The sequence below is a fragment of the Leptonychotes weddellii genome, chromosome 16, assembly GCF_054177405.1.
Source record: "Leptonychotes weddellii isolate Sample4059 chromosome 16, ASM5417740v2, whole genome shotgun sequence".
Taxonomy (NCBI): domain Eukaryota; kingdom Metazoa; phylum Chordata; class Mammalia; order Carnivora; family Phocidae; genus Leptonychotes; species Leptonychotes weddellii.
In genome coordinates, this window is record NC_138384.1 from 29,470,868 (window position 1) to 29,535,454 (window position 64,587).

General features: G+C 49.5%; 1 protein-coding gene across 1 annotated transcript; it reads left to right on the plus strand.

Annotated features, from left to right (window-relative positions):
• The first annotated feature begins 29,734 nt into the window (after positions 1-29,734).
• SALL1 (spalt like transcription factor 1) lies at positions 29,735-44,494 on the plus strand. Its single transcript, XM_006746329.3, has 3 exons — positions 29,735-29,914; positions 39,036-42,463; positions 43,665-44,494. The coding sequence occupies exons 1-3, from the start codon at positions 29,839-29,841 to the stop codon at positions 44,103-44,105; spliced, it is 3,945 nt and encodes a 1,314-aa protein (XP_006746392.1). The 5' UTR covers positions 29,735-29,838; the 3' UTR covers positions 44,106-44,494.
• The last annotated feature ends 20,093 nt before the right edge of the window (positions 44,495-64,587 follow it).

Sequence of the window (64,587 nt, forward strand, 5' to 3'; positions counted from 1 at the left end):
CCAGGAATAAGCTGAGCCCTGCAGACAAGCAGCTGAAGAAGAGACAAGTTGGATATAAATACCTTGGCCTCATCAGGGAGCAGCTTCTTTGGGGTCCAAGCCAATCTCCAGTTGCTGGGAAGACTTGCTCCGTGCTAGCCCCTTGTCCCTTTGGCTGAGTGACAACCTGCCACATTCTGCTTCACCCCACATGTTCACAGTGCCAACCAAGCTTCCAGATATGCATCATATGGAACAATTAGTGTTTCCTTGAGGAGTATTTACATGTGAGGATGACAGCCTCCTACAAAAATTTGATTGACTTTGACAAAACACGTTCTGTGCGATTGAATGCTTGCAAACGTATGTTACTCTCTACGCCCAGGAGCACCTCCAACCCCAGTCATCCTGCTGCATGAGACCTCTCCTCTCGAGGCACTGGACATCTGCCTGCAATCCTTCATGCCAAGTGCTACCGCCTCCTTGAAGCCTTCTCAGACTGCCGCATGTCACAGCCCCGTCACTGAGCACATACTCGCTCCCAGCCTGAATCTCCAGTTGCTTTTGTTTGTTTGTTTCTTAATGAGAGGTTGGATGTTGTAGGATCTCAAACTGGTGAACCAAATCAAGCTTCCTGACGTCTTGACCTCACAGGGGTCAAAAGAAAGAAAAAGAAAGAAAGAAAATTACTTCAATGAGTTTCTTATCTATAATATTCAGGATTTCGCATTGAAACTCTGGATTTATGGCCTCTCTTTCAAAAAATCAGAAGATCTGGCAACAATAGACCCACATTCCTCTTTTATAGCCATCAGCTGGAGCTGAGTAGCAGCCTCCAGAAGGGACAAGTATCTTTAGTTAAGAAAGCCCCCGCCCTTCCCTGATAACACTGGGAAACTAGGACACTTTATCCCAGGTCTACCACTAACTAGCTGTGTGACCTTGAGCAAGTTACTAGACCTCTCTGTGCCTCGATTTGTCATCTGGAAAATGGGAACAATGATAATGCCCTACCTGTATCAGTTAGGTTCTGCTAGGTTTACTGTGGCCAAAAAAAAAAAAAACCAAAAACAGCAACAACAAAAAGCCAAAAAACTAATCTCCAAAATCTTGGTCAATTTATATAACAAAAGCTCATTTCTCACTCAACCCTCTGCTTCTACTGCGGGTTGACACAGGGCAGGGTGAGAGGAGGAGATGCTCTAATCATTTTAATGACTCTGAGTCCTCGGGCAGAGGATGTTCCATCTTAGCACATGCTTCCACCATCAGTGCAGAGACGGTGAATGCGAGGATGGGGGAGAAAAGTGGGGAATCGTACACTGAGTCTTGAAACTTCCTCTTGGAAGTGACGCACATGAAGTTTACTCACATTCCATTGCCCAGTGTAAGTCTTGCTAACTTCACGGGGGGGAGGGGTGGCGGGGGGGGGGCAGGCAGGAACAGTCGATGCTCACTCATGCCAAGGAGAAAGAGGGAAACCGAGGCAGATTTACTGTAATGCTTCAGAGCTCCTCTCTTCCTTGGGCTCCTTTTGCAAGACCCTGTACCTAATTTTATATTTGTCACTTTTTTTTTCCTTCCAAAGTACCTGCAAAATTGTATCAGCTTCAGGCCCTGCAAAACCTTGACCTGCCTCTGGGCAGAAACATTTGTTAAGAACCGGGATGGCTTCCCCAGGATCTCATGGGCTTGCTCTTAGAAGTGAGTTAACCCGCAGACTCTCAAGACAGTGTCCAGCGCTGGGTCTGTACTCCATCAGTGTTAGACTTTATTATTATTAGGACAATAGTAAACACAGAGTTCTGACTCATGCTGAACACAACACACACACACACACACACACAGACCTAGACACACTAAATTTGCTGGGTAAGGAGCTCTGGTTCATCAGGAAGTGATGAGTAACCAACATGAAGAAATGCCATGATACTATATAGCTAAGTATGGTGTGTGTGTGTGTGTGCGTGCATGTGTGTGTGTGTGTGTGTGTGTGTTGGGGAATCCTGGAATGGAAAGTCAGGGCACCTGGGACCTTGTAAAAGTCTCATCCCGTTTCTGGACCTCCGTGTTCACTTGTGCCCACAGGGGCTGGTCCCGGATGACTTGTCTGCTCCATGATGCTAAGTGAGGGACCCCTTTAAGGGGCGTGGCTGCCCAGGTGGGAAGGCTAGCTGTGGCCAAGAAAGCAGATTAATTATGGGGCCAGTCCCACTTCTGCAAACCACCCATCTGGGAGGTCAGCCTGCAGACACTGTTCCTCTTGATATTATAGGCCTGGGTGTCTTTGCCCTTAGTCACCCAGAGAAAGCTTCCCAGCAGTCCGCTTCCGGCGGCCTCCCCACCCTGCCCCCACACATTGTCCCTGGCTCACAGCTGTGAGGCCTTTCTCTACCAAGCTTTTCTGGTCAGACCCAGAGATGAAAGAGAGGGCCTCTCTAACGAAGGAGTGCAATCCTTTGCTTGATGTGTCCTTCTCTGAATTGTCTTCACGCTCCTTTCCGAGCTCCTTGCAGCATCTCTTGCAATGCGATGCTCACGTTTTTCCTACTCGAAAGCAAAGAGAGAGTAAAGGAAACTTCCTCACCCTAAATCACAGGAAAAGCCCCATCCAAGCTGCCTTGTCTCCATGCACCGGCTGAATGTCTTGGGCAAACAAAGCCCTCCGTGTTCCTCGCCTGTAAACACAGAGACACCTTTCCTGCCCAGCCCTGATTACAGGGAAGTGCTTGGCTATGTGTAGAATACCTTACAAACATCATGGGGTAAGGACGCGTGCCCTGCGATTATTTCTGCTCTGATTTGTCTGAATCAACAGTTAGTGGTTTTTATCGCTGTATAATGAAGTAACCGAAATCTAGTAGCTTTCCCAGCAGCCATCGCTTACGTCACAGTGCTGTGGGTCAGAAATCGGGCGGGCTCGCCTGGCTTCCCAACGCAGGATCTCACGAGGCCAGAATCAAGGTGTCAGGCCAGCTAGACTCTTCTCTGGGGTCCCACCTCTCTGCAGGCTGGCAACGGGCCTTGCTCTCTGCTTCCCCCACTGTCCACACTCCTTCTCACGTGGCCCCTTCGCCTTCAAAGCCAGCAAGGAGACTTCCACAAACCCTTCTCATGATTTCAATCAAGGGTTCAACTGACTGGGTGTGGCCCACCCAGATAGTCTCCGTATCATAAGGTCAGTGTACTCGGGACTTTAATTCCACCTGCAGCGTCTCTTCCCAGCAGTCCTTGCATTCGGGTTTGATCGGATAATCTGAAGAGGAGAATCTTGGAAAGGCGCAGGGGGCGTTTGAGCTCTGCCTACCACAAGGTGATTCTCAAACTGCGTTTTGCAAAGGCAAAATGATGGCAATAACATTCTGTGAAGAAAGGAATTCATAGTCCAATCATGGTGGGAAACAGTTAAGCAGAATGAAATCACTTTTGTTCATGGGCTTTTCACTTGGGGACACATCAGAGCCCTGATATGCCTCGCGACCCCTCAACATATACTTTGCCCAAATATATTGAGCTATGGTACCCTTTTCTGCCAAACACCTGTTATTCCTCATAACCCAGGTTGGGATCCAACTATCAAAATTTTAAAAGGAATTTTAGCTATTTGTATAGCCAAGGACTTAGATTGATCAATAGGGAACTCCCTATACCTTTATACATCCAGGGTTTTTTTAAATTTAATTTTTATTTTTTTTAAGAATTTATTTATTTATTTGGCAGAGAGAGACACAGCGAGAGAGGGAACACAAGCAGAGGAAGTGGAAGAGGGAGAAGCAGGCTTCCCGCTGAGCAGGGAGCCCGATGCGGGGCTCGATCCCAGGACCCTGGGATCATGACCTGAGCTGAAGGCAGACGCTTAAAGACTGAGCCACCCAGGCGCCCCTACATCCAGGGATTTTTTAAAAAGATTTTATTTATTTATTCATGACAGACAGAGAGAGAGAGGGAGGGAGGCAGAGAGGAGAGGAGTTGCTGGCTCCCCACTGAGCAAGGAGCCCGAAGCAGGGCTCGATCCCAGGACCCTGGGATCATGACCTGAGCTGAAGGCAGACGCTTAACCGACTGAGCCAGCCAGGCGCCCCTACACATCTGTTTTTAGGGACTGATGATCTGAGAATTCCCAGTTGTCTCATTATCTTTAGGTGCCCTCCCAGGCACTGTCCTGGGTGACCGGTTACCAGAAGGAGTTAACTATTTGTGGGCATCCTGGGGGGCCTCCACACCCCTTCCTCTAAGAGTGAGGTCCACAGTATTGGGCCCCTCAGTCACCTTCCCCGCCTCAGAGGCACTGCCCCAGAGCTCATTTTGCCCTAGGTTAAATCTGGAAGGTGGGAGTGAGCTCCACCCCTCCAAAGAACGGAGGGAAGGGACGTGGAGGGTAACAATCCGCTGAAACCGGGCATCTCTCTGTCTGTTGCTCTTCCCAGCTGGGCTTCTCTGACCACAGCCTGAGGCAGAGAGGAATGCCCCATCTTAGAAGGTATATGTCCCTAGCAAGCAGCCCCGTCCCCTGCTGCCCCTTCTCTGCTCCCTGGCACCCCTTCCAGCAGCTGTCCCAGGGCCATTAGACTGGGGACAGTTTAGGACAGACCTATGGCCACGCTCTCACTTAACCCTGTGCATCTGGGAGAGGAAATTGGTGCCAATTTTATATTGTGTCCCCTGACATCAACTCCAAAATAGTTCTTGTTTTCAACCCATTCATCTGTGACTATATGCCTGATTTCAAATTGTGGTTTATTGTCCCTCTAAGGATCCCCTGGCCATCTTTCGGGTGTACAGCAAGTTATGTTCTGGGCAATTGCAACTTCAGATGGAAGGTTGCTCTTGCCGGAGGCAAGTGATTAAACATTTTAATAGTGCAGCAAACTTATCAACAGACTTACAAAAGAAAAAAAAAAGGAAGCGATTTTATTCTCCCAGCTTGTGTTTCAGGGTATTTTACTACTGGGGTCAAATGTCTGTCAAAGATTTTTGAAGCCCAAATTTGACTTTGAACAAGCTCATACGGTTTCTGGAATGCACACTGCATCGCGCCCTATAAACAGCCAAGGATTTTGCCTGCAAATGCCTACCCAACCAGTTCAATATCACCATGGCGCCTAAAAGGTTTTTAATATAGATATTAAATATATCCATATCATCGCTTCAGCAAGAGCTGGAGCTGTGCTTTTTCCTCTGGGGTCTTCCAGGCTATTTGCTGCTGACATACACTATTAAAAATAAACCTACCCTGAGGAACTAGTCATTTTACACAGTATTAGGACTAATGTTATCATTTAAGTAGCTGTGGAGATTTGCCAACTACAGAGGCCCCAGATAACGATGGAAACATGATCATGTGAGATAATCTTCTGTGCGGAAATGACTTTCATCATCTGTAATATGTCGTTTAGACGCTTATTTAAGACTTACACTATTGAACAAATATTGATGCCTTCAAAGGAATAAGAAACATCAATGCCATGGTGAGAGCACCGGATTCACTTCTGGGGCTTGGGACTGGACTGGGTGTGAGATCTCCTGGGATCTGTGTGGTGAGAGGGGGAAGGAGGGTAAAGGGGAGGGAGGAAAGGGATTGACTTCAGTCCCGATACCCTTCCTTTTAGGCACATGCCAGGCGCCGACATGTACAAGGTGAAGGAATCTGTTTATCCCCATTTTACAGATGAGGCAAAGTGAAGTTCAACGTTTTCCTAAACTCAAGTTCAAACAAAGTCACTGCCGGCATGCGGCAGAACCGAGCTCTGAGTGTGGTTCTGACCCCAGAGTCCGCGTGCACCCTGCAAGTGTTGTCCTTGCCTTTGGTAGAAGGGCCAAGACTCTGGCCGCTTTCTCGCTCCGTCCGTGGGGCAGTGAATTAAGTGTATGATGTAAAATTCAGCAAGGAATAAATATTTCTTGAGCATCAACGATGAATCGGGCACTGTGTTAGGCACAGAGCATACAGAAGTGACAGAGGTCCACAGGCAGACCCTCACGGTTTGTGAGAAGTTGGACCTGCCCTCACTGAGTGCCTGCACCACTCTGTAGCGCTTTGGGCAGGCTGGATGGACCTCTTCAACCCCTCTCAGACCCAGAGCTTCACCAGTGAGACTCGCCCCATCACAACAGGCTCGGGGCTCTCAGCAAACATTCTTACTCCACATACATAGCTAGCTTTCTGCTGTTTTCTGTTCTACTACACCGTGTCATCCATCCACTGTCTCTGGGACCCTCCCTGCTGCCCAGGGAAGTCAGCAATTAGCCCATTTTACAGATGAAGGAACTGAGGCAGAGAGAGGTGAAGTGATCTACTCAAGAGCACGCAGATGGAATGATACAGTGGAGAGAGGACACTGCCTTCATCCTCCCGCGAGCCCGCCATCGAGGAGAACATTATCCATCCCTTATGGCTTGCTGGGCCCTTTGAGGTGGGTGCTGTTATTTTGTCCTTTTTCGGGAGATGAGCCCAGAGGTCAGTCACAGGACTTCCAGGCCCTTCTAACGAAGTGGGCCTTTTTGAAAAAGGCAACTTGGTTTTAGTCATGATGTGCTTCTTTGGCCAATATATTATGCTACCACTCTGGGGACGGATGTCTTATTAAAGGCCAAACACAGGAGAGACTCTCTCTTCTTGTCCCTCTTTTTCTCACTTTCTCTCGGATGCTGCGATCCCTGCGGCCTCAAAAGATCGGGGACTACTCAAAGAGCCTTTTAAGGGGCACCTGGGTGGCTCAGTCAGTTACGCAGCCACTCTGGATTCCATTCGGCTCAGGGTATGATCTGCAAGTCGTGAGGTCGAGCCCCGCCTGGAGCCCCGAGACACGGGGCAGGGGGGGCTTGGGCTCAGTAGGGAGTCTGCTCAGGATTCTCTCTCTCCCACTTCCTCTGCCCCTCCCCTCCACGCTCTCTCTCTCAAATAAATAAATAAGTAAATCTTTTTTTAAAAAGAGCCTTTTAAGAAAACTATGGGGATCTCTTTTTCTATTAAAAAGACACATAAGTTGCAGGAGGGCTGCAGTGTAGGGGAGAATGGGGGGATTCAGAGAGGCACCAGCGCTGGTTCTGGCGAGGGCGTGGTTCTGCAGGCGCCGCTCTGGTTAAGTGGCGCAGCTGGTCTGATAGGATTTGGCAAACTCAAGCCCTGTCTCACTGCTAGTCATTTCTACCTGCTGCATTTGCATATACATATGATATCCGTTATCCTAATTATATCTATTTTCCCAGGTACGGATAGACATACCCCAGAGTTGGGGTGCCCATTAGCAGATCACACGGGCCTCTGCAGCTGTGTTTTGATTAGCAGAAAAGGTTCCCTGGCATCGGAGAACCGAAATCACCTTTTAGAGTATGACAAGCGCAGTCAAGCGTCTCACAAGTGAAAATCAGAGGTTTCTCTAAGGAAGGAGTGAGAACAACCACAAAGAATTAAAAGGAGAATAACCCTAATGGTTTCGACTGTGAAAGCTCAGTCACGCTTAAGGGCTGCCATCCATCAGGCGGCATGGCATGGGAGTGCTCCTGAAGCCTGGAGTCGCCCCCATACAGGTTTCTGGAAGGAGGGGATGGCGGTCGGAGCCCCCAGGGGAAGCCCCACCCACCATTTTTCCAGGCTGGGCTCCAGCAGGGAGGACACGGGCAGGTGGAGAGGCCGGGGATGGCGGCAGGAGGGAGTGCAAGGGTATTCCGGGTCCTGATGCATTCCCATCTGCCTGGAATGACTTGCAAAGGATATGCCAATCCTTATGCAAATCCACAAAGCCTTCTTTTAGACCCCGAGGCTCAGGGACTCCTTTCTGAGGACACGTAGTGTTTTCATGTTTGTATGCTCCCAGGTGTGCATGCCCAGGCTCTGGAGACTTCCTTGCGGGGCTTGTGTCTCTATGGGTCAACAGCTTAGGTGTTAAGCTTGCGAGTCCTTCCTAATATGTGGTCTGTTCATAAGATCTATCCTATTTCGCTCTTGGCAACTCTGTAAGCAGGTTTTATGACCCCAATCGCACTGAGCCTAATGGTACTCGGCGCCTTGCCCAAGGTCAAATGGCCAGGCCAGGCCGCCTTAAACTCTGTCTTTAACCCTTGTGCCCTAACTTCACGTCTGGTGTTACTCCCTCTACATTTCCCTGATTAAAATATTGCACCTGCAGAGTGGTGGTGGGCTGGAGAGGCCAGGAATCAGGAGAAGGGTTTCTCAATATCATCCCCAAAAGGGCCACACTGGAGAGGGAAGCAGAGTTTTGTGGATTGAAGATGCTCCCCAGGTGATGATGTGTTCCCAGGTACGTCTGGTTGAAAGGTATTCCATTAATTCATTCTGTCCTCCAACAAATATTTACGGAAGACTTGCTACATGCCTGGCACGGTTCTACATGACTTAGATTCAACCGGGGGCAGACAAGTGTCCATTGTGCTAAGGGCTCTGACAAAAAGGAAACAGACCCCCTGAGACCAATTTAGAGAGGGCAGTCTCTTTGAGGAAGAGCATCTGAAGCCCAGGCTCCTTATGGAGCCCGAGCCAGCCCTGCAAGAATTGAGGGGAGAGGCTTCTGGCAAGGGTGCAACATGGTGGAGGTTCAGGAGCTTCCAGAAAGGGCTGTTTGAGAACCAAAAAGGAGGTGGGCTGGTTGGAGCTGGCTAGAGCAAGGTGGTCAAGGGCAGATGGTATGAGATGAGTTTGGAAACGGAAGCAGATGGGAGCCCATGCAGAGCCCCAGAGATTTTTGGGGGGTTTTTTTTGTTTGTTTTGTTTTGCTTTTTTTAGGTAGCCTTTAAGCTACTGCCAAACTTGTGGCTTAAAAATAAGGGTTTTTTTAATTAATAGATTAGAATAGCATAGTATAAAGCATGCAATGGTTCTCAAACTTTAGAAAGTATCAGAATTACTTGGAAGTCTTGGTAAAACTCCAAGGACTTTTTTTTTTTTAAGAGAGAGAGAGAGGAGATGGAGATGGAGAGACAGAGGGAGAGAGAGAATCTTAAGCAGGCTCCATGCCCAGTGAGGAGCTCGACATGGGGCTCGATCCCACAACCCTGAGATCATGACCTGAGCCAAAATCAAGAATCAGATACTTAACCCACTGAGCGACCCAGTTGCCCCCAAGAACTTCTGATAGAGCATATCTGGGGTGGGGCCTGAGAGTCTGCATCTCCAACTAGTTCCCAAGTGAGGCTGATGTTGCTGGTTCAGGACCACGCTCAGAGAAACACTGTGTTAAGAATGTACCATCTATATTATGGGAAAGTTTTGTTTTTTGAAACTTGTTTCAGGGATACGTATGCTCATGGGTACTAGATCCTGATATTTAAAAAAAAAAAAAAAGAGTGGGTCATATTTTAAGAAGTTGGAAAACCCTTAACTTAGAAATTTAGGACCTTTCTTTAGAAGAGAAGTCATCATCCTTCAAGGTTCAAATCAACTCTGCTGGAAATCTTGTGACATCCCCCAAAAAGAAATAAACCAGCCAATACCTGAATGAAAAACAAAATAAATGAAGGAAAATCTATCTGGAATCAAGAATAGGGTTTATTCGTAGCCTCACCTTGGCCTTGATTCATCCGACCAAACCTTCGAAAATACTGTGTCGCGCTTGGGCACAGAGCCTGGGATCATGCTGCCCCTTGTCTCCCTGGCTTCCGTGCCCAGGAGCACTCTGGGTGTGGAGACCCCGTTTTCCTGTGCTGGGACCATCTCCGCAGTGCTGCTATCCTGCACAGGGTCAACCAGCATTCGGTCCGTAAGACGTAAACACACTCGCCTGGCCTGTTGAGTGGTTCCTCTGTCATTTGTCCCTTCTCCTATTAGCTGCACTTGTTCCAGATCTCCATGGGAAATCAGGGTAAGTCTCTACTTCTCGCTCCTGGCCAGTTCCGACGTCAGTTACAAAAGCGTGTCTAATCCCCACTCAGGGACGGACCAGCCTGGTGGGGAACGTGAGGGCTTCTCTGTGGAAGCTCAACAGAAAGGCTGCAGCCTCTGGAAACTGCACGGTCTTGGTCGGTTCAGCCTACTTTGACCAAGTACGGTAGACCGGTAGTCACCGCGAAGATGAGGAAGACTGTCTAGTTGGAAATCCACAGAGCGCCTGGAAGGACAGCAGGCAGTGCTGAATTTTAGGGACAAGTCAGGTTCAATCGCTGTGACTTAGATGGTGTTCCAGGGAGTACGCTGGGCTGTCAGAGCCCAGGCCAGGGACAGAAGGCCCGAGAAGCCTGCAAAGCCATTCAGAGGGAGCTGACCTCGCACTCTTCCTCCTCTCATCTAACTTTCTTCCCATCTCCTGGCCCCTTGAGGCACAGCTCGGTGGCGCAGGCCACATGGGCGGTGCCTTCCCCAGCCTGCTGGCTCCGCTCTCTTTGGCACTTCTCCGATTCTGCCTGGAATGGAGGAGGGGTTCTTTCCCTCACTCACCTGCCACCACCATGCAGTGCCAGGTCCGGAGCACGGCAGAGATTCTGCAGACGCCCACGTGTAGGAAACTGCCATGATGTATGGTGAACGTGCCAGGTTTAGTCCTCAGGAGTCCCCGGGAAGGCTTCGAGGCTGTGTGTGCACCTGTCTCCCCGGCCAGTCTGTAGTCCTCTTGAGGGCAGGGACTCTGCTGTATCCATGTGTCCAGCTCTGTTTAACCACCATTTCCTGAAAGATCCAGCAGCTTCCAGAGAGTCCTCAAGAGGAAGAGATGAAATCACAGAGACTTTGAGTCTCCTTGGAAAACTCCCGGCACAGCCAAGTCCCCAGACTCACAAGGGAAATTCTCTTCCCTCTCTCCTGCCACCCTCCCCTCAACAGCACTAGATGCTTATGATGGAATCCATGGGACCATCCTCCCAGGACTTCCCTTCTGCGAACTGACCCCCTCCCCATAGGGAGTCACTCTGTAAGTACAACGTGACTCCTGACCCCGGGTGACTGGCTGGGGCTTGGCACCTGAGCCACACCGAACCAATGAGAGGCCTTTCGGGGTTCCTTGAAATGAAAACTGAAAAAGCGCATCCGTTATCTTGGAGCGAGGCATGCACTGTTCTAGGGAGCCCCATTTCTCTCCAGAAGTGTCTCAGAAGTGGAAGAAGCCAGTCAGCAAGTAGATATGATGGAGCACATACTCTGAGAAGCAGAACTGAGAAATGGAATGTTCTGAGGTCATGTGAGCCCCTCATTTCATTGGTTCCCGAAGTCCTGTTGCATCTTTTCTGAAATACTCCAGGATCTAGTTGGTACCCCTTCTTCCTTTATACAGGGGCAGCTTGAGTTTCTGTTGCTCACAACCCATAGCATCCTGGCTAATGGTACAAGGCTGCTCTGAGAAGTCTCTCCCCTTGGGAAATGTCATGCTTTTGGTGAATTCTCTTCTCTGCCCTCCCCTCACCCTTACCCCAAACCAAGAGTCACCCATGGATGGTACCAGTAACTCTATTAGGGAGCAAGCTATGTTTTTAAAACAACCTTGAAAGATGAAATGAACCTGTAAAGGTAATGGGAGGTGGGTTAGCAAAGCTCCAGGGCAGAATGTCTGTAAGAGATGTGTTTCTGCCATAGATTGGTCAGATTCTAAAGTCCAGTTTGGTAAGACCAACAAACAAATAATGTATCTTCATTCTTTTTATACAGTTGCTATGTAGTAAAAGCACTAATTAACTGGATAAAGAGATAAACTGGATCATAGGTTATCAGTATGGGAAACATATTCACTAGCCTGGGTCCTTGTTATACATAAAAGGTCAGTTAAACGTATACATATTTCTGGATATTTAAGTGCATTATAATTCCCTTTAGTGGACCATGGTCAACTCCCTAATATCTGTATCCCCCCTCTGTCATCTTGGAAAGGCCATCATGGAGTTTGGGGTTTGACTCTCCCTCTAGGGACAGCTCTGAGGTTAATCACACCAAAGCATGTGGTTTAATAATGATCACGTGACCCATTTCTGGTCAATTAGATTCCAGGAGAGGTTGGCCAGAAGCTTCTAGAGAGTTTTTTTATGTCCTCCAGAGAGTATGCTCACTTTCCCCAATGGGGACCTAACAAATTTCCTTACCATTAGATCAGTCTGAGTAGAGTATCGTGCTAACAGTCAGCACTGAGCTCATCCCAACCGATGAAAGGAAGTCCCTCAGGAAGGGCAGAGCCACGGGGTGGTTAGAAGCTTAGCGTCTGGAGTATGAGAATTCTGAGTGCAAATCCCAGCTCTGCCAACTGATGTCTGTATAAACTGGGCAATTGGCCCACCCCTTGGAGCCTCAGTCTATACATCTGTACCATGGGACCATTAAGGTTTCTGTGGTGGCTCCTTGCCACCTTGGGCTATGCACAATCCAGCCCCCACCCAACATCCAAAACTCCTTCTGGGGATCCCCCAGTGGTGTGTCATATTGGTGGAAGATGGAGCTTACCTGGCCTTACTCTTGCTTAAAAGATAAGATCTTTTGTTCCTGCACTGACCCAGCCAAATGGAAGGTTTGGGGCTTTTTTTAAGTAAACTCTGTGCCCAGTGTGGGGCCAGAACTCATGACCCCAAGATCGAGAGTCGCATACTCTCCTGACTGAGCCAGCTGGGCAGCTCACATGGCAGGTGTAAGCAGGTCAGATTCAGTGACTCTGGGGCACGGAGGGGGCTGGAAGTTATGTTGATTGGTCAGCAGAGTTGGCACATGGAATAGCCCTCCCCTGCTGCCTGACCCTCTGGGGCTCCCTGGGTCCCGGCCCCTTTCCACAACCCTGCGTTCCAGCCTCCCAACCACTCTAGAAGCCCCAGTCCCCTTCCCATAAACTCCGTCCTTCTGGAATAGCAAGTTGGCCTTGGTTGCTTGCAGCCAAGAGCACGGCCATATAAAAGGGCCTTCTTTGTAAGTCCGCTGTGAAGCCTATAACTGAGATTTGCACTTGTAAAGCATTTCAGTGAATGCCTGGCTCAGCGCATGTAGCTATTGAGATTATTACGAACTCAGATGGCCCCAGGAAGGGATGATCTGAGTTAAACACAAGGTTTTAATTGACCAAAAAGGGTACACAGAGTCCTAGTTGCCGAATTGGCACCTTTCCCTCCACACGGAGTCTCTGGCTGCTTGGGGTCTCCCGCTTGCCATATTCACCATGAATTGGCAACGCTCGATGAACACAACGGAACGAAGGCCCAGACCCTCCAAAGGCCAACACCAAGCAAACAAGAGTGTTGAGTAACGATTTTGGCATCACATTCTCCTTCACCAGGGTTTGCTGGCCGTCATGTGGAAGCCAACAAACAGCGTGAGGAAGTCAGGGCAGTGAAGGGACGGGGCTCGAGGGCAGAGGTCCAGACCGGATCTGGAGTTCAAACAGTCATCCCACGGCCACGTTCCGTGGTTGCCCTGCCTGGCTCTTCACCAGCAAGCACGCTTTGAAGTGGTTGAACCGGCTTCTTACCTGGCGGGGGTTTGAGTCAGATGCAGGCATATGACTTCCTTTGTAATTTGGTACATTCCAGACACCCAGTGAATATGGCCATCAATCTCACCACCACCGAGGGCATCTTCTTCCTCCTGCCAACACTTACGGTGCCATCAGGAGACCCCGGGGACTGGCTATACATTTTACAGGCATTAGTCCATTGGCTCCTTCCAACAGCCTATGAGGCTAGGTGCTATCACTGTGGTTAACAGACTGAGGCTTATAGAGATGGAGTGACTTGGCCTAGCCCTTCACCACTCAGCTGTGCCTCAGCCAGCTCGCCAGGAAAGCCCCTCTCCCCCCACCAACACGCACACTCACAAGTTCTGACTCATTTCAGCCGGCCTTATTCTCAACAGACCTTTCTCTGCAGGCTGAACAGCCACAGATTGAACTTTTGCTAAAGCGCCTTCGTGTTCTTACTCCGAAGATGGCTTTTATGCCCTGGTCGGTGGCATAGTCTGTCTCTTCCACATTATAAACTCTTATGTACATGCCATAAAAATGCCCCCTCCATGCTTATGGCAACATATTGATCACAGCTGTTCAGTCCCACATGCGACGTCAGAAGCTTGGGCCCACACTCCTCTCTGTGAGTTTGGCCTGCAGGATTCAGGCGTGCAAATGTCCCCTCACACCCCAGCGCTGGGGGGGCCCCGAAAAAGGATGATTTATGAATGGGATTCTCAGGTGCTCTGCCCCAGATTAAGTGCTTTCAGGCCCTATGTGTCAATGGTAGAAAAATGAATCACAGCCACACCACTTTGCTGAAGAAAACGAATCCGAAGGGGCGGGCGTCCTTCTGAAAGGTCGCTGTGCACGCGGATCCGGCTGGTCTCTGCGGGGGCGCGGAATGGCGATGGGAGGGGACCACCACGGGGGCAACTGCAGCCCCCAGTACCACAGCCCCCCCCCCACTTTCTCACTTCTCTTCCCTCGCTCCAGGGAGGTGGGACCCAGCCGATCGATACCCTGCATGGCCGGAGGTGCCTGCCACGTGGTCATTTCTCAAGCGAGGCCCTGATGGCACCTACCACTAGCAGTCAAAGGCGGCCAGAGACAGAATCAAGGCCTGTCCCATTGTGGGACCTGTCTCCGCCTCTTTGATAAACATCCCCTGCACAGGCTTGCAGCAAAGAAACCATTTCCAGAATGCAACATGCCGCGCGCCTAGCACCTGCCCTCCCACTTCCCAACCGACATTTCCTTGTGCTCCACAGCAGCTTTTCCTGGGTTCCCTGGCAAGTTGGCCCGGCCAGCCCCAAGCATCCCCACCCCCATTTTCTTCCTGCGTGTTGTGTCAGGAGAGCGGAGCCTCCCAGGGACGGCTCCTGGAAGGTGGGGGGCAGCTCCTGGCTGGAGGGAGGGTGTTGTGGAGACCCACGCGTGCTGACGAGAAGCATTCCAAATTCAATTACTCCAGGGAAGCCACACCTCATTAGGCGTTCCTGATTTTTCTGGAGAGGAAAAGGCATTATTCCGCCAAACGAGTTGTCTAGCATGCTTTTTTTCATCCTCTTCTTCTTCTGTCTTTGGGGAGGTGGGGGGAAGCCAAGTCTGGATGTTGCAGCCAAGGTGGCTCGAAGCATTCTGCTTCCTCCCCCGACCAGGCTTCTCTTGCTGATCTCGGCCAGAGAGAGGCGGGCAGTGGCCAAAGAGCTCGAGGGTCTAGTTCCGAAGTGGATGGCACCGGGGCCCTTTGCTCTCTTCCTCGCTCCACGTGAATGGGAAAACCACATCACCTGACCCACAACACCCTTCCTGGACAAGGCAGGGGGGCGGGGTGTGGGTTGGCAGGGAAGCTGACTCTGGTAGGCACAGCACTAAGAGGCTATCGGCCTTGAAAGTTTGGGAAAAAACACGAGATTTTTTTTCCACTCCACGATCAGCTTAGAAACCTACAGAATAGTCACAGGTGGAGGAGGAACCTTTTGAACTGGGGTTTGCTCAACCTCAGCACTATGACAGCTCGGCCCCTGTAACTGTTTATCCCGGGGACTGTCCTGTGCATCCGTCTAGCAGCATCTGTGTCTCTGCCCCCTAGGTGCCAGGAACATGCATCATGACAACCAAAAATGTCTCCAGCCATTGCCAAATGTCCCTGAGGGTGAAAACTGCCCCCAGAAGGAGACGCTGCTTCTAGCAAAGATGTAGAGGCAGCAATAAGCCCGGACGCCGGATGTCTCCAGGATCTGGAGGTGAACATTCCAGAACCCACACAACCAATACCCATGTCATCGAGCTGCAAGAGAACTTGCAGGGGATGCGAAAGGATTTCATAAAACCATCATCATCATCATCATCATCATCATCATCACCAGCTACCTTTTCTGGAGCGCCTGTGATGGGCCAGGCATGTACCAGCTGCTCAGCCCACACCATGTCTAACAAGAATTAGTGGTTATTAATGCTAGTGCCACGCGCTGGTGACTCAGAGCCACATTTTCCCCAAATACGGCAAGCATGAGATACCATGGCCAGGCCACATCCATCGCTTGCAGGAGCAGAATGGCATGAGCTTCTAGTTCCTTCACAGGCACGGTGCCTGACCGGGGACATTTCGGGACACAGGAGGAGTTGGGGAACTGAGCCATGCTCCTATCGGAAGATGACTGGCCCCCACCTTGCAGGACTTTCATATTTGCTGAGCCCTCCTTGACACCCTCACTACACAGAGCGGTCCATGCCCGCAGCATCTGCATCGCCTGGGAGTTTGGGAGAAATCTGGACTCTCGGGCCCCACCCCTGACCTTCCAATTCAGACTCCGCATGCTCACGAGATCCCCGAGTTATTTCTCAGGGCACTAAAGTTTGAGACCCTACTCTGGCACACCAGCACCAGCCTGCTGGCATCTGTCAGCATTTTATTTTTTTTGAGATTTCATTTATTTATTTGAGAGTGAGAGAGAGAGCACACAAGCAAGGGGGAGGAGCAGAGGGCTGAGCCGGGAGAAGCAGGCTCCCCGCTGAGCAGGGAGCCCGATGCGGGGCTCGATCCCAGGACCCTGAGATCATGACCTGAGCCGAAGGCAGACACTTAACCATCTGAGCCACCCAGGCGCCCCAGATTTTATTTTTTTATTTGAGAGAGAGAGAGAGAAGGGGAAAGAGAGCAGGAGCAGGGGAGAGGGGCAAGGAGAGGGAGAAGCAGACTCCGCATTGAGCAGGGAGCCTGATGCGGGGCTGGTTTCCCAGGACCCTGAGATCATGACCTGAGCCGAAGGCAGACGCTTAACCGACTGAGCCTCCCAGGCACCCTGCATCCGTCTGCATTTTAGAGGGTGCACAGATGCATGGCAACAGCCTGGCTCTCCCTAGATCCATTCGTTCAACAAATATTTACTGAACACCTACCGTGTGTCCTGCCCTTATGGAGCCAACAGTCAGGGCCTCTCACCAAACCCCCTCCTCACCAGACAGGTGACTATACAGAGGAAGTCACTTGATTTACATAGAAAGATCATGAAGCCCCACCAGCTTAAGAACCTGGGGGAAAATCCTGCTGCTAATAACCAAGGCAAGGGTTTTAATTCCAACATCCTTTTCCTCAATCCTGGCTCTTTCTTCTACACCCGTACTTCTTTTCAACTACAGTCATCAGGGCAAAAAGAAGAAATAGAAGTTTCTGCCTGTCTTAACTACTGAATCATACTAAAGGCAGGATTGGGGGCTGGGGGCGGTGGTCACTATGCCCGACTGCCGGCTTCCGTCATGAACTCATCTAGAATCAGAGACAGTTTCGTTCACGGGGGTGAATTTTTTGCTCAAAGCTCTCCATCAGCAACATCAGTTCTAAATCAAAGGCCTTTAAAGACCATCCATAAAAAAATACAAAGCAACCACAGCTCTGGAGGTTTTAACGAATCTGCACCCTCAAACTGTCTCTTCCTGTCATCTGAAATCGAAACAGAAGTCCAGATTGCTTCCATGCAGCGGACTCCAAACTCCTGCCCCAAGTACCCTCCTCACCTGGCCTTCCTAAAACTAAAAAACTTGTTTTTGTTATCACTTACTTCCATTTGGTTTAATTTTGTCTTCTCATAAAGCTATCACGAGACCTGGTTATAGGCCCCCAGCAGCCCCAAACCTCCGTGATTCCAGGGAAATTACTCCAGAGTCTCAATTTTCTCGTCTGTAAAATGGGAAACGTAGACACTGTTTTACAGAGTTCTTGGGGGACTTCGTGAAGCTAATGAATGTAGATCCTGTGCTCAGCCCCAAGCCTGAGTCCCGGCAAGTATGCAACACATGGCAGCCCTCTTCTCCCTCCCTTTGCTCTGAGAACATTCCAGGGGGGTGGCTGAGGGCTGATGGTGACTGATGATGAGTCTTCTTAGGGATTCTCCAACACATTGGGTTGAGTTGCTAGGCGAATGAAGGAGGCAGAGCCCCATTCAAATGCAGAGGATGGAGCTCAGCAGAAGGGCAGTTACCGCCCCAGATGCTTGAAGTAAGCTTTCTGCTATCCTTGGCATGTATTCTGTGGGTCTTCTGTGATGCTCAAAGAAATCAAAAGATCGCCATGAACGTCTCAGATCGGCGGGGTGGGGGGGGGGGGGCTGTACAGGTCACAGAGACACCTGACATCCTTCTGGTTCTCCCAGCTCAAGGAACTCCCCACCACATGAGCCTTAGACTTCTCTGAGACAGAAGCTAAAAATGCCAGACATCTATGTGCCCAGCCTCACTTGCCACTAGGAAGCAGCCACCAAATGTCCCACTGAAGACGTTGACTCAGGAGCCAGGGCCTGTGAAGAATCCAGGCTGCTGAAGATGTCACAGGAGTGAGATGGTGCCCAGCATCCGCGGGGTCCGCAGTGGGACGGCTTCCAGTGGCGATAGTCATGTCTCCTCAGGAGCTACCCTGGAGACCAAACCTAGACAGGCTGAGTCTGATTTGCCTGCCCTCCTAAGGAATCTATGAGCACCCCAAGTCCTTTAAAAGGCTATTTCTTTGTCGAAATTAAAGTGTCTCTTGCTGACGCTAAGAACCCTGATGGAAGCATCTCTCAGCTTAATTTCTGGTCCTCGATTTAGCTCGTAGAGAGACGTGAGTATGTGCTGAGAGAGAAATCCCCACCACTGACCCACCTCCACTGTGTCTGCAAGAGCACTTCTCAAAATGAGATCTCTGGAACACACCTATCAAAGTCGACTACGGTGTAACTAGGGTATTGATAAAAACGCAGATTCCCAGCCCTCACTGTGCAGATACTGAATCGGAATCTTTGGAGCTGCAGTTCATGAGTGTGGATTTTTTTCACAGACCCTTGCCCCCCGAATTGTTTTGCTCCCTGAAGTGTGAGAACTGCTGGTCTACGGTACTTCCTAGCTTTTTCCACATAGACAACTGTGACATCTGTGTGTCCCCATGTGATAAAATGAAGAAGCTCCGTGTGACCAGAAGCAACTGGCCCTGGGGGGGTTCTGGCAGCCCTGGGTCCCATCTAGCTTCACTCAGCACTGAGAGAAACAAGTATGTCATATGCCATTATCTGTCTTGAGGCTGCGAGATTCTGAGGTACCCCAAACCTACTCAAACTGTGGTCCGCGGGCCAGGGCTTGGTCTGGTTTGCTGGCAGTCTGCAACACCATAACTAGAGAAATGGAGAGCAAGCACTTAGAAGCTACTTTGATGGGGCGCCTGGGTAGCTCAATCAGTTGAGCATCCGACTCTTGATTTCTGCTCAGGTCATGATCTCAGGGTGCTGGGATCAAGCCCCGAGTTAGGCTCCACGCTCAGCAGGGAGTGTGCTTCTCCCTCTCTCTTTGCCCCTCACCCTGCTTGTGCTCTCTCTCTCTCTCTCAAATCTTTAAAAAAAAAAACCAAAAACAAAAAACAAAAAAAGAAACTACTTTGACAGTTTGCCAGAATAATTTATGTTTGCTGAATCTGCAATACAATTTTGGAGCTTATATTTTGTGCAATTCTGTTTTCTATTCCATTTTTTTCTCAGAATTTTTTCTAGTAATATATTTTCATATTTTCCAGTACTATATTTTCAAAAGCATTGGTCCATGGCAGATTGGGAAAAAAACCTTGTTCTTCCCTAGATGGTCCTTCAGATGACAACTGGTCGATGGCATTTCAAGCTAATCCTCCAGTCGGTAAACTGTAAGTCAATGTGAACAGTGTTGGTCCAGCTTCAGACCCTGAACTCCATCTGGATGCACTGGCTGCTGGGGGCGAACCTTCTCTCTCAACACCCGTAGGGCCTCTAATTCTTTTTTTTTTTTTTTAAGATTTTTTATTTATTTATTTGAGAGAGAGAATGAGATAGAGAGAGCATGAGAGGGGGGAGGGTCAGAGGGAGAAGCAGACTCCCCGCTGAGCAGGGAGCCCGACGCGGGACTCGATCCCGGGACTCCAGGACCATGACCTGAGCCGAAGGCAGTTGCTTAACCAACTGAGCCACCCAGGTGCCCTCGTAGGGCCTCTAATTCTAAGACTAGATTAGCACCTGGCATTCAGAGGACTTTTTGCTTCAGGGTAGAATAATAGAAAAAGTCATTAGTACTCAAAAACACAGGGAAAACGTGATGCTTCTTCCAGGGTCAAGGTAGATGGCTCAGTGCCAACCCTAGTCCCATACCCACCCAAGCCAATATTTATTCCCAGATCAAATGCGACCAAGTCCCAAAGAACTTTTAGGGTTCAAGTGTTTAAACAGGACAGTGGCAACTTCCATTTTCTCTTTAAATTCCTTATCTCTAACATCCATTTCCAATGTTTTCCAAAGTGAGGTACCCAATTTTTCAACGTTGTGGAGCAATGATTGAAGTGTATTGAACCACGCACATGTGAGGTGTACAACTGGATCCGTGAAACCATCACTACAATCAAGATAACAAACATATCTATTGCCCCCACGAATTTCTCTGGACCCCTCAACAGCCTCTCCTTCCCTCCCCTTCTGTCCCCAGGCAACCATTAAACCACGAATTTGTCACCATAGATTGGTTTGCGTTTTCTAGAATGCGATATAAATGGAATGATGTCGTCTGTGTGCTTTTGTTTCTGCTTTCTTTCACTTAGCATAATACTTTTGAAATTCATCCATATTACCGCAAGTATCAGCATTTAATTCCTTTTCATGGCTGAGTAGTATTCCACTGTATGGACATCCCACAATTTGTTTTATCCATTCAACTAAAAAACCAATTTAAAAAAAAAAAAAAGGATATTTAATTTCTCAACTCCTCCTGAAAGTAGAATAACAAGGAGGAGAGGAAAAAGAAGAAAAAGGAGCACATTTTTCTGAGTCCACTCCCTTCACAGGATCTTTGCAATTGCTCTTTCCTTGGCCCAGAATGCTTGTGTCCCCAAATTATGGCATGGCTGACATCCCCCCTCATTCTCATCTCAGTGCAAAGGTCACTTCCCTGGGGGCCTTCCTGATCCCCCTCCACTCCCTCCCCGTGCCTCCACCCAGTCATTCTCCATCACATCACGCAGTATTATATTCTCTAAAGGAAGTACCATTCTCTGCATTTATTGAGTCTTTTCTTTTTTAATGCCTATCCCCTTCATTAGAATGTAGACTCCAGAAAACCAAAGAGACCCTCTCCATCTTTTCACAATTACGTCATTCGTGCCTAAAACACCTACTTGCATATGGTAGGTGATCAATAAATGTTGGTTAACTGAATGAATGAATGAATGAATGAATGAATGAGCAGGCAAAGGGTCATACTACAGACTGAGTTGTATTTTTTAAAGTTTTAAGACCTTTCGTTCTGAAAAGTCTCAGATCTCCTTGATATAGTAATGACATTCGGGAGGCCACCCACCAACACGTCGAAGAGAATGGAAGGAGCAGCTGAGACTTGGAAACGTATTTAATGGACTGGTGAGAAAACCAGCCCGGGATATCCCCACTGCTGACTGGCTCCAACTCTCCTACAAATCATCTGAAATGCTAAATCATGTTTAAATCCCTGATTGTGACCACCGGGAACTATGAAGGACACTCACGCATAATTTACATACTGCCAAGCTCCTGAGAGCCTCTAAATAAAGCCCCTGAGGGCCCCCAGGCACTATTTTTGAGGAGAAGGACATCAAGTGACAGATTAAATCGAGTCTGTTCCCTCCACGCCAGAGAAAAAAGAAACCTCGCCCTCCGCTCTCTGACATCTGTGACTATCCTCAGCTCCATTTGCCGTCAGACGCTTGCTTCCCAAAGCCACGGTTAGGATCCTGAAAAGCTATATACGCGTGACTGTCTCCCATTTTGCAGAACGCCGCCGCCGCTCAGGGGAATTTTTTTGCTCAGACTTTCGTTCTTTCTTTAGATCTTAACCATGCAAAGTGTTTTCAGCTCAAAGCAGAGGGGAGGGGTGTTCACAGGAGTACTCCGCATTCTGACGGTAAATGCGACATTACCTTTGATCACAACATGGTCATAATACCAATCACGAGGTGGGCATAGCATCTTCTAGAGGGTTTGCATCCCGACCCCAACAGACACGCACCTGAGAGGGCAGGACAGGCTGATAGCATTTCCCACCCCAACCATTAGATTTTGGCTACAGAGGGCTCTGTTATTACGACCGCGCTCAATTTTTATAATCTGACAAAAATGGAAAGCAAAAAAGCCAGCAACAGGAGGCCTAAGTAAACACGGCGAGAAAACCAGCCCAGGCTATCCCGGAGGGTAGAATAATAGAAAAAGTGGTTTATACCTTTCAAGGGGCCCAAAGAAAAACAGCACCTGTTTTATTGTTGTGTTTTGTTTTCTGCTCAATTCAGAGGAGTCCGTACAAGCAAAACACACATACATGAGCCAAATAAAACAACGAAGTGAATACAGTCTGGCACCTAAGCAACAGGCTACTTGCACGTCACCAGTGCTCAGGAGCTTTCTAGAAGCAGGCCGATGATCTGTCCCTGGCCCACATGCACAATTAGGCTTGGGCTCAGGCATAACCTGCTCTAGTTTCAATTTTCTGTTGGAGTCGGAAAAAATGTTAGGGAAAAAAATAAAAACTAAAAAAAATGTTAGAAATGCCCTGAAATCAAGCTCTGTTTGTACCCTTGCTCCTATGCTGTTCCACTCACCCCCAACACTGAGCCAGGCAATAACACATGCCCAGGAAATAAACTCTTTGATCAACTGCCCGTCAGCAAGGAAAGGAATCACAGTGTTTCTGTGGTCTTCCCCACGCCTAGCATGTTACTCTGCAGGGTGAATGAGTAAATGAATAAGGGATGGATGAGTGAATGGGGAACGATATTTCAACCATCCTGCAGCATTTGATCCTAACAACTTGTGGGGTGGTAACAATAATAGTTAGCACTTATATTACGCTAATTATATGCCAGTCACTATTCTAAACTCCTCATACATATTAACTCTTTTAACCCTCAAGAGCTCTATGAAATAAGGACTATTATTATCTCCCTGGAACAGACGAAGGAGCTGCTGGAGGTATATGGAGGTCAGGCTGCTCGGAGGAGCCAGAACTGACTCCTTGCTGGATGCTCTGCAGCACTGAGCTTCCTCTCCATGAGCTACCTTTCATGCAGCAGGAAACGGGAGTGTAGTGATATTAATTTGACCAAGGTTACTACCCACTCCATGGGTGTACACCTGGGACCATGTTCCCAGGACGCGCGCGGTTCAGTGACAACGAGAATGTAAATTCCCGTAGCCTGACTCCAGTGCCCAGGTAGGGCACGTGAATAAAGCTAGCCAGGGACAGTCATTTGAGATCAGCAGAAGAGAGGGTTTGCATCCTCTCAAGGAGGCTGGGATAAAAGGCCAGCTTTCTCAGCACTATTCTCCCAAACAGGAGGTTCTGCAGGTCCAGGAAAGAAAGAGAAAATAAAAACAAACCTGGAAAATGAGGGCTTCACCCCATCTCTCCCAGAAGGAGACAGATTCGCTACCATCTTCCTATCTTCGGTCCCTGGGCGAAGACCGCAGCAAGTCCGGGGCCAAATTCTAAGCAAAAGTTGCATCTGTAAGGGCCTGAGCAAAGGTTCTGAGCAAGGCTTCTCAGGCACTGGGGTTTACTACAAAATAGGTCAGAGAGTCTGGGGTGGGGAGGGAACTCGGGATGAGACAGCGGAGGCCAGGACAGAATGAGAATTATAAATGGGAAGGGGGAGAAAGAGTTGGAGCTAGTTCCTGATCCTAGTGTGCTTTCCAGCATGATGGTTTCGGGGATTATGATTTGAGAGTTAATTGCTCCTGTTTGGGGAAGGCACAAGAAAGCAGGGAGACAGGGCGTTTGGAATTGGGAAACGGGAGTCTCTTAAATTTAAAACCCCACCTTACACCAGGGATTAATTCGTCGGAGAGAACCACGTTGTTGCTGTGGCCAGAGAGAGGAGGATGAAAACCCAGAGAAAGAAATTATAGTACAGTAATTCAGAAACTTCATCGAGCTGTAAAAGGAGAAAGAAGAAGAGCTGGCTGGGCTCTCCACTTGCCTCCTCCGCCCCACCCCTTTTTACTCATCACACAGAGGGCGCCAAAAACAGGGCCCTAGATTGAGGATTTGAAGTTGGTTGTGGGGACGAGGTAAAGCTACCACTCTGACTCAAACTGCAAACTCGGAGAAGAAACACCTCTCTCCCTCACAGCGAAACCCAGAGAAATATACCCTGCGCGAGTCAGAGCTCAGCTGACATTTGTGGGGTTTGTAAATTCCCAGTAATTCCTTGCTCACAAGGCCGCTAGGCAGACAAGAGCAGAGTTGGCTATGGATGTCTATGGAACAGAAACCAAAAGGTGCTTTCCTCCATGAACTCGAGCCATCCCCAGGCCAGGTCTCCAGGCACATAAGCTTTTCATAAAACCAAGATGCACATCTCTTCGGAAACTGTTGCTCTGTTCTTTGAGGAGAGACATTGTGCTACAGAATGTGGCAGAGTATATAAACTGTTTTAAGTTGGTTATAAGAGATTGATCTAGGAGTTTCCACTGGGAGGTCATTTGAGAGGATCTCCTATATGAATGAAAATGAGTTTCCTGGCTGACCCTCCCCAGGCACACCCCCAAATGCACACACAGCCCAGGGCTCCACCAGATTCTCACACCCATTCCCAGCAGACGACCTAAGAACTCATCATTTTTGCACTGGATCCAAAGGTCCTACTCTTGAGCTCAAAGATGAGAATCTGTGAGCCCTGCTGGGCTTTCTGAACATCCTGCTACTAGGTTCCAGGAATTAGCTACACTCTATTGCATGATGATAATTTTTTTTCTCACGCTGAGAAAACCGCAGTGGGATTTTAACCAAAAGGAAGCAAAGGTTTTCTTTTTATAAATTCGATTAGTCTTTTCCACTTTCTGTACCTCGAGACATTTCCTTTGGGAGGAATTTTATACCCAGAGACCCCTTAGCGAGGCACTGTTGCATGCGGGGCGCAGTGAATTTAAGTGCAAGACGCTTCATGTGGACGGAAAGCAAAAATCGCAGGCACTTGCAGTCGCCAGCGAAGTCAGTTTCTAAATGCTGCCCTGGGGATGGCCCTGCAGGAGAAGGAAGATGAAGTTGGCCGCGGGCAAGCCGCACGGGACCTCTAGCTGGGAGGTGTGCGGGTGGTTACCAAGCCCGCCCTTCGCTCGCCACGGCCGACTTTCCCGCCGGAGCCGGCGCCGGGGCTCCTGGTCCCCGCGCGGCACCCGGCGCCGGTCTGGAGATAGCCCTTGGCTGTGGGCGGCGGGAGTCCCCCTGAAAGTGCGCCTTTTCGCCGCCGGCACTCAGCTGCTGGGGGAGCGAGCGCGCCGAGTGCGCACCGCTTCGACTCCTCCGCCGGGACCCCGGGGTACCCATCCGAGCCAGCTCCCCGAGGCCTCAGGTTCGAAGCCTCTCCCGCGGCCGAGGAGAGGTGAGGATTTGAGCGCCAGCAGTTCGGTTAAGGAAGGAGTTTCTGAAACTCCCGGGGAAGCGAAGTCCCGCGGGGCGTGGAAAATAACCAAGCCTACGGTGGGCTTTCCAAACTTGGTCTTTGCTTTGGGTCAGTGTTTCTGCGCCCTCCTCCCACCGCTCTAGCCCCAACGCTAGCAAAGAGTTCTTAGGGCTAGGGTAACTCGCCACGTCAGTCCTTTCTCTGTCTGCTCCCCCCCCACCCCAAACTTTCAGACCAGAAAAATAGAAGTAACCCCCGGGTGCGTCCAGGCGTCCCCATCCCAACACACACACCACCATCAGCATCATCATCACCATCACGACCACCACCATCACCACCACGGCCGCCGCCCCCACTCCGTCCCTCCCACCTCCGGGTAGAGGAGGGACTGGGAACCTGATCTCCGGGCTCCTGCCCTAAACGTTTCCCCATCAATAATGTTGATACCATCGAGGTGCCTCCACCCCCGCCCCCGGGGCACCGCTGCCGCCTTTTCGCCGTTTTTTGCTTGACCCAAGAAAACGAAACCTCTTCCACTTCCCTCCTAGCCTTGGCCGGGGGCCCCGCGGGGCCTGGGGCCTGGGGCTGAGGAAGCAGGGGCTTGGCCAGAGCGCGTGGGGGCGTCCTGCAGTTCCGGGGTGCCCAGCAAGCGCGGGCGGAAAGAGAAGGAGGGTCCCGGGCCCAGGCCAGGCCTCATTCCAGGCTCCATCCCAAATCTGGGGTCAGACTGGGCCAGCATGAGATATTTTTGCAGGTGGGAGAGCCAGGCCTCGGAAAGGGGAGGCCCAACGCCCTCTCCCCTTCCCAGGATCTGGGATGAAGCGGAGAGCTCGGAAACCGGTTCGGAAACCAGTTGTGGCCCGCTGCCTTGGGGCCCAGCCCTTCGGTCCGCCAACCCAACAAGGCGCTCTAGGTCTTGGGAAAACCGAGGAGCCGCATTAGGAGAAACAGCCATCAAGCCCCCAAAATGTGAGTTTGCACAACTCGCCAAGCGCCTCCCCCGGGTGCGGTTCTTGTTGGCCCACGAGGTCACGACCCTGGTGCAGCAGGCAGCCTCGCTTCGGGCCACCCCCATTCCCTCGCCTAGATCCGTCCCTAGGTGCCAGGCCCTCTGGTGGAAACGGCAAGTCGGAGGCGCGTCCGCCCGGCTCCCCCAGCAGCTGCCCCACCCTAGGCCCGGACTGCGCGACCCCCTATAGAGCGCGCAGGTCACTGGGGTGAGCAAGGCGTGGGGACGGGCTTCAGCTGTGGCACCTCGCTCGCACTCGCTGCCTCCTTTCGACCCGCTCAAAAGTAAAAATCACCCCCCCCACTCTGCCTCTGTTTTATTAATTTAATTATTTCTTTGCCTCGCGGCACGCGAAGCCTCACCCGCGCCCTGACATCGCAGCGCCCGCGTCAGCGAACCACGGAACTTGGGCCCCAGACAATGGCCCGTAATTGATGTATTGCCATCAACAATAAAGACCAATTCTCCTCTCCCCGCCATTCCGACCATCCCCCTCCTCCCATCCCCCTCCCCCACCTCCCCTCTCCTCTCTCCCGGCCACAGAGGGAAAGAAAACAAACAAGAAATTAGCGGGGGACGCCGCGCACGGAGCGAGACGCCCGCCTCTACGCCGTCGAGGACGCAAAAGAACGAAAAAAGTTATTAAAGTTTGGATCCCCCCAATTAATTCGTCTCTGTTCGCCCATTTTTAATTAAACATCGCGAAGCTGCTTTTGCGTCTGCATTTCGTTTGGTTGTTTGTTTTGGTGTTTTGGGGAGAGGGAAGGCTTCCCCCCCCCAATCTTAATAACACATAGAGCAAGGAACGAACACGTGTGAAGCTATTCCGGGAGCTTCCCGCGGCACACGGAGCGCGCACCGGGAAGCAGGGTTTGCGGGATCGCCATCTCGGCTCGGTTCCTGGCAGCACGCGGTGACCCGGAGGCCCGGACTTTGAAGAAGCCAAGAGTGTTAGAGACGGATGCGGGCGGCTCCAAATGCAGGCACATTCAGAGAAAGGAGTGTGCGAGTGCATATGCACGGGCACGTTAGTGTACCTGGGATAGTGCGGGCTGGTGTGTGCGAGGACCACAGTTTGCAACGGTGGGGGGGGGGGTGCGGGATTGGCACGTGCTACTGTACACTTTCCCGGGGGTCTGGGGGAAGCGAGCGGCTCGCACCCCAGGAGCACGCAGATCCATCTTTGCCGAGGGATCTCTTTAAATATTCAGTGAGAAATAATGGCATTTGAAGCACCACCTATGGAAACATTATTATCTTCATTCTTCAACATCAGCCCCACTGATAGCTTCGTTTGTCTTTTTATCAAAATCTACTGTAACCAACAGGACCTGGGGAGAAAGGGAGAGCGAGGTGGAGAGGGAGTGTGTGTGTGCGTGTGCATGTCAGGGACCGAGCGAGGGCAGAAGAGAAGAAAAATAAGAGGAAGAAGAGAAAAGGTGAATGAAGAAAGGGCGGACGAGAATAAAGAAAGGAGAAGTTAGACCAAGAAAAAAAAAGTCGCCAAGAGGAAAACAGAAACATTCACCCGCACCCGCACACAAAAGATTTAGAATTTAAAAAAAAGACCAAAGACCAACGAAGCTAAAAAAGAAGAGTCCTTTGGGGGAGAGCGGTAAGGGTCCGGTGCACCCGAAAAGCGACTCGAAATATTGGTGCCCACTTCGCGCGAACCGACGGTGGTGCTCTCCAGCCTCCAGGGCGCTCCCGAATTGGGGCGTCCTTATGAGCCCTCTCCTCTCCCGATAGCGAGATAGGGCAGGGATTGTGTATCTGCACCCCCCCCCCCTCCTCCCCCATTACTCAAGCGAAGTTTAGTTTGTCCATCGGGCGCAGGACTTCGGGAACCTTGGAGCGCGGAGACCCCGAGGCGCGAGGGGAAAGAGCTAGGCTGAGCCGAGGACTGAGCGTCAGGTTCGCGGGCGCCGGAGCCCAGCGGAGGGAGTGCGGGGCCCACACTCCCGATTCCCGACCCCGGGGCGCGGGTAGGGCGGCTGCATCCCGGCCTGGGGAGATGGAGCTAGTGCGGAAAGTTTGGGTGCTGCGCTCGGCAAGTGCCGGAGAGATGGAGGCGAGCTTCTGTCGGGCCAGACAGCTGCGGACAGGGAGGCCCCCCCACCCCCCACCCCCACTGCTCCCGGCTCAGCACAGCCACCTGGTTGCCAGGAGCCTGGGGCGCGGTCCCCTCCCCCCAGGGCGGGGAGCCCAGGGGTCCTGAGGACTGGCTTTGCCCACGGCCCGGACGCCTGGGCCGCGCCTCCCGAGGCCAGGGGCGGGTTGCAGCGTTCGGGGTAAGCGGCGGTCCCTCCCCTCCCCCCGGCTGGAGCTGAACTCGGATCCCAGGCCGGTCCCTGCTCTCCGCCCGCCCCGGGCTCGGCGGCGCCACCGCCGCCGCCGCCTCCCCGCGGAGTGACGCGCCCTGCAGCCAACCGGGGCAGCCGGGGGGGAGGTCCGGGAGGGGTCCTGGGCGGAGCCGGGCCGCCCCTTATCCCACGGGCTCGGGGCTGCTTCTCCCGAAAACTTCAGCCCTAATTGTCCTGGGAATGTCCGAGGTAGAGAAAGGGAGCGAGGGAGCAACGAGAGGCTGGAGGATCGGGGCCCTCTGAGAAGGATCCGGGTGGCGGGAGAGTTGCCCCTCCCCCCTCCAAAAGCCCCAAACCCATCACGTTCCCAAACCTTTCCTCGGTCCTCTTCTCCGCGCCCCCGCGAGCCCGCGATCCAGGGGATGGAGAACTCGGGGCGAAGGAGCGCCGAGCCAGGCGGCGAGCGGGAGGGAGGCCGGGCCGCGGGCAGTAGGCGGACCGGCGTGGGGCTGGCTCTTCCCCACTCGCTTATTTTTTTTTTTTTTTATGGGGTGGGGGTGGGCTGCTTTCTGGTAGCTCTTAAAGAAACGAAGAAACACTCACGAAACGGGACTTCCTCCCCCCAAATCCCGCCACGGGACTCCCTCCCCCCGCGGGCCGGCGCGCCTAGCGCCGGAGTTGGGAAGTTCGCCGCGCGCCCGCAGCCTGGGTCTCCAGCCCCCGCCGCCCGGCCCCACCCCCCACCCGGGAGGCTTAATTCCGGGGAGGGCATGCTAATTCGGGTCGGCCCAGCCCGGGATCGGGGGGGGGGACCGGGGGGGGCAGGCCAGGGCGCCGGGCGCGCAGAGGCGTAGAGGAAGGCCCGCGGCGGCCGGGCCGCGGAGTCCCGGGCGGTCGCGAAGAGGGTTAACCCAGTGTCGGGCGGCGCGGCGCGCAGAGCCAGCCCCGCGGCCGGCTTATTGGGCCAGCGCGCGGAGAGACAGGGGTCTGCAGCAAATCACGAACTAATTGATTAAGGCGAGCGGGTTTGAATAGCGCTGGCCCGGTGCCAATCGCCTTTCAAAGAGCCCCTCTATGATTAATCGCAATGCATTATTGATAATCATAATTATAGCAGGACACATGCGCGCTGCGCCCGGGGCCGGGGAGCCGGGGAGGGGGCGGGCGGGCCGGCGGGCGGGGGGAGCCGCCGCCGCCGCCGCCGCTCGATTTCCGTAATTTTGAGAAGATTTTTTTTTAGTAATTTTTTATTCTGCCCCAGCTGATGTTTGAGCCAGCATGTCGCGGAGGAAGCAAGCGAAGCCTCAACATTTCCAATCCGACCCCGAAGTGGCCTCGCTCCCCCGGCGAGATGGTGAGTGCTCCGGCCCGCGCCGCGGACACACACACGCACACACACGCACTCACACTCACGCACACCCGGACCCACGCACACGCGGCTGGCCCCCGCGCCCACCGCCCCGGCCGCCGCCACTGCCGGGTCCCCACTCGCCTTTCCCACTCGGCGTATTTCTTCCTTCCTTTCTTTCTTTCTTTTTCTTTCTTTCTTTCTTTTCTTTCTTTTTTTGTTTTTTCCTTTTTAATTTTCAATTTGCCTGCGCTGGGCTTTCCCCCCTGGCCTGGGGAGAGCAAACACTTCTCCCGGCAGAATCTTTCCGGAGTTGTTGGGTCCTCCCGGGCGTGGGGGGAGGAGGAGAGCGGGCACGCGGGCCCGGCTCCTCCGGCCCGGCTTTTCCGGGGAGCGGCGGCCGGGGCCCGGGTGGCCGGTGGGACGCGGGCCGGGCGGAGGTCGGCCGCCCGGGGCCTCTCGCGCTTCCCGCGCCGTGCCGGGGGCCCCCGGGCCGGCCTCCGCCGCGCCGGCCCTGCTGCCTGCGGGAAGGAAGTTTACTTGGTGCTCCGGGCTGAACTCCCAGCGCGGGGGAGCCCCCTGTGCCGCGCCCCCCCCCAAGCGCTCACACTCCACCTGGGCCCGCGCGGGGGAATGGGGTGCCTTTAGGGGTTCAGAGCTGCCAGAAGACGGGGACCTGTGTCGCGGCGCCGGTGCCCGACACGCCGGGGTCGCAGCAGGGGCGGAGAGTGCTCTTTGCTGCTGGTTGCTTCCGAGACACATTGCAGGCGGACCGGGAACAGCGTTGGGGTCCGGCTACCCAAGTTTATCCCCGCATCTTTTCTCCAAATACATGCACCCCACCCCTCGCCCCCGAGAAATCTTTAGATTGGGTGTGCGTCCGCTGAGGATCGTGGTATGCCGTGCTTCCAGGAATCGTGAGGGTCTTTTTCCAGGGCTGGGGGGGGAGGGCTCTCTAGCCAGAGGAGAACCTCCCCCCCGAAACAGAGACACTCGCTTTCTCGGATGGAGGCGACAACTGCGGGGTCCCGATGGGAATGAACAAGTCTAGAACAAAGTTTGTGTGAGGGCGCCGAGGCCGAGAGTAGGAGAGGTCCCGGCAGGGGATTTGGGGTACGCAGGGAGGACACCTCGAATCCCTCCTCGTCCCTGAAGGTGGTTCACTTTAGGGGCCTCCGAGCTGCCAGGCCCAGCGCCCGAGGCGAAGGAGCGGCGCCCGGGTCGGTCCCCGGCACGATGCTTGCCTCTCGGCTGCGGGAAGGACGAGGGCAACCCTGGCGGGGTCTCCGCGGCTCCGGATGCCCTTCGGAATGCTCAAGCCCTGGGCAGCATTTGGGGGTATGGAGGAGGGAACTGGACCCCGACAGGGCTCAGAAGCGTGCCCTTAGATCGGCACCTCTGTCCACTAAACTGCGACCATCCGGGCCCCACGGTCCCCGGGCTCCTTCCCTAGAGGCCTGCTTCTCTGTAGAGCTGGGGCGCGGGGAGCCGCGCAGAGCCCAGGCAGAGAAGCCAAGGGACTCCCACTCCCGGCTGTCGGGAAACGGGACTCCTGGCGTGGGGGGTCCCTGTAAGAAATTGGGGAGAACTGAGACCGATTAAGAAAATAGTTTACAATATTTGCCCCCCCACCCCAGTACTTTTTCGAGCTTCCAGCCTTACCCAGAGTCTCTGCGATTTCTCAGTCTGCTGAGAAGAGCCCCCGAACCCCGCTTTCCACCCCAGGCCAAACCGGGCACGCGAGATAAATCGGGGTGAAATTACCCCAGGCCGCAGGAACAGCTCCGAATATTTTTCTGGATTTTCTCAGCTGGTTTCTTCTGCTTCTCGCCCCTACAACCATCTTCCCTAAAGTTTCTGGTGAGACCTTCCACCCCGAACACTGTTAAAGTTCCCAATTTGTGTAGGAAAAACCAAACAGGAGGAGAAGAAAAGAGTTTTTCGGGGTTTGTTTTGCCTTTTGTTTTGTTTTGTTTTGTTGGGGTTTTTTAAATTTTTTTGTCAATTTGTACTGATTTCATACATTTTCAAAAAGGAGAAAAAAGACGCTGGCTTCGCGGAGAAATGATGCCTGCTAGATCTTTGCCTTTCTCCTGTCGCCTTCTGAATCCGGAATTTTTAATAGTTAAGGCTTCTCATAAAGCGATAGCATAAAAGGAGTTCACTACCTCTTACCATTATTATTTATTAGGACTTTTTTTTTTTTTTTAGTTTATTTGAGCTTTGAGGTAAGTTAATTAAGTCACTGAATCAAGTTTCCTTTCTTTCTTTCTTCCTCCCTCTCTTTCTTTTTTCTTCCCTTTTTTTTTTTTTCTCCCCTAAAGCTGGTTCATTGTCCTAAGAAGCAGTAAAGTGTTAGGGGCACCATGGCCAGCACTTTTCCTCCCAGTTCTTTCTCACCTCTCCCCACCCCCTCTTTTTCTTCCGTGGTAATGGTTTTAGGTTATGACTGTTTTTACATGGTTGAACAATAAGTTTGGGGGAAGCTGCCTAGAGGGTAGATTTTGTAATAGGGTTACAGGATTTAGTATGTTGTAATAATATTAGTACACAACTAATCCTCCTCAGCGTTTGCCTTACAGGAGGGCCTTCCACACGCCCCATCTTTTTATTTGAGAGTAGTGGGGAGATGGGCTGGAGAATACGTGACCTATCTCAAAGTAACCTTTAAAAAATCGCCACCCTTTCTGCAAGGAATTCAGCAATCTCCATGCATCCCCCGACACAGAACACACACACTTCACCGAGTTGTTGGGGTTTGGGGCTTTTTTTCTTTTGTGGGTTTTGTTTTGGGTTTTTTCCCCCCACATATATAAAGGTTATTACATTTTTAGAAGACAGTGCCTCACTCAAACAATGTGTTACTTTTTCTTATGTCTCAAAATGGTCGGAAAATATGGTCCATGAAACCTCGAACAAACCGAATTAAATCTAGTTGGTGCCTTTGACATAGGCTTGCACCTACACGTGCTGATTTCTACCTAGAGCCGGACCTAGAAAAGTTTGTGGGCCCCCAGTCACAGGAGCCCAGAAGCAGAGACTCAGGCTGAGAGCAGCCAGGGCTGTTGTGCTGTGTGTCCTGCATGTGTGTTTGTATGTGTGTGTGTGTGTGTGTGCACGTGCATACAAAGAAAACCAGAGCCATGCTAAACAGCCACATGGATAACTCCCTCAGAACAAGTTCAAGAAAACAAGATTATTTGGTCAGTCTTCCAATGTTCATATTTTAATTCAGCTGTAATACCAGGAACCCCCTACATTAAACTGGGAAATTTTTCTATTTCTTATGAAACCAAGATTATGGCACATATTACTTGTCTCTTAAATGGTATTCAACAAGTCTCAGATTATTTGTAGAAAGATGACTGCCATTGGAAAAATTATTTACCGGGATGAATAATTCTGAGGAAGGGGAATATTAGAATCTGATGATTTTCTGTGTGGGTTCTTTACTAAGCTCTGGGTTTCAGAGTTGTGTGTGTGTGTGTGTGTGTGAAGATTGAGGGATGGACCATTCAGACTCCATTCATTTATTAAAGTATTTTGGTGCTCAGCTTTTTCAAGGAAAAGATAATATTGGAAGAGCGATAAAAACATCACGAACTCGAGATAAAACATTGACTCATATAAAGTATCATAAACATTCCTCTTATTTATATTAATAATGAAATTCTCTTATTTACTAAAGTAATTTACTCATTGTGAGCAGCTTAATGGCAACACATTGATTTCTGGGCCCAAAAGGTTAGAGAGAACTATAATTAATTGCTTTTTTTTGAAAAACCGACACCTGCACGATAAGGCAGTTGGAAAGAATTCATGTTTAATCAGGCCTATTCTAAGTTTGTGGCATAATGGAAGATTCTGGATGAGAGAACGCAAACTGTTTTGGGGGGATTTGCTTCGGGCTGCAAATAGTTTCTAAAACGTTAAAAACAAACATACCAACAAGCAAAGTAGAGTTGGGCATGAGAGAGTAGATGCAAAAGTGAATTTGTGATAGTGAGGGTCTCATGGTTTCTGGTGCATCAAGTTTGTCCTATGGTTTATAGAGACAAGTGCCAATTTATAGGCTATTCTTTGGGGACTTTCATTTCTTTCTACGTCTGCAGGTAGCAAGTCATCTTTACCAGGAGTCTTTCAGAAGGCAGAAACCCACATTTCTCACATGGAGAACTTAGTGGGAACCTGAGCGAGCAAGCGGCAGAGTCCCAGTCTGCTAAGTTTTTTGAAATGGTTCAAAGCCCAGCTCTCTGTAGTAACCAGAACAAAGTCCTCCTGCCGTCTTAATTCGGTGTTTCTAAGACACCGCGTGGTTTACTGCTCGCCCCATCTTCCAGAATTTTCGTAGCTTACCAAAACTGAAGGAATTTAGCAGTTTAGCAGAGACGGTAAATTACCTAAAGCCCCAACACCCCTCCCCCCCCACACACACAAAAAGTGTGTGTGCCAGGCTTTAGAAAAGCTAAATGTGTCGAGCTGTTTTAACCTTTGCTAGTCTCCTCCCATGAAAAGGTGACAAGGTCCAGATCATAGTATGTCCTTCAGTATCTTCCCAGTGACCCCCATATTGAGTCTTGCTAGTCACTTAGCAGGAAGTTGGTAGTTTATTTTAGTTTCACCTTATCAGCTTGGCTTCTTTTCCTAACCTTATTCCCCTGTCACCCTCAGATGCCAGACCCCCAAAGGGGAAGATTGACAGGTAGTCCCCATAGCTCAGTTTTACCCTCAAACAACAGGGATTTAGTTTCTTGTGCCTTTGCCAATGTTTATGTAGTCAAAGTTTAGATCTCGCCTTAAGGAGTCTCTCTTTTTACGCGTCACTGGAATAGGAAAAGCCACAAAGAAGTTTTTGAACAAACCCTTGCAACTGGAACCCCATCTAGTGTTCAGTTTGATTCATCCAAGGGGAAGACATTTTCCCCCTTTCATTTATTGTGTGCATTAGGTGGGTTTGTATCCCTGCTTTAAAAGGAGTGTCTTGCCCGTGTTGTTATTTTTTTCCAGAGATTTTGCTTGTATTCTTCCACTCGAGAATACACTAATCCTGGCCAGAACACGGAGGGAATTGAAGCGGGCCACTGATGTGTCATTTGGTTGCATATCACATAGAGGGAAACTTAAGACATTATTACAGAGAAGTATGCAGGGCACACGTTGGAGTGTTTAAAATTTCTTTGGAATCTTAAGCTGGACATTCAGATTTAGGTTTTTCCCAGGTCTGGGCAAAAAGAAAACACACAACATATATATGTATATTAATAATAAAAAGATAAAGACCAATCAATCAAAAATGTTGGTGATGGCCTTTCTAAATTAGTCTACGGGAAGGAACAGCCTGTAAAAATTACAGGCTCCAAAATCACAATCGTGTGCGATGTTCTATTAAAAATGTTAATGTGATCGTAAGGTAATGGAAAGTAAAGTGAAGGATCTTTCTGAAGAGCTCCAAAAAAGAAAACTAAATGTGATAGAGTAGGGTTGTTTGGTTTGGTTTGGTTTGGTTTGGTTTTTTTCCTGGCTGGCCAAACCTTGCTGTGTGGGGCATAGTTTTATTTTTGTTTTCACAGTAGACAGATCTACTGGAACACTTCAATTTTCTGCCTCCTATTCTGCAATGTTAGGTTGAGATGATGAAAAACTGACAAATTTGAATTGGGTGTCAAGCACCTAAATAGTACAAGACCTAAAACATCTGGGATTTTTGTATAAATTGGATGGAACTGTAAGTTCACCACCTTATCCTCTAAAAAAAAAAAAAAAAAAAACCAAAAAAAAAAATCCTGGAAAAATTCCAGCTATCTTTTTGTGTGTACAAACTTAGCAAACCACTACTTCTCAAACGTTCCTGCCTGACTTGGATTATAAAATCAATTTGTATGCAAACGCCATAGAAGAGGAACTGGAATGTTACTTTCACCCTAGTACAGGGAGCAAGGCAACTGTATTTACTATAATGGGGTCACCAGTTGCAATCCTGTGTTAACAGATTATTGAGAAACAAGATAGCAGACGGTCAAAAAATGAATTAGAGCATGTTTGTGTGTGTGTGTATCTTATTACAACTTAAAATATTCCTTCTGGTAGTTAAAGATTCAAACTAGTCCTCATGCTTTGTCTTTGTTGTTGTTGAGCTTCTTCATTGCAGTTCAGTTCAGAATGCAGACAGATATAAAGTTAAGAGCTATTTACAGTAGAGCGACACCTGCTTTTGAAATAAATCAAAACAGATACTGGAATTTTTTTTTTTTTTTTTGGTGTTCATAAACATCAGGAGATTAAATTATCGACTCTCCAGTGAGATCAAATGTCAGCTTATTAAAATGTTGTGAAAATCCAAGCTAAAACACGGGCAGCTTTTGAACACAGTCTCTTTCTTAGAAGCAAGCAGGTATTTATTTTTAAGCATCTACATTTTCCGTCCAGTTAGCACAATCCTAAATCTAAAAATGTTCAGGTTGAAAAACTTGAAAATTCTCAAGTGAGTCTTGAAGCAGTGCAAATGCCAGAATTCGAGCCCAGGAAAGTAATAATCAGCTAAATCCTGTAAAGTGACCTTCTTTTTATTTTGTCGATATATTATGAGAATATCAGATGTTTGCAAGTTATAAAGAATTAAAATGCCCTTTAATCGTGAACACAGATGTGCTAAATATTTGAAGCAACTACATTGTAATGTGTACAATTGATGAAGTCAGTTTTCTGATTTCCCTTGCTAGTTATTTAGTTCTGAATCTGTCATTATTTGTCTAAGCCCAGCTGACCAAGCAAAACTGTGTTTTAAAGTGGCTTTATGTTTTGATAAATGTGAGCTGGTTGAAAAGTATTTTCCACTGAATGCAGAGCTTAATAGAACATGCTGACATAATAGTTTTAATGCATTTTGTTGAAAATGTGTGAACAAACAGAATAGCTTTTGTTCCTTCATAATTGGCTGTAAAAGTAGATGGAAACATAACCATTACATATGGAAATGTGCAAAGAGAAAGAAATAACATTTCTGTTGAATATATTAGGAATTGCATTTCCTAGTTTAAAATAAGCATCTGAAATGGATGCATCATTTAAAATTGGTTGTCAAAATAAGAAGCTTTAAACAGAATTTTTGTCACATTATTTTTGTCCCAAGTTAAGCAACATAACTTTAGCGAATTTCGTTTAATATTTTGTTTACATTATTTTAAGGCAGGGAGAGAGACAGAAAGTGCTTAAAACAGCACCTTGAATGTGCACAGGAATCCGGTGCCAATTAGGATGATTAAACATTAAATTAAAACTGAATCATTATTGGTATTTTCTGCTACAGCTAAGATTTGTTTGGTATTGTTAATGCATTTTGCTCTATACCCTTGTGAAGATTAAAAGATGGGTATTAGAAAAGCTAGCTTGTTAAGTATAACTTAGCTACTCAAATAACACTCCCACTGAATAAAGTGTGCATACATTTGGCATACTTCACCGGGGGTTCTCATCAACTTGGGCATCACTCAAGGCAAAAAGAGTTAAAGTAATTTCCAGAAGTTAGTATTTAGGCATTAATTATATTTTCTGGAATGCAAAAGTACTCAAGCTTTTTTGGATGTTTACTACGAAAAGGCAAATGGCTGGCTCTTTGGAGTTGACTCTTAAGTTTACCGAAAAAGCAACATTTTGAATTTGTATTTATTCATATTTGCAGTCAGTTTTCTTTTCCTTTTTTTTTTTTCCCCCTGCAAGTTTTCTGGGAGATTCAATTTGGAAGTCATGGAAACTAACTATTATCTGATTCAGTTCTGCAGAAAAGCATGCAGGGAGGTAATCCTTGAATTAAACAGTTTTTTTTTTTTTTTCACAGCCTTCGGAGATGACCACACACCATTTGTACAACAGAAGTTGGTGTTCCCCATGCTGGGCAAACAATGGGGCTCCATCCTGTCTTTGAATAGGATGTTAGCTTGGAGTTGGAGATTTTTATGTTTAATTTACAAATGGATCTTAGCGAGAAGAAATCTGAGCAACCAGTGGAAACAAACATGAAATAAAGGGATTTTTATAATGAAAGGTTCAGGACAATCTGTTAAACAATTGATAAGAGTTAAGAGCAAACTGTTTTTAAAGGCATTCAGACAAGGAGAATTGCACAGCCTTTCCAAACTCTAAACCAAGAATTATTTCTTCCCTTCCCCTTAACTGCACATCCTTCTAGAAGTTGATGTTGAATCAGAAATGTAAATCTTGTGCCAGTTTTTATAGATATAAAGAGCTCTTTTGATGAAATATTTAGAGGCATAACGTTGCCATTTGGAGCATAGTGGCATATATTCCTTGAATAGTGGAATGGTAGCCAAGGTTGCATTTTTTAATTTTAAAAATAAACATGCCATGGGGTGATATATAGGTGCCAGGCAGGCCTTGTAACGGATTATGATCATTGCCTTTCTCTTTGTTGTGTGTGTGTGTGTGTGTGTGTGTGTGTGTGTGGCTTTCTTGTTTGTATTCAGCGGAGTCTTGAGCAGTCTGGAGGATTTGTTACTGATGTGGCAAAAGTGTGTTTGTCACCGATCAGCCTTAGCTCAGGTTCTAGGTAGGGGCTGGAGGTGATTTTTAAGTTGTCAGTCTTCTGCTCGGCGATATGCATCCCCCACTCCCCCACCCCCCCACCCGTCAACAACTGATTGGAACCTGAATGACTACAAATTAGTTTAGTGACAGAACAAACTGTCACAGATATCTTTGAATCAGTTGAAAATGAATAAGGTTGACAGAAACTCAAGAGACTAATAAGTCCTCAGAATGGTTGCTGGACCCTCTCTGGATGAGTAGACAATAAGGTGTATAAAATATTGGAAATCAATATTTCGCTATGGAATTTCATTATGCACCAATGTCTTCAGTTCGTAGTATTTTATATTTTGATGGATTATCTGAAGACCATGGCTCTCTGAGATACCAGATTGATAGGAATTCCTCCACACCCTCAACATGTAATTATGAACGTTCTTAGGTGATATCGACTGGTTTTCGGGGGCAAGAGTTTTGAGTTTGGAAGACAGAAAACGATTGGTCACCCTCTTTCTTGTTTTGAAGTCGTGGGTGACCCTGTGCGTCCCGGCCCCCTTTCTAACGCTGCACCTTTTGATGTTTGCAGGAGACGCAGAGAAAGGTCAACCCAATCGCACCACAAAGAGCAAGGATGCCCACGTCTGTGGCCGGTGCTGTGCCGAGTTCTTTGAATTATCAGATCTTCTGCTCCACAAGAAGAACTGTACTAAAAATCAATTAGTTTTAATCGTCAATGAAAGCCCAGCCAGCCCACCTGAAACCTTCTCTCCCACCCCGCCTCCCGAGCATCCCGATGAACAAATGAATGACCCCATTCACAAAACAGATCAGGCCGACTGCAGCGACCTTTCGGAACACCGCGGCCGCCACAGGGAGGAGTCCATGGAGGTGGAGGCCCCGGGGGCTAACAAAGGTGGCGGTGGCGCTCCGGGGGGCGGCGGGGGTGGCCCCCCGCCGCCAGGCTGCAGCGGCGGCCCCTCCACAGGTACCTCAGCGATCACAACCTCTCTACCTCAACTCGGGGACCTGACGACACTGGGCAACTTCTCGGTGATCAACAGCAACGTCATCATCGAGAACCTGCAGAGCACCAAGGTGGCCGTGGCCCAGTTCTCCCAGGAAGCGAGGTGCAGCGGGGCCTCCGGGGGCAAGCTGGCCGTCCCCGCCCTCATGGAGCAGCTCCTGGCCCTGCAGCAGCAGCAGATCCACCAGCTGCAGCTCATCGAACAGATCCGTCACCAAATCCTGCTGTTGGCTTCTCAGAGCGCAGACTTGCCAACATCTTCAAGTCCTTCTCAAGGTACTTTACGGACATCTGCCAACCCCTTGTCCACACTCAGCTCCCATTTATCTCAGCAGCTGGCTGCAGCAGCTGGATTAGCACAGAGCCTCGCCAGCCAATCTGCCAGCATCAGCGGTGTGAAACAGCTCCCCCCCATCCAGCTACCTCAGAGCAGCTCTGGCCACACCATCGTTCCCCCCAACAGCGGCTCTTCCCCCAACATTAACATTCTGGCGGCAGCGGTTACCACCCCGGCCTCGGAAAAAGTGGCTTCGAGCGCTGGCGCTGCGCACGCCAGCCACCCGTCAGCCTCGGCAGCATCCTCACCAGCTTTTGCAATAAGCAGTTTATTGAGTCCTGCATCTAATCCACTTCTACCTCAGCCGGCCCCCGCTAACTCGGTTTTCCCCAGCCCTTTGCCCAACATCGGAACAACTGCGGAGGATTTAAACTCCTTGTCTGCCTTGGCCCAGCAAAGAAAAAGCAAGCCACCAAATGTCACCGCCTTCGAAGCGAAAAGCACGTCGGACGAGGCGTTCTTCAAACACAAGTGCAGGTTCTGCGCGAAGGTCTTCGGGAGCGACAGTGCCTTGCAGATCCACCTGCGCTCCCACACGGGAGAGAGGCCCTTCAAGTGCAACATCTGCGGGAACAGGTTCTCCACCAAGGGGAACCTCAAAGTCCACTTTCAGCGCCACAAAGAGAAATACCCTCATATCCAGATGAACCCCTATCCCGTGCCTGAGCATCTGGACAATATCCCCACGAGTACTGGCATCCCGTACGGCATGTCCATTCCTCCGGAAAAGCCGGTCACCAGCTGGCTAGACACCAAACCGGTCCTACCCACTCTGACCACTTCAGTCGGCCTGCCATTGCCCCCGACCCTCCCGAGCCTCACACCCTTCATCAAGACCGAAGAGCCAGCCCCGATCCCCATCAGCCATTCCGCCACCAGCCCCCCAGGCTCCGTCACAAGCGACTCCGGGGCCCCTGAGCCAGCCACGAGAAACCTGGGTGGGCTCGCGGACGAAGCCGAAGGGTCCGCCGGGCCGCCCTCCGGTGGCAAAAGCGAAGAGAGAGGCGTGGCCCCCGGCTCGGCCCCGGCGGCCAGTGGCGGCGCTCTGAGCTCCCCGGCGGCCGACGGCGGCTCGGGCAGTGCCGCGGCTTTCACCAACCCCTTGCTGCCGCTCATGTCCGAGCAGTTCAAGGCGAAGTTTCCTTTTGGGGGACTGTTGGACTCGGCCCAGGCGTCGGAGACCTCCAAGCTTCAGCAGCTGGTAGAGAACATTGACAAGAAGGCCGCCGACCCCAATGAGTGTATCATCTGCCACCGGGTCCTCAGTTGCCAGAGCGCTTTGAAGATGCACTACCGGACGCACACTGGGGAGAGGCCCTTCAAGTGTAAGATCTGCGGCCGGGCCTTCACCACGAAAGGGAACCTTAAGACCCATTACAGTGTCCATCGGGCTATGCCCCCGCTCCGCGTCCAGCATTCCTGCCCCATCTGCCAGAAGAAGTTCACCAACGCTGTGGTCCTGCAGCAGCACATTCGAATGCATATGGGCGGTCAGATCCCCAACACCCCGGTCCCTGACAGCTACCCCGAGTCCATGGAGTCGGACACGGGCTCCTTTGACGAGAAGAATTTCGACGAGCTGGACACCTTCTCCGATGAAAACATGGAGGACTGTCCCGAGGGCAGCATCCCCGATACGCCCAAGTCCGCGGATGCGTCCCAAGACAGCTTATCTTCTTCGCCTTTGCCCCTGGAGATGTCAAGCATCGCTGCTTTGGAAAATCAGATGAAGATGATCAACGCGGGCCTCGCAGAACAGCTGCAGGCCAGCCTGAAGTCTGTGGAGAACGGGTCCGTCGAGGGGGACGTCCTGACCAACGACTCGTCCTCGGTGGGTGGTGATATGGAGAGCCAAAGTGCTGGCAGCCCAGCCATCTCAGAGTCTACCTCTTCTATGCAGGCTCTGTCCCCACCCAGCAGCACCCAGGAGCTCCACAAGTCCCCCAGCGTGGAGGAGAAGCCCCAGAGAGCAGCACCCAGCGAGTTCGCCAACGGTCTGTCTCCCACCCCCGTCAACGGTGGGGCTTTGGATCTGACGTCCAGCCACGCAGAGAAGATCATCAAGGAAGATTCTTTGGGGATCCTCTTCCCTTTCAGAGACCGGGGTAAATTTAAAAATACTGCTTGCGACATTTGTGGCAAAACCTTTGCTTGTCAGAGTGCCTTGGACATTCACTACAGAAGTCATACCAAAGAGAGACCATTTATTTGCACAGTTTGCAATCGCGGCTTTTCCACAAAGGGTAATCTGAAGCAGCACATGTTGACACATCAGATGCGGGACCTTCCATCACAGCTCTTTGAGCCCAGTTCCAACCTCGGCCCCAATCAGACCTCGGCGGTGATCCCCGCCAACTCATTGTCATCTCTCATCAAAACAGAGGTCAACGGCTTCGTACATGTCACTCCTCAGGACAGCAAGGACACCTCCACCAGTCACGTCCCCTCTGGGCCTCTGTCCTCCTCTGCCACGTCCCCAGTCCTGCTCCCAGCTCTGCCCAGGAGGACCCCCAAGCAGCACTACTGCAACACGTGTGGTAAAACCTTCTCCTCGTCGAGCGCCCTGCAGATCCACGAGCGAACTCACACTGGAGAGAAACCCTTTGCTTGCACTATTTGTGGGAGAGCTTTCACAACAAAAGGCAATCTGAAGGTACCTCGCTCTGTCTGTCCCTCACCCACCCACCCAGCAGCCCTCTTGCTGGTTTGCCATTGATTATCTGTGATGCATGCTCCCAGGGCCAGCAGCTCCCCAGAGGCAGGATGTGCAGGGAGCGAGTTCTCGCGAGGGCACCTGCCACGTGGGGCTGACAGCGGAGAAACGCGGGTGCCCCGTGTGTGGGTCAGGATCAGTGGCGGGGACCCAGGGACCGGGGGGGGGGGCAGGCCGCAGCCCGTCGAGCGTGAGCGCCTGGAATCATTTGGTCCACCTCAGCGAAGCAGCAGCCCCCAGCCCCACTGTCTCGCTAAGTGCACCAAATGAATTGTCTTACCTACCCAGGAAGACAGCCCGGCGTTGCCATGGGGGTATTGATTAAAGACCTCCACGTGGCCTGTGTGCAGCCCGTATCACTTAATAATTACCGTCCTCCTCGGCGGATGCATCTATTTTTCATAACCGTGCAGTCCAGCACGTTGCTCGCGTCCCCAGAAACAATAACATCACACTGCCCTGCTAATGGGTATGATGATAATTGATTATACAACACTTCCCGCTGATATGTGTTGGAAATAAAGCAAATATGCTTAGGTTCTAGAGCAACAGTTGAGTGTTCTTACTGTGTACATTTTTCTGTTGACAGAGTATTTCTCTAGAGATTGCTGCCAGTAATGCGAGGTGAATAATTACTTTCTGGCTCTCCTCTCTGTGCACGGGCCCTCCACCGGGCAATCTGTGAGGGGTACTTTCTTCCCATCTGAAAAGGACATTTATAGGGTAAAGGGTGTCAGATACACTACTCACCATTGCAATGAGAGTGGACATAACAATTCTAACCCTGAAAGGAGCTATCTGCGACTGACTAGCTTGCTTGAGGCCATTATAAGCTAAATAGGGGTAATAAAAAAAGAGTAAGTAAGGCAGGCATCTTGGCCCCGGAAGAGGGACGGCGGCCCAGGGCTGGGGAGAGTGCGCACGTTATTAGGAGGCAGCCGCAGTGGACGGTTCCCTATCCTTCTCCACCGCCTGGCACTTAGTAAGAGTAGACATGTAGGCCACTTGCTCTGTCGAGTGTTGGGGTATGAGCGGAGACAGATTCAACTATTAAGCTTCTCCCTTCCTCTCTCTCCCTTTCCCTTTCTTTCTTTCTTTCTTTCCCCCTTTTCCCCTCCCCACCCCCTTTGCCTCATCTCAGGTACACATGGGCACTCACATGTGGAATAGCACCCCTGCGCGGCGGGGCCGGCGGCTCTCCGTGGATGGCCCCATGACATTTCTAGGAGGCAATCCTGTCAAGTTCCCAGAAATGTTCCAGAAGGATTTGGCGGCAAGGTCAGGAAGCGGGGATCCTTCGGGGTTCTGGAATCAGTATGCAGCGGCGCTCTCCAACGGGCTGGCCATGAAGGCCAATGAGATCTCCGTCATTCAGAACGGGGGCATCCCTCCAATTGCTGGAAGCCTGGGCAGCGGGAGCAGCTCACCTATTAGCGGGCTGACGGGAAATCTGGAGAAGCTCCAGAACTCCGAGCCCAGCGCCCCCCTGGCCGGGCTGCAGAAAATGGCCAGCAGCGAGAACGGAACCAACTTCCGGTTCACCCGCTTCGTGGAGGACAGCAAAGAGATTGTCACAAGTTAAAGCGACTCTGGCTCAGAACGAGAGACCCACGGTTGCCTCCCCCTCCCCTCCTGGTTCCCCCAGATCGATGAACTACAACATTATGGAGACATTCTTTTTGTACCTTGTTCAACTTCTAGAGTTATAAGAAAGCTTATTTATTAGTGATATAACCTGGCTTTGCAAACAATGCAAGCGTTAACTTTGGTCTTCTGTATTTTGGACTAAATACTAATTGACTAGAGTGCTGTAAATTTGCTGTAACATTTATGGCAATCGCAAGTTGCCCTGCTAGGCGGTCTTAATCTGGCATTAACTTATTTTCTATATCCGGTTTAATATGAATTCTGGTGTTGATGCAATGCCTCAGTGATGCATTAGATCTCTAATAAAGTCTGTATATAAATGTACACTTTGATCCTGCTGGAAAAATTTTATCAGCAAACACGTTGTCTAATCTTTCAAAACAAATTTAAGCGAAGGACTGAAAGTACAGACTGATCAATGTGGTTCTTTGAAAGGTTTGGGTTTTTTTGTTTTGTTTTGTTTTTTTTATTTTTATTGGAAAATTCAACCTGCTTTTTTTTTTTTTTTGTAGATTTAACCATTTCCGTTTTGAACTGCTATTTGTATTGTGCTTTTTACTTGAGTCGTCCTCAATGTTGATAAGTTTCTGTACAGTAATAAGCACGCAGAATTCTTTAGAGAAAATACAAGTGTTGTTTTGGTAGTTGAAACTGAGACGTAACATTTTGCCTTGTAGGTATATTCACAATAGAAAATGTGTGCTGGAATTACACAATGCTGCTAAGTATGGCATCTTGAACAACCATCAGTGGAGAAAATGTAGATGCTCTTGTATATACGATAAGAAATATCACTTTCATTAAAATGTACATATGTTCCTTACAAGAGCAAATGCTTCTTCTTGATCAAGAGAGCAGGTATAGTGTTTGTTTATTTTGTATTAGGTATGGAACAAAAAAAAAATTGGACTGTTACATGCACTTTCTTGGAAAGTTGAAAGGAAAGGGGGGGGGGTCCAATTTCTTTAACATTTAATACTTACTAACAACAGAGATACTGTAATTTTACCCAAGTAATCAAATACATTTTTTTTTTGCAACAGATAAAACAAAATACCGTGTCTGTGTTTTTAGAGTGCATTTCTATTTAGCCAGGCCCCGAAATGTATTTTAACATTTCCCCAGGCACCAGTAAAGCCTATATGAGTGTGTATCTCTCTCTCTCTCAATAAGGAATTGCAAAAGGCGTAACAGAAACAGGTTTGCATGGGACTGTGGGTTTGTTTTTCTTTTTTCCTTCCTCTTTTTCTTTCATTTTTGTCTTTTCTCTTTTTAATTTAGAGGATCTAGATATTTGGCCAGATAGCTATGACTGGTCTGGGCACTCTGCTCACATCCCCACCCCCAAGAAGGAGGAAAAATGAAAGGAAATAAAAAGCTGTTATTGGAGGTTTCATCTGGACGGGTCATCCCTGAAGCAGGACATTGGCCCATTTAGATTTCAGGTTTATTTCAACTGTGCTCATTTTTCTCTTCTCTTGATTCAGTGGCTTTTCTCAGACAGAGAAAGCAGCATGGCTAGAGAATGCCCCATGCAGGGGGGGGGAATATATAATCTGACTCTGAAACTAGGCCTCAACCCAGAGAGGTCAACGTGTTCTTTAATTAGGCTTTCAGGCATTGAAACACACATGCATATCTGAGAAGAGAAACTCCATTACAACTTGAATATTTTGTCATCAAAATTCAATCTGATTCTTCCTCTCTCCCTTTTGTTCTAGGGGAAACATGTTTTCCTCCTGAGCACTATTTTGGGGTGAGCAAACGGACAGGGTGGAAGTTGGTGTCTTCAGGGGTCCGGCGATTTGTTTCTTTCAGGGAGGTAGGTGGTGAGCCCGTGGCCCGTGACCCTGCACCCAGGTAAGGGACAAGCATCGGCCGCCTCCCAGTAGAAGTTTGCACCGGGGCGCAGGCCACCCTATGGCCACCCCGGGACGCGCCTCCCCAAGCTGGGTGGCTCAGCCTGGGGGGCCAGGCCAGGACAAGGCGGGGGCAAGCACCCCCAAACCAGGAGAAGTGTGGGGAGGGGGGCTGTGCACGCAGCGTCGGGGTGCAGAGGAGCTCCGCGACACTTCAGCGCGCAAGCATTGGGGGATTGAGCCTCTGCAGTCCCGGCCACGCGCCCCAAGACAGCCGCCTTTGCTCAAGAGTGGGGACACGGAGGCAAGGCCGCAGTTCTGGCCAGAAGCTCTTATTCTACGCGGGCCAAAAAGAGGACGTTTCCGTGGCGTTCGGGGCGTCTCTCCCCTTCCCACGGCTGGGCGCGGCGAGGAGGGGGCGCCCCGGGCCGCGTGGCCTCGGGGTCAGGGCACTCCTTCCGGAAGCGGCCCCTGCGCCCCGGGACAGGCTGGGGGGGTCCGCGCCGCGGGCCACCGGGAGGGGCGGGCTCGCAGTGCCCCCTCCGCGCCCCGCCCGCCCCTCCCGCCCCTCCAGAGGGGCCCAGCGGGCCGAGCCCCGACGCCCACCCCTGGCGCACGCCGGGCCGGGGCCCCAGCTCGCCGCCCCCAGCCCCCGGGGCTCCCACTCGCCGGCCGCCCGCGGGGTCACGGCCCTGCGCCACCCCGGGCTGCGCGTCCGCTTCCGCGAGGCGGGCGGTCCGGGCCTGGAGCCGGACAATTGTTTCTCTCCCGGCTCACCACCGACCTCCTCCCTTCTAGCGTTTTCTGGAAGGGAGTTAAGGGGAGCCCCGGCAACTTTACGCTTAGACTTCCCGAGGCAGCCGAAGCCCCGGGGTCCCGGTCTCTCCCCCTCCTGCGCCTTTGTCCCTGCCGAGCCATCCCCTCGATCCGCTATCTCTCTAACCTATTGATCATTACCTGCCCACTCGCCTTGCTGTTCATTTCCAAATCAAGGCTCGCCCTCAGCCCCGCTGCCCTTCCCTGTGCGATCCCTACGCTTGGCCTTTAGGCTCAGCCCCGTGGGAGAGACACGGATTCCTATCTGTGAAACAATGTGGTTTATTTCAAGGCGGAGCCCGTTAACGCACCAGCCCCCCCCCACCCCGGGTAAGCCTCAGCCCCTCGCTTGGCCGCCTGGCTTAGCCCCTTCTGAAACTTGGGGTGCGTGGAGGTAGTTTGAAAACCAAGAAGAACCGAATTTCCTGGGTTGTTGCTGCCGGGAATGACGACCGCGAAGTTGACATTTTTGAACTAAAAATATGGATTTGGGTGACATGCGCCCCAGTTCCTATTTTTACAATGTGCACTGTGAAAGTATAGAAGAGTACGGCGAATCATGTAACGAACCCCCTTGTCTAAAAAATATATTTGGAAGGGCAGTGTAGTGATTGACAGGGACCTGGGGAGGAAAAAAGAAGAGAGACCAATGAGGGAACCAAGCTGCCCAAGACACCCCTCCCAGGAATGACTGTGGGGGAAGGGGTGGGGGAGGGGGGAAACAGGTTCCTGCCGACCCTTGAGAGACACCTGAAAATGACTCTTGAGTTTTGAGTTTTCACATCTCAGTCCTCACAGACCAGGTTGATTCGACTGACATATAGGTGTGGGATGGACAGTTTTTGGTTTTTTTTTTTTTTAATTAGAAAAAGTGTTCATACAGAAAATCCTAAATGATTTGCAGTTGACATAAACTTCTAGCAGTAGATTATTTGCTTATTGTTTTTGGCGTGTTGTGAATGTCAAGAATGAGAGAACCTAAAGGGAAAAAAGGAGAAAGAAAAGGCTCCCACTCTGTTAAAACTTAGCAGCCCCGTTAGAAAAATAAAGCGTCGGAACCTTTACTAGGAGTCACACACTCTACCCCAAGTGAAACAAATGTCAGAGGGGGTAACAAAGTGGGAAAACATGCAAAGTGAATTTCAAAGGGTTCTACAGCAAAGCGCAATCTGAGATTCACAGAAAGTGGAGACGGATAAGACAGGAATTAGGTCATCGCGTCCAGACCCCAGGAAATATGTTTAGATCAAAGCCTGCTCCGTTAGAATAAACAAAACAGGGCCCATTGGGCCCTACCAATATTTTCATCTCCGTGCTAAGAGCTGCTAATCTAACCGGCTCTAGTTGATGAAAGAGGGTAAAAATTACAACTATAAAAATGACTAAGTAAAAAAAATGTCCTCTCGACTATAATAGGAAGATAAAGATTTAGATTTGAGCTAAAAAGTAACACGATCCAGGCCCAGATCAACACAAACTTCCTGGAATTTTAGCACTAACTAAATTATCTAATCCCAGGCCATTGTTCCCTCCTTGTCCTCCACCCCCTCCCACCAACCCATGCAATTGAATATGCCAGATGATTTACATAAAAAAATTGTTAAATTTTAACTGCGGTCTAAAAGCCTTGCAGGAGGCCAGCCTTTGGGGTCGCTTACTTTACATTCCTTAAGGATGTACCCCCCCACTAACCCCACTGTTGCCTGTGCCCCCCGCCCAGGCAGTTGCTGAGGGTGGGAAGCGTGCTGGCCTTTATTGTTATGAGTGGTTCTTTAAGGCCAGTCTTTGAGTTTGGCTTCTTTCCACAGAGGGCAGATAGACAGAGACTAGAGCGTGTGTCCTGGAAGCCAGGCTTTGGGTCCACACCATTGGGCAGCCCTTGATGTGTTAGCAGCTAAGCCCAAGTACTGTGTAAAGCTTACGTTCACAGCAGAGCTGATGTACTGAAACCAACAGCCAGGGAACATTTGATAGATAGAAACATCCAGAAACGGGACAGGAAATCCCAGCGAAGGAAAACTCACCCAGGCTAAATCCAGGGTTGTAGTTCCTTGCTGAGCTGGGTTTCCTCTTAACTGTTTAAACATATGATTTGGCTCCTCTTTGTGTTTCTGCGTCCATCTGAGCTCAAGTTTAACAAAGACTCGGGTCCCCTCCAAAGCCAGGATGACGGGGGTGGGGCATGGGCCTTTATAAACACCACCAGGAACAGGCCATCTTATGCGCGGGGGCCCATGGCGACTCACCTCACAGAGGGTAAACTGGGGATCAGCTTGGGACTTACGATCCACCAAGGGCTCTGAGGAAAAGTGGCCCTGTGTCGGAGGCCACTCAAACCGATCCTGCCTCGTTAGGCCCACGGTGGGACCCCATCCAGCTGACCAAGTGCAGGCTGGATCCCCATGCGGCACAGTCGGTCGGTTAGGACCTGGGTGTGGAGAGGCCGGGGGTCACGTCATCTTGTAATCACAGCCACATCCAGTGTGAAGGCTGGGACGGTCACCTAGAAACATGGGTGCAGGCCCCACTCCTGATGGAAGGGACAGGGAGGGACATAAAATCCTGCAGAGCTCCTTCTACATTCAGAATCTGGGGTGCTTCCACATGTCTCATCTTGTTACAGTTCTGTGAGGCGGGCAGGGCCACTGTCATTTACCAAATGACAAAATTGAGTCCCAGAGAGCAGAGAAGGAACACCAGGAGTCGGGGAGCCGTCACTTGCTTGACAGCCAACCCCAAGGCACAGTCCTAACTTGCCTGACCCATGGGCCGCTTTCCCCATCTGTACCACGCAAGGCTTGCTTTCCGTCAGTATTTCCAGTAGCTTCCATCAGACTCTACCGTGGTCTCCATGTCACACTATCCCAGTCCCACCCAGACTCTTACCTATTTGATAATTTCATGTAAGTTACTCACTCTTTAAAAGTGAGTGTATTTATTTTAGAAGGAATAGGAAACACTGAATTTGATTCTCTGCAATAGTCTTTCCAGCCTTGTGCAGAAGAAACTTACCACTCACGGCCATTCAGTGCCGTGCCCCAAATCCAAATAACACCAATACCAACACCACCAAATGACACCAATGCGTCCGCTGCTGTGTCCTCTCCTGATTTTCCAACTGCCTCTTGCTTTAGACAAGTGTGAGGCCCGTGAGTCTTGGAGAGTTTTCTTTCCTGGTCGCCATCCCAACCCTCTACTTGTCAGCACGCCTTGGCCCTGGCCCAGAGTTTTTCAAACTGTGGGTTGGGACCCATTGGTGCATTATGCAATCAGCCTAGTGGGTCATCATCAGCATTATTTTTTAAATGGAATAGAGTAGAAAGTATTAGTATATATCATACTCGATAGTAAGGGTGAGTAGTGTCTTACTCATTTCAGTTGTGTGTGTATGTGAGTGTGTGTGCACGCTCACGGGTGCACAAGGACATAGTGATAAATGCACTTAGCGTGGTCGCCATCAAAAAAGTTGGAAAGCCACTTACAAAGGCCCTGGAAGAGACGGTTTCTCTCCTCTCTCTTTCTCAGCTGAAATCACAGCACCAGGGGCTTTCAAGAGGAGCCTGGTGGTCAGATTTGGGGATGAGTAGAGCAGAGATGAAGGCACAGGCAGATAACCTAAGCTCCCCAGCTCTCTGCAATGACTCATCCATTATGCAGAGTTTTCTACCTGCTGCTTCTGCAGGAAAGGAGAGGTGAGCAGCGGGACTCCTGGTGTCGGCCTGTGTGTCGGGCTGCTTCCATGTGGAGGATTTTAAAAGCATTTTGCTGTAAAGGGGATTTCTCCTTAAACGCACACTTGAGTGCCAAAGAGAAAAGCCAAACTGAGCGCTAAAGCTTACTCATTGCACTAAACCGCACTGTCCCATGAAGATCCTTCCCCCCATTGGAAATTGGGCCCCAGCTCTTGGGTACCTAAGATACCTTCCCTCCGGAACCCTGCCATTTTTGAGCATCCCTAGTCATGGTGCTCACTATGGGGCTTACTGGGGCCCAGTAGTATGTGGTCCTGAGCAATCATTCCTAGCTGAGTCCTTTTCAGAAACACTGCTGGGGGGTGGGGGGTGGGGCACGGCCCTGGATGGCGCTGTCGATTAAGTGTCTGCCTTCAGCTCAGGTCGTGATCCCGGGTCCCGGGATGGAGCTCCTCATCGGGCTCCCTGCTCAGTGGGGAGCTTGCTCCTCCCTCTGCCTTCTGTTCTCTCTCTGACAAAGAAATAAATAAAATCTTTTTTTAAAAGATGTATTTATAGTGATTATGAAATGTCAGACATCGTGTTAGATGCTTTACTTGAATTAACTCATTTAATCCCTGTAACGACCACATGAGGTGGGGACTATGGAGACACCCATTTTATGGGTAGGGAAACTAAGGTACAGAGAGATTAGCTGAAATGTCTAAAGGCACACATCTGGTAAACAGAATTTAAGCCCAGACAACCCAGCTCCAGGATGTGCATGCTTAGCTTTTAACCACTATGCTATCCTTTTGCCCTGTCACAGATCTTTCCAAGAAACCACCTGCCAGTCCCTCCCAAAGGAAACCCCAGGCCCAGAGTTACAAAATAAGTAAATCAAAGCTCTGCACCTTTTGCTTTTTCTACTCTATTTAGAGGTCTCCTGAGTGGTAGCATCTTGCAGGATTCACAGGCAAGTGCTCTGCTTCCCAAACACCTGCTCTTCTTGCCAGGAGAACCCGCCTGACCAGGGTCCTTCATGCTCAGCGTGCAGTGTAGACAGAAATAGCAGGTATCCACACTAAGTGTAAACCCACACACTAATTCCAGTACCTTCCTTCAGTGAGCGCTGGATGCTTTATGCGTGTGATAAGCATTATCTACCCTGTAAAGACCTTGCTAATACTTACAGGTCAAAATATTTTTGTATCTTTTCCATAGAGGAAATGATCCAGCCACCTAGCAGTGTGGGGGGCTTTGCTTGCCTCCCTCTTTCCCTCTCTCATGGGAAAATGCATCAGTTGGTTTTCCTTTTCTTGTTCACACACGACAAGTCATGCAATCTTTCACCGGGGCGGGGGTGGGAGGTGTGTGGGGGGAGAAGTTTCATCTGATTTATCACAGCAGAGAGACAGTCAGCAGGCATGAGTAGCTGTTTGTCTCCCTGTGAGGAGAATTGACGACATTCACATTTTCTTACTGCACAAAGCCAGATGGGCAAATTCCTGGAAAATCAAGGAAGGGTTAAGGACAAGAGCTAAAATTTAGGAGGACAGTCAGGTTTTCACGATCTGCACGTGCCATGGAGGGAGGGGGAAGGATGAGAAGGTTGGGGTGGCTGAGCTTCCTTCCCCTCTGGGGGTCAGCCCCTGATTGGCCAGCGTATCCACTTCCCAGGGCTGTTGGGACAAATAAGACAACAGAAACACTCTATCACAGTTGTAGAGGTTGCAAGTCAGTCAGGACGTTGGCAGAGCCATGTTCCCTGTGAAAGCTCTTGGGGAGAATCTGGTCCATGCCTTTCTCTTAGCTTCTGGTGTTGCTAGTGGTCTTTGGCGTCCCTCGGCTTGTAGACGCATCCCTCCCATCTCTGCTTCCAGTGGCACGTGATAGTTCTCGTCTGTTCTCCTCATCTTCCCTCCGAGTGTCTTCTCTTCTTATAGGGACACTGGTCGCATGGACTCAGGGTCTGCCCTAAGGACTTCATCTGAACCTGATGACATCAGCAAAGACAATTTCCAAATAAGGTGGCCCGGGCAGACACCCAGGGCTAGAGGGAGGCCATCACAAAATCCCAGGTGAGACACAAAGAGAAGCTGAGAAGAAAAAGAAGGTGGAAGGAGCTCTGGGTATTTCTGAGCAGATTTCACAGCCCAGAAAAACCACAGCTCTGAGAACTAGAAAGGCACCCAGAGGCCCTGGGTCACAAAGTAGAGACTCACAGGCTGACTTCGGCCCGCATATGTGTTTTATTTGGCTCGTGAGGCATATTTAACAAATTTGAAAGCATTGCCAGCATTTGAAAGTCAGGAGATCTCATATAAAAGTTCAAATTTCCAGATTTTTTTTCCTTTTTTTTTTTTTTTTTTTGGAATGTCAAATGATCTAGTGTTCTCGCCTTCCCACATTTCAACAATTGGCTGGCAGAAAGGTGTGACTGTCCCGTTTGGAGGGAGCAAACCTGTTCTCCACTTTTCTCCAGTTCCCACCTAACCCATCTCCCGCGGCTACCAGCCTGCCGGCCTTGGCACATACTTCACTCTTCTGCCTCGCCATGGTCCAGCCAGCTCGTTTTGTAAGTGAAGAAAGGAAGGCCGAGAGACAGAAGGACCTTGGTTAGTGGTAATGCCGCACAGATGAATTCAGCAGGAAAAGGTGGAAAGGCAGAAGGCGGATACCTTCAACGGAAAGAGTCGAGGATGTCAGGAAGGTAAACCATAGCAAGAGGGCATTTCAGGAGGAGGGCTCCATCAGGAAGCAAATCTTGGGGTTCAGACAGGATCCTGGATTTCCTGCAGACGTTCTGGCTGGAAATGCTAGGTAGAGAAGGGGAAAGGAGGAACACGATGACTTTAAGCTGGCCTCGGTAGGCCAGAGTTTAGGTTTCCCTGGTCATCCTTTGCACGCCAGAACTTTGTGCTTTACAAACCACTTCCACACTCACTGTCTCCTTCAGCCCCGCAGGGTGGAGTGGATGGTAGCTGCGTTCCCTTTAAATAGATGGGGAAACTGAGGGCTAGAGAACTTAACGAGACCTTTCCAGGGTTGACTCCTCAGTGGCAGAGAACTATTGAAATCCAGCTTTTCTCCCTGCTAGCCCAGTGCTCTTTCTAATGAAACACGATTTCAGGAGGTTATAATTGCCCCCTGGCAAAAAGGCTCTCCCACCTTTGAGTCTGGAAGGTTCAGTTCAGACCCAGCCACAACAAAGCCTAAAAAGGGTTAGCTTCCCCCAGATCGACATGGAGTTATGTAGAGAGAGCAATCTCTAATTAACCACTTTACCCAGAGTCTCCCTTCCTCTCCTCCCTCCCACCTTCCCTCGTTCCTTCGTTCATCAGATGGTTATTAAAGCTTATTAAACTATGAAGCACCTCTAAGTGCCAGGCAGTTTGGTAAGCCCCAGGATTGCCCTCTGGTGTCCACAGAGCAGTGCAGACCACCGCCGTGGAAGATCATGAGTGCAGTGAGGGGCTCTCGAAGTCGGTACACAGGACAGCAAAGTCTAGCTACAACGGGAGAGGTACTTGGGGAAGCCTTCCCAGGCCCCGGGAACGTACCTGCTGCTGGGTTCCTCCCTTCCTTCATTCATTCAGCAAACGTTCAGTGAGCAACTGCTGTGTGTGGGGCACTGTGCTGGGTTCTGGGACACAACAGTGACCAAAAGCAGGATGAATCTCTCCCCTCAGGTTGCTTACGCTCGGCTCCTTTTCTAAAAGCTGTTGTTCTACCCACGCGGAATATTAACAGGTCCTAACAACACCCACTGCCACAGAGATATTTACATCCTGCATTATTAGGATGAGAAGGAGACCGAACTGTCATTGGCCACGTGCTAAGTGAGTGACTGCATTTGCGGGGGCATCTGCTTCTAGAAGTCTAGAGACAGGAGAACTCTGTCTCTAGAAGAAGTCCTACACGTGGGAAGAATTTTCTTCTTAAGAGATTTCTGCATCCAGAAACCTGAATCAAACAGCCCCTGTCCGTGTTCCAGGTGGGGACACTCTCCCCAGGTGACATGTCCTTGTCTCCTTCCAGGTCAGATTACCTCCAGCCAGGGTAGGGGCAAAGAGCAAATCTTTTCTACAAGAAACATCTTTATGACTGATTCGGGTAGAAGAAGAACAGTGGCCACTGATGCCCAGCAAATAAAGAAAGAAAAAATTTAAAAAAAAAATTAGTGCTCCTTCCCTAGGAACCCTCATTCATAGTTTGGGGTAAATCCGAGAACACTCTGTGGGCCCTTGGGCTTGACATTCATCACTGCGGGACAATCACCAGAGGGTTCATACAGACGTGGTCTTTTCCTGGCCACTGAAGGAGAAGAAGCGGACCTGTCTTAGAATCAGTGAAAGCCGTTACATTAAAGGAAACAAAAACCGAACCGAAACAGCAACTATATTAATGAGAAAACAGACAGAGACGGAGGGACTTTACAGAGTAAAGGAAGAACACGGAGATGTTCACACAAAGGGCAATGAGAAAGGGCAAGTATTACAAAGCATCCTGAGTAAGAGGAAGAGGGAACACGAGAGGAGATTCATGACTGTCAAAAATTAATGATGGAGGGGCGCCTGGGTGGCTCAGTTGGTTAAGCGACTGCCTTCGGCTCAGGTCATGATCCTGGAGTCCCTGGATCGAGTCCCGCATCGGGCTCCCGGCTCAGCGGGGAGCCTGCTTCTCCCTCTGACCCTCTCCCCTCTCATGCTGTTTCTCTCTCTCTCTCTCTCTCTCAAATAAATAAATAAATAAAATCTTTAAAAAAAAAATTAATGATGGAAGTCTCTATTGATATGACAGTGTTTGTATTTCATTGTCTTACATATTTTTAAAAATATATATGTAATACTAGTATAACCTAGTAAATATTAATATTTAGTTACTTTAATAAAGAACCTCTCCTCCCTTTAAAAAAAAAATCTAGGGGCGCCTGGGTGGCTCAGTCCGTTAAGCATCTGCCTTCAGCTCAAGTCATGATCCCGGGGTCCTGGGATCGAGCCCTGTGTCGGGCTCCCTGCTCCTCGGGGAGCCTGCTTCTCTCTCTCCCTCTGTCTCTGCCCCGCTCCTTGCTTGTGCTCTCTCTCGCTGTCAAATAAATAAATAAAATCTTTAAAAATAAATAAATAAGTAAAAATTAAAATTTAAAAAACTAATTAATTAAAGAAATTTTTAAAAAAAATCTCAGTGGTAGGGGCACCCGCCTGGCTCAGCTGGCAGAGCATGCGACTTGATCCCGGGGTTGTGAGTTCAAGCCCCACGTTGGGTGTAGAGATTACTCAAAATATAAGATCTCTTAAATAATTCAAAACATCTTTAAAAAGAAATAAATCTAAACAATAAAATAATTTTCAGTGTCTACTGCTCAGTTAAGTTTTATAAAGCCAATAAGTTCAGATTTCAAGGTTTCCGTTCAGACACTACAGTTCGCTCCAAGGAAGCTTAACACAAGCATAACCTAAAACAAAGTTTCTTTTTTCCAGGGGCTTCCTAATACCAGAGAAAAATGACGGTGCAATCAGGTACTTTGTTGCTTATCTCTTATTACTAAAAATCATACAGTTTCCACTTTTTGTTCTCTGTAGAAGCTTAATTATGATATATCAGGTACTGGTTTAAATGAGTGCTTCTCGAACCATCCTGTGTATTCAGATCCCTTGGAATGGTGTTGAAATGCAGATTCGGATTCAGTAGAGATGGGGAGGGGCCTGAGAATCTGCATTTCTAGAAAAGCGCGGGCGGGGGGGGTGGTGTGACGCTGGTGTTGTTGCTTCATGGACCACCTTCTTGAATAGCAAGGCTCCGAATGAGTTCATCACCACCTCTGTCAGAATCAGTCCCACAGTCGTTGGATAACGTGAATACTCAAGAACCATGGTTCTCAAAATTTCCAGTGTATCAACATCACCTCGAAAACTAGCTCTAAATTGCAGATTCCAAGGCTCTGGCCCCCAAGATTCTGATTCATTGCCTCCACCCCTCAGTACGCCTTTACCTTAGCCTGGCTGCATAATCCAGTACCAGGGCTGTATAATCAGGGCCCTGCCAACTTTCCAACCCGGGCTCCAGATACTGTCCCCCTTGCTTGCAAAGCTCCAACCTCAGTGGGCTGTCTTCTTTTCCTTGAATGTTCCATGTTTGCTCCGTATGTTCGGACATAAAATTCGTATTTGCGGGCGCCTGGGTGGCTCAGTTGGTTAAGCGACTGCCTTCGGCTCAGGTCATGATCCTGGAGTCCCTGGATCGAGTCCCGCATCGGGCTCCCTGCTCGGCGGGGAGCCTGCTTCTGCCTCTGACCCTCCCCCCTCTCATGTGCTCTCTCTCTCTCATTCTCTCTGTCTCAAATAAATAAATAAATAAAATCTTTAAAAAAAAAAAATTCGTATTTGCAAAACTGCCCCTAGATCTTCCCAACTTCCCCATGACTCTCTCCTCTTGTTCTTTAGTTCTCAGTGTCAATGTCACCTCCTCCAAGAGGCCCTCCCTGACTACCCTAACATAGGGTTGCCTAAAGTAGTCTAAAGTAGTGCTTTCTCCCATAGTTTTTTTCTTTACCACATCACCAGACTGCATCGCCATCACAGCTCCTATTACTATCTGGAATGATCTTGTCCATGTATATGTATATTGGTTTAGTGTCCCTCTGCCATGAAGGCAGGGACTCTACCTGCCTCGTTTCTCACTGAATTCCCGGTACCTAGCACAATACCAGGGTAATGAATGAATGAATGAATGAATCAATGAGTGAATCAATGAACAAGCATACCCAGGTTGAAAAGCAAGGTATAAAAGAAAATAAACAATGCCATGAATTCTGGTCTTAGAGGCTGATGCCTGCAGAGGAAAGCAGATGTGAGGGTTTAATGAGCAGAGGATCAGATAAGTAGAAAAGGAGTTGCTATGCTTCCTTCAGGGTGTGGAAGAAAATTAAATTAGGAATACAGGATGGCAGTGAGTTTGCAGCTTTGTGCTCATGTGCTGTATAATACCAGATCCTTTGTCCTTTTTCTGTGTCTGCTTTAAAATGGTAAAAATAGATGTTCATGGCAGACAACTGGGGAAAACAGGAAAAGCTAAATGAGAAAATACATACTGTGGGCGCCTGGGTGGCTCAGATGGTTAAGCGTCTGCCTTCGGCTCAGGTCATGATCTCAGGGTCCTGGGATCGAGTCCCGCATCGGGCTTCCTGCTCCTTGAGAGCCTGCTTCTCCCTCTGCCTCTCTCTCTCTCTCTCTCTCTCTCTGTCTCTCATGAATAAATAAATAAAATCTTAAAAAAAAAAAAAAGAAAATACATACTGCATTATCTTACCACCCACACATAACAATGGTTGTCATTTTTGTGTTTTTCCTTTTAGCATATTTTCAGTCGTTTCAGATACCTGTGTCTTGCCGGAGTGTATATGGCAAGAGCCTCTCATGGTGTGCTCTTTTATGATTTAACATTATAGGATGAGCATATTCTCATGCCTATGAAGTGTCTTAAAAAACATATTTTTATTGGTTGCTTAATGTTCCATTAAATGGATCAAAATATCTAATTCAGGTTGTTTCTTTCGCTCTGTTGTCCAGAAAAGTGCGATATAACTTTGTGCTATCTCTCTTTTAAGTGGAATGGAAATGTCTAATAAATGAATTTTTCCCTGATGAGAGGAGTGGTTCTCAACTGAGGACGGTTTTGCCCTCCCGGGGTGGGGGGCAGGGTGTTCAGCTCTGTCTGGAGACATTTTTTGTTGGTCGCCACCGGGGGGAGGAGGGTAGCATCAAGCGGGTAGAAGCCCGGGTTACTGCCAAACACGCTGCAGCACCCAGGACAGTCTCCTGCACCAAAGAATTGTCCAGCCAGAATGTCAATAGTGCTGAGGTTGAGAAACTTGCTATCCAGGGCAGTGTCAGGGTTAATATTCAACAACCACTTAAAATTGCAATTAGTACTCTACCATTAAAGTGCAGGACTTTTCCCTGGAACTCTACTGTAGAATAATGAGAACTGCAGTTACCAGAATCTGGGATAGCTGATAGTTTACTTCCACAACTTCTATTTTATTAGAAATGCTTAAATGGCAATAAGAGAACGTGACACTAGAGCTTCCGAGTAACTTCCGAGGATGAACTTCATGGGTCCTGGTGTTGGTCCTCATTTGGGTCCATACTCTCTTGTAGACACCGAGGACCAGAGAGTGGACAGTCCCAGGCTGTTAGACGGGCTCAGTAGAAAACATTTTCTAAGGCAGACAAGGGATTTGGCTAATCTAGAAAGAGTTTCCAAATTCCAAAGGGGGTTCTGATGAGCACTTAGTTACATGCGGATCTTTGGAATCCTCTTCTCTGCGCCTTTCCCTGAATGAAGGTTTTATTCCTTTGCAGCTTTTGTAATATGTGAACTTGTTGAGGAATTCCACATTTAGTAAGCAAAATCACCGAAACCGCCCCCACTTCCCTTCTGTTGAGAAATGTGTGCGTCCCTTTCATCCCGATTGCGATCTTTGGGACTTTACCCGACCTTCACGGGGACAATTGGTGTAGAGACAATTTGTTATGATATATCCCCACAGATGATCCAAATACCATTGTTTCAATGCAGAACAAAGGGAATGTTTGCTGCTCCTTTTCTTCGGCCCACATTCTTTCTGGGGTTTATTGTGAATGGGAGAGACGTCTAACTTGGAAATGTTTGGAATCGTGGCTCGGATATTCAAAAGATTAAACAGAAAGCCTCCCCAGGCAGGTGCTCTCGGTAAGAGATACACCACAGCCAAGCCAGGAATCACTTTCTGGGCCGTTAACAATGGAAATGCGATCTTTAGTTAACAGGGACTCAGAATTTAGAGTGGGCGAGCGGAGACCAAGGTCAGTGGTTCGCGCCTTGAGATCGATGCGTGCCTCGGACCGAGATCATTTCTGCATGCTGCACTTGTTGGTAACTTTGCCTTCTGCAGTAATTTATGTGACTCATCTGCGGAGCCTCAGAACTTCGGAGAGAGGGTCAGGGGAGCTTCACTTGCAGGCAAATCATCTTCCAGGAGGAAGACATCTCCCCTTCTCTTGTCCTCCGTGCAGGGTTGGCTGCAAGACAAGCGGCAGCTCCGGGCTCTAAATCGGCTACATCAGCCAGAGACACAGACTGTATCATTTGGGAGGCCTGGGAGAAGGGGCGAGGGGGACAGGGAAGATAGAGCCTCGAAACTGGAAGACAATTTAAAATGAGCAATCATGGGCTGGAGGAGACATTGTTGGCTATAAAAGAAGTACAAGAATAAAAGAGATGGATGGGAAGTCAATTCTTGGGTCTCTCTGCTCTAGGTGATGTACAGTCTTTCATTTTTCTGCTCTTGGTCGGCAACCTTTGGTTTCCGACTACTCATTTTCTTTGTAATTTGCCATTAAAATACTGCTTCAACTGCTGAAAATGATACAGCCTATGCTCTTAAGATTCACAGGCTGTAGAAAGGCACTCTTCTCTGGCAAGAGACATACGTCTGCAAACACAAATGCACCCAAACATGCAGGTGGCGACGCAGAACACACATCCACACACATGCGCAGTGGAGACTGCTGTAAACATAGGCGATGTGGCAAATGGGATTTGTTCATCGTCTTCGGACTGGAATGGGTCTAGGGGCAGGGGGTGGAGGGAGGGGTGGTCAGATGGGAGGTGGAAAGGAATGAACTTCATCTCCAATTGCACAATCCCTCCCAATATTCTCCAACTCAAGTAAAAGCCCCCAGGTCAGGTCTTGATTGATATTTCCATCAGTTTCATCTTTGAGTGAACGAACACCTAGGTGGCATCTATTTGCCTGCCAGAAACCACGGCGATGTCCGTGAGTAGGATAACCAAAGTTGCCCTCGAGAATTAGAATCCTAGTGGGTATAAGACGATCTTACACAGAGTTATCGCGTAAGTTATCGTGCCCAGGTTCAAACTGACCTTTCCTTTTTTTCTTTTTTTAATTAACTAATTTAATTTTTAGTAGGCTCTATGCCCAACGTGGGGCTTGAACTCACAACCCCTAGATCAAGAGTCACATGCTCTACTGACTCAGCCAACAGGCACCCCTGACTTTTCAATTCTAAGTAAGAGTATTGGAATTGGCACCTAAGATTTCTTTCAAGTAATGCCAGTCAGTGCAACGGGGCCTCCCAATGGACCGGGCGGTCAGACTGTGGGTGACACTCTTTTATTCACCTGTGGACTATGAGACCCTGTGAGTTAGATTCTTCGGTAAAACCAAGGGAGCTTCCTTATTAGTGGAATTTGATAATACTACAATTCTAGCATTTTTAGCCCTAGAATAATTTTGCTTGATACTACAAGTAAACCAAGGCCTACAAAGAGCAAGTGATGTAACCAAGGGCCCACATAGCTCTTTATTTGAAAGAGCTGGGAGTGGAATACAGGGTTGCGCATTTTTCCCCCATTTTCTAGGTTCTTCCTGTGACAGCACATTTTATTCACACCCAGGAATCAAGTAAAACGAGGATCTCCACTGTATTAGCTGTATGTGCCTAAAGATGTGTTCGGATCCAGGCAGGAGAGCTGGAAGACCATTCCATTAAGATAAACAGTGGAAAGCACCTGGCAAAACGCCCGCTATGTGACAGGTCTAGGGACACGGATGGCCATCCTCATCGCCATCGTCCTCCGTGTCTCTATCATTATATTCTAATGCCAGCCTCTATTTGGAAAACTGGTAAATTCACTTCTCAAAAAGATGCCACACCTTACAAAGTCATCTTCAGTAGTATTCATTTAAATGTTTACTTGCCCTCCAAAAAATTTACACGCATGGGGTACATTATTATGTAGAGGAAGATCTATTTACTCTCAACTGGAATACATATTTGCATCACTTAAGAAATGTTAAGTAGCTTTTCATTTGTACTGTCTACAAGACAGTGATGATAAAAGATGTCCATGAAGTCTGGAAATATAGTTATTATTAGTTCTTGACCACATTATTTATATTCACCTACGTTTCCAGACTTTATGGACATCCTGTAGATCATAAACATAGTAAACAAGAATAAATTGCTTGCCATTTTGGAGAAATTCCTGATGTTTTGTGTGCTTGGCTTAAAAAAAAAATACATTTTATGACGGAATCTCTGTGTTTATAAACAGAGCCCCAAAAAATTTACAGAGAAAGAAATCATTTTGACTTTCTTACTCAATATTGCTTTCATAAACCATGACCAAATTATGGCAAATCCTAGCTTGAAAGATGATTGAGTTGTTTTGTTTAAGTGAGTTTAATATGTTCAGGACTGGGCAATTTTTTTGTTGCTGTTGTTTTCCCTAAATTTCATCCTTCTCTCAAGTTTTACAATTCAATCATCTGGGTTAATTTCTCTTAGGCATTTCTGAGCCTGACAATATGGAAAATTTTGTTATGCAGGATTTTTCTTTTAGTCTCGTTCCCCAGGCACATCCTGGAAGTGAAAACAATTTAATTTTCAAGAACATTTTTTTTTACCCTGAAAACTACAGAACAGATTACTTTTTAGTGTGGTTCTTCAAATGATCAGATTCTCTGTGGCTATCAGGCTCACTAGAAAATATGAGACCGTGTCTTAGTCGGCTGTGCCCCCATGAAACTGGTTTTCAGGTTCTGCGATGACAAAAATCATAGCCCGGGTGACCATCTGCCTGGTCAATAAGTGGCCAGGAGTGGCCTGAGTCAGCTAATTGTGCATAATTGGGATTATGTAGTAGAGATGACACTCCCCTCTCCAAACAAAGAAAATCACATTTGTGCTGTTTCATGGGACCACTGATCTCTTCTGGCCAGCAAAAGCAGAAATTTGGGGTGTTGTAAAGTCTGTGTCTACAAATGGCCAAGATGGTAGGAATGATCAATTCTGGGACAAGCACCAGACAATAGGCAGTGGGGGAGGGGAAAAAGGGAGCCGGGGACAGGGGAATCAGAACGAGATGGGGGGAGGTGAGATTTTGTGCCGGGAAAATTATTATCACCCGTCTTTTAGATTCTGAAATGTAGGCACATGCAGTGTTGAAGACCTGTCTTCAGACCGCCGGGTCTAAAATGGCTATCCAAGTAGCTTCCGAGGACAGGTGTGTTGTGGGGGTCCCTGGCGGAGGCAAGGGGAGGGGGTTTGTGTGTGCGGAGGTGTCAGAGGTGCTGGGGGGGGGGGTGTGAGGAGGGTGAGGAGGGTGTTGGGTGTGCATGGGGCGGGGGTAGAGAGCAGAAATGATGCCACCGATTTCAAGATTGATGATGTGTTTGTTCAAGCCCTTCTGATGAGTCAGGTACCTTGGAAGCCAGGCTGGAGCTGAGACAGCCAGCCCTCCGCCAGAAGGTGACCGGTGGGTGTGCTGGAAGAAGTCAGAAGGAGGGCTTGTCCTCAAGTGGCCCTGGAGCCGGGGCCCAGAGCTGCAAGCAGCACAGTGCGGACGATGGCTGCCAGTGGCGATGGAGTGGAGGGCTGGAATGAGGCCCTGTTTCCCAGCCACGATATCGAGAGAGGGGCATGGGTTCTCATGCTCTCCATCCCCCTTCTCCTAGAGAGAGTGTCAAAGGCACTGTGGTTGAAACAGTGCCAGCAACACGGTCAATTCTGGCCAGAAAGCCTTGGTGCAGCCTTAGTCCAGGATTGCTCAACCTTGGCCCCATGGTCATTTGGGGTTGGACAATCCTGTGTCGTGGGGCTGTCCTGTGCATCATCGGATATTTACCAGCACCCTGATCTCTACCTACTAGAAGCCACAGCACCACTTCTTCCCTGCCACCGCCCCACCACCCCATCGTCTCCTCTCCCCAGATCGTGACAACCAAACATGCTTCCAAGATGGTGCCAAGTGTCCCCTGGCTGAGGGGTGGGAGCCAAATCACCCCAGGTGGAGAATCACTGTTCTGAGCCCTTATGCTCCGCTCTACTACTATCAATTGAGGCAGAGTCTTTCCCAAAACTCAGATCCTCTGAGGAGTTGTGCCTTCTTAATCCGGCCGAGTGTGTACATTTGTTCAGGTGTGAGGCTTTGCGTCTGCGTGCGTGTATACGTTCACACGTGGCTGTCCATGTTTTACTGACCACTTGAGAATGCTCTGGGAGTCAACCAGCCCTTGTTTTAAGGGTCAGTCCAAATTCCAAATGTGCAAGGCCACAGGGCAACCTCTGGGATCGAGACAGGCAGACCCCGCAGAGCAGACCACTCCCAGATCCCCTTATTCACTGGGCATCTGTTATGTGCCAGGCTCTGTGTTCTGAAGACACAGAAGGAAGAAAGTAGGGCAAGGTCATTGTCCTCAGGGGGCTTACATTCCAGAAGGCGGAGGCAGCGTGGAATGTGAGGATCAGATGATTTCAGGGAGCCTGGCTTTCCTCTGGGTCAGACTTTTCCAGAAGCTGCGAGGCTTCAGTTAGGGGCTTCCACCTCTCAAGCCCCTCCAAGTCCAGGAGGGACCTTTGGCAACGAGTTCACCTGTTTTTATAAATTTGGCAAAAAGTTAAGAGAGCTTTTCTTCACAAGGGCCCTCAGGTTGCATAAAACTCGGACTCCCCCCAAAACTGGGATCTGTCCCTGATTTTCAGCTTCCTGTACATTACAGAATCAGGTCCCCTTTTCAAAATGTATCCGGAAGGAGGAGAAAAATGCATCCAGTTTGAATTCACTGACAGCAGGGGAAGAAAGAAAACAACATCCATCCGAAAAAACAAAGTGATGAGAAAAGAATCCGGTAGATCACCCATCTGGGTGGTTACTCCGGTGCTCCCCTCAGAGACCGGGGTCCTCAGATTCGCACACACCGGGGTGGAGGAAGCAGGGGAGCCAGGATCACCGCCCCCCCCCCCGTCCCACCCCCCGGCTGGCAGGGAAGCTGCCATTTCTGGTGGGACAGGGCTGAGCTGCTGGCCAAACCCCCGCTAGCTAGAAGCCGGCCACGGGGCTCTCCCGGCCATTGTGAGCCCGTATTGATCAGGCAGGGCCACAGGGCTGCAGCAGCTGAAGCTCTGGAGTGGGCAGCATTGATCCCCTCCCCAGGTTATTTATAGGATGCGCCGGCCTGGCGAGTAACCGGGGGAGAGCTTGTTTAACGAGGGTTCAGGGC

Excerpts from the sequence above, each read along its gene's own strand:
- SALL1 (XM_006746329.3), top strand. The coding sequence starts at position 29,839 with ATGTCGCGGAGGAAGCAAGCGAAGCCTCAACATTTCCAATCCGACCCC. Across the intron at positions 29,915-39,035 it reads CTCGCTCCCCCGGCGAGATG|GAGACGCAGAGAAAGGTCAA; the intron begins GTGAGTGCTCCG and ends TGATGTTTGCAG. Across the intron at positions 42,464-43,664 it reads CAACAAAAGGCAATCTGAAG|GTACACATGGGCACTCACAT; the intron begins GTACCTCGCTCT and ends GCCTCATCTCAG.